The sequence below is a fragment of the Amphiura filiformis genome, chromosome 15 (genome assembly GCF_039555335.1).
Source record: "Amphiura filiformis chromosome 15, Afil_fr2py, whole genome shotgun sequence".
Lineage (NCBI taxonomy): Eukaryota > Metazoa > Echinodermata > Ophiuroidea > Amphilepidida > Amphiuridae > Amphiura > Amphiura filiformis.
The window spans coordinates 20,198,204-20,270,292 of NC_092642.1; the positions used below are offsets into that span (position 1 = coordinate 20,198,204).

General features: G+C 35.7%; 2 protein-coding genes across 4 annotated transcripts; both read right to left on the reverse strand.

Annotated features, from left to right (window-relative positions):
• Positions 1 to 736: 736 nt before the first annotated feature.
• LOC140171371 (leucine-rich repeat-containing protein 49-like) lies at positions 737 to 49,304 on the reverse strand. 3 transcript variants are annotated; one of them, XM_072194611.1, is made up of 17 exons: positions 49,088 to 49,304; positions 36,806 to 36,883; positions 32,108 to 32,267; positions 30,770 to 30,988; positions 26,856 to 26,903; positions 16,178 to 16,283; positions 15,077 to 15,280; positions 14,454 to 14,664; positions 13,069 to 13,130; positions 12,372 to 12,519; positions 11,418 to 11,501; positions 10,468 to 10,640; positions 8,887 to 9,027; positions 8,279 to 8,480; positions 7,212 to 7,397; positions 5,956 to 6,207; positions 737 to 4,826 (listed from the first exon to the last, which is right to left on the reverse strand). In XM_072194611.1, the coding sequence occupies exons 1-17, from the start codon at positions 49,133 to 49,135 to the stop codon at positions 4,623 to 4,625; spliced, it is 2,526 nt and encodes an 841-aa protein (XP_072050712.1). In that variant the 5' UTR covers positions 49,136 to 49,304; the 3' UTR covers positions 737 to 4,622. The 3 variants fall into 3 exon arrangements, with proteins under 3 accessions (XP_072050712.1, XP_072050714.1, XP_072050713.1); XM_072194613.1 differs by lacking the exon at positions 36,806 to 36,883; XM_072194612.1 differs by lacking the exon at positions 26,856 to 26,903.
• Positions 41,737 to 47,345, reverse strand: LOC140171978 (uncharacterized). Its single transcript, XM_072195326.1, is given in 3 exon segments — positions 41,737 to 44,411; positions 44,414 to 45,841; positions 47,219 to 47,345. Coding segments are annotated over 3 exon segments (4,050 nt in total). The 3' UTR covers positions 41,737 to 41,916.
• Positions 49,305 to 72,089: the final 22,785 nt, after the last annotated feature.

The window sequence follows — 72,089 nt, forward strand, 5'->3', positions numbered from 1 at the left end:
TTAATATTCACATCATGAACATGGTCTTCGAGTACCTGATGTAGTTAAATTCATTAATCACATGACCTTATTATACCAGGTGAAGAGTTTCAGTCTTTTAAGTCTTTGGAATACTTCCAAAGAAGATTCTTGCCCAATTTGTTTCTTCTGATCACCACTTCTGTTCAACTTTCTCCTGTCCATTTCCTGCACACCTTGAAGCCAAAATAATAAACCTTTCTCTGGTCAAAAGCCTCACCCTCTGTTCTGCCATTTTAAGGTCTCATAACTTGGGTGTGTTACCCCCACATTTAACATAATTTTGCCCTATGACTAGACTAATAATAACCATTTCATGGAAAGCATCTTCACATCTATTACGTCATGTAGAATCAACTCATTTTAAAAAGAAAATCTTGATTTTGAGGATGTTGCAATACTTATGACCATTGAAAAAGGCAGTTATCAAAAATGAAATGTTCAAATTCTAAACCAAAATGAAATTTTCAAATTCTAAACCAAGTGAAATAGCAACTTATGTTTTCAAATTACACCTTGCCCATTTATGTCATATGTGAAATTAAGATTTGATTTTGTGATGGCTATTTCCATATTATTTTCTTCATTTTTATGCCTACATGGGCTTCCAACAACTGATGTGTTTTGATGTGCCAGGTCGCATACTTCCACAAAATATTCAGTCTTTTTCTATTAAAATAAAGATACTCACTTATACCACAAAAGTATAGTTCATAGATTCAAACTTTAATTCTGTAAAATCTATCATTTCTTCCTGTTCAGCAAAACATTTTGTTGAACAGACCATTGATTGAGCAGCAGACTATTTCATACACTTATAACATCAGGACAAAGAAATGAAATTAAATGAGAACTTACGCCATTTTGATTTAAATGGATGAGAACAAGCAAGCCTAAGACCCTGTTTACCAAGCCTCAAAATAAGCAGATATGGATCAGGACCCACACATTTGGAAAAGGCAGCTCCTGGTCCTGAGATTATCTTGTGAGCCAGGAGCCATTTTTAAAGAGCTAAGAGTCATTTGAATTTCAATTGTACACATTAAATACAAAACCTGCTTTAACTACCAGGCTCTATTTTTTTTTTTAAAGTAGAGCCTGGTTCATATGATTTTGGTGTGGACCATGAGTCAAAATGTTATGACCATTGGGTAAATGGCTCCTGGGTGCCTGGTTATTTTGAAGCTTGCTGTTTACACTTGTTCAAAGTATATTAAATTCTTGGACAGTTATACAAGCACATGCATACTTTGTGGAAGCTCGGACATACTTTCTGGATACAACATGTGGTTGACCATGATAAATTAACTAAATTTATTGGCAGCATTAGATTGTTTCTACTGGTTTTCAACATAAGTTTTAGTGTGGTCAATGTGTATGTTACTACCTCACACATAATGTACAGGATCCATTCAAATGTAGTTGTTCTGTCCAAGAATAATTAATTATACAGGCAGTAAGCAAAGGTTTTTTAAAACTTTTGCTTACTGCCTGTATACTCTTACACTACTTAAAAGTAGTGTAAGTTAAGTAGTTTAAGAGAAACAATCGTTATTCAATTAAGATTCTCAGAAAGACACTTTCGGCCATCATTTGGTGAAAATTAATTCAACTTATCAAAATACTTAATTAAAATGCATGGAAAAGATTCAGACCTTTTTATTTGTTCCTATTTTCACCAACAAAATGCGAAATTTGACTTGATTGGATTAGACCATGTCACAAATAAACAGGATGTGATCACAAAGAGTATCTACTGCATTTATTTATCAAAATTGTAAAACCAATAATGACAAAGATAAATGGGCACAAAAACAAATACAGAATTGCACTTAAAGAATACACCGTAGTACTGAAACACATAAAGCTAAACAATTTGTGTATAACTACAATGTAAAATACAAAATTAATACTGGTACAAATATGAATACAAATATTGCATAATTATATATCAGTGTGCTACATATTAATTTGATGGAAACACTGTAAAGAAGAGTCATTTATACCCTATCGATTTAGATTAGGATTAGAGTTAAATGAGGATGAATATGGGAAAAGGAAAAGATAGGATCAATATGTACAGAATTCATACTATTCACTGTATAAGTAGTGATGCAACAGTGTTAATTACCATAGTGATAGGTGAAAACAATTTTTAATGTATTGCCCTGCACTATAAGTAGGTTGCTTTCATCACCTGTCATGTCTGTGTATGTGTGCAATCATAGATTGAATACAATAACGCTCTTTTCAAAGACACTAATCGCACAGTTGCGAGTGAAACGTATGTGGACTCTGCATAATGTGAAATTTCCATGCAATTGTATTCACCTATTGCTATGGTAATAATCCTGTTACATCACTACCTCTACGGTGAATACATGTTTCACTAATTGGTTGTGATATCACATTATCAAATTGGGCTAATCCATTTAAAGTCCACATTCCCCTGTGGAAGATTTTGGAAATATCTTCCACAGGTGGAACATGAATTACAAATGGAATTAGCACTTTAACAACAACTCACCCTCCCTCTGTGGAAGATTCAGGTTGAATATTTCTCAGAGAGTGTCTGAAATTCAAATGGAGCTGCCTACTGCATTTATTCCATTTGAAATCATACTCCCCCTGTGGAAGATATTTCTAACATCTTCCACAGGGGGAGTGTGGATTTTAAATGGAATAGCCCAATATTGTTTGTGTTAACTTGGTGTATACACTCACACACAAGAACAATTTGTCAGCACGCTTGTACCACACCCAACATAAATGCACTGACATCACTACCAACAAGGAGAAAAGTACAAAGTTTACGTTGGTCCAAGATAGGTCCACAAGGCACTTAAATGTAAAATAATGTAAAAGACTTGCAAGAACAACTTCTCTATCGTTGGGTGAGAAGCGATTGGAATTTGACCATTGAGGTTGCACGCTTTTCCCAACACAACCAAAACCGCTCTACCGCATTAGCTAGAAATCTTATCACTTGCTGTTCAGCGATATCCATGGAGTATAAATTCAGCTTAAATCACATATAAATCTAAGAATATTATTTGTCACATTTGTATTTCAGAAGTGATACAACACTCATGGAGAGATAAGAATTAAGATATACTATACACTCACTCTCATTAGTCCAAAATAGGAATGAATTTAGGACTGATAAAATTATAGATGAAATGTGCCTGCACTTGTATTTGTGCTAGTCAGATTTCTTTACAAAGATTTTAGGTCCTTGATGGCTTGTATCCACAGTTAATTTTAGCCAGCAGGTACTAAACTAGGTTAATTGTCATTATTTGACTATAATTATGCCACATCAACTTCCTTGTTTTAAAACAGAATCAGTGGTCACTTTCAAGGCTGTACCCTACTTTTTGACAATATTATACTGCATGTTGCTTCGAGTTTGGAAGTGATATCACTGGGTGTTGCATCAATGCTCCCACTGGGTGCCCCATTCCTTTTTTAAAGAATTTTTATTTAGGTTGTGTATCCTTGAAACATGAGCACCATTCTTGGAATCACAGCCAGCATAATATGCTCATGTGTAAAGGCTGCACAATCGTTTACCATCTCTCACATACAGAGAAGCATTTTGACATCACTACCAAACTTGAAGCGACAACACAAAGTATATGGGTACTTCGGGTAATTCTAAAAACTATTCAGCTAAACATAAATTGATTACTTACACTGACCTCAAATTCTTACCAACCAGACATGGAGGTACTTTTGAAATACCCTCACAGACCCACCCACCCCCACACATACAGTTGAAATACACCAGAATACCCAACCCCGTGAATATGCAGGCAGGTGTTACAGTTAATGTAAAACTCTGGGATCACAATTCTCAGGACTCGTAACTTGCAGTTTCCAAGTTTTTCCTGATACCTAATCAAGAACATAAGAAAATATTGTAAAGGCCATAAATATACACACTCATGCATAGGGAGACAAACATTGATCAGTCATCAATATTGTGTCATGTCGCTGGAGGTTTAGTGGGTCCATTACTCAAAACACTCATCAATTTTGATATTCTTATATCAACAGTTCTGTTTCTCATTGATGCTTCTTTTCCAGCTTAAAGTGAGTCTATTGCTTGCAGTTCATTAGTTGCAAGTCTAGAGATTGATAAATATATGTGACATGATCTGGTCCATGGGGGCCAAATGAGGCTTTTTTGAAAATTGAGTTACTGTGATTATTGCATTATACATACAATAGGCTATCAGATACTGAAAACACCAAAGGTCTTGCATACTTGGTTCTAAAGTTTTGAACTTTTTTAAAGCCTATTTTCTTATGTATTTTATTGTTTTTATACTCCATATTTTTACCTTTATTCAGTTTCAAATTTGCCACCTTTGGCTCCCATGGACCAGACCGTGTCACATATATGACCAACACAATTCTTATTTAGAATTTCTCGAATTTAGTGAGTACAGCACTCATAGCTCATCAGTTGCAATTCAAGAGTTTGGTAAATATATCACACACACAATTCCTCATTTGCATCGCATGTTTAGTGAGGACATTACCCACATATCATCAGCTCCAATTACGGTGTTTAGGGAATAAATGAACAACACAATTGCTCATTTGCGTTTCTCGAGTTTAGCGAGTACATTACTCATATAATGATCCCAGTCTTGCATTTGTAGCACTGCATCTTGTACCATCTCGATGAATATCAACGGCCACAATCTGTCTAAAGTACCAAGTTTCTCATCCAGACGTATGGCATCGGTAGTTAAATCACGGATATAACTACGAGCAAAGACACCTTGGCTTGTTTGACCCTGAGAAGAAAAATATAAAAATTACAAAAAGTCATAAAAGAAAATTAAATAGATTATGACTAACAATAAAAGCACTTTGACTTATTATCAAATCTTACAATGAAGGGACAATTATTCTGTTCTGTTTTAGGCAATTGAAACACAACGCACATGAAATTTAACTTCGCTTCACATGAACGCAATCACCGATCAATTTCATTATTATGTTTTCAGGGTTATTAGGAGTTAAGAAAACCAAATAATGATAATATTGGATGGCTTATTTTGCATGATACCATAACATATCGGATTCGTCATACAAATATCGAACTCGCCGTTGGCTCGTCCGATATTTTATGACTCATCCGATATGTTATGGTATCATGCTCAGCCATCCAATATTATATCAAACTTGGTCTTGTGATAGTATTCTTTATATTTACCAACCTTTGTTGTGGGGGCCACCTTAATTACAAACCACGTAATTCTAGTATGAATTGCATTTGGCTTCTCAATTACAGTATGATATATTGATTTATCAACATGTCTCATGTCCACATCTCCATATACATGGATGAGAATTTCATGATGGTACATATTAAAATGGGCTATTCCAGTTGAAAGACCGCATCAAGTTCAAACGTCTCCTCTGTGTGTATAAGTCACTGAATGGGACTCTGTCCGCAGTACATGTATCATGTACATCCATATACATGGATGAGAATTTCATGATGGTACATATTAAAATGGGCTATTCCAGTTGAAAGACCGCATTAAGTTCAAACGTCTCCTCTGTGTGTATAAGTCACTGAATGGGACTCTGTCCGCAGTACATGAAAGACTGTCTGGTGGTGAAAAAAACCTTGTCTTGGGTCAGTAATCACCCGTTCTTGTCACAACTTGAACCTTGAGGTCCCTAATAAGACACATAAATGTGGTGGAGACAGGGTCTTCTCAATGGCTGGCCCCAGAGCTCCCAAATCACATTCAACAGTAAGTGTCCCCTTCATGTCAGAGGGCACGAGATGGAACAACCAAATCCAGGTAAAAACAACCAATGTGATGAAGCGACCTATCGCGAGTGATGTCATGCTGACCGACTGAATCAACCACTACCCAGCCTGTCCTTCTACCTACTTTGCATACTTACATGCAGCGTTTCTGCAAGAACTTGTTCTGGATAGTACATCAACCCAGCCTTGCCCACATTCTCTGGTTTAGTGTTCTGATCAGTAAGCAACTGTTTCTTTGCCTTCTGTTCCTGCTCATTCAAACCCTGAGTTACTCTGCGTTTGGAATCCCCTAGTAAGCTTAGAAGTCTGGATGAGCATAACTCTGATGTGACTAGGTCTGCAATAGGGTTAAATAACTTCTCTGCTCTGTGGCTATCTGTAGGTTTAACCTGAATGGAAACAATATAATAAATATAGAATTAATAATTGATTCTTAGTGGACTCGAAAAACTTGGTAATATCTGTATCCGATCTGTATATTCAGTTCAGATTTCTGCTCTCCCCATGGTGCATTTAGAATGGGGTAAATGAACCATGAGAGTACTACGTCCTTCAGAAGGGAACTTCAGAGAACCATGTACACGTAGCTTGCAGTCAGTTTTGAAAAGAGAACAGGTGTTAACCCCTGTAACACCTCTGATTGATCACAATCTGAGTACAGGCATGACCTGCACCAAGGTACCCTTTGTGGGGAATAGAATTTTGTTGTCTAACTGATTTAATCAACTTGTTTGCTCAATGCATACACATATAATAAAATGTTTATTTAAAAGTGTTATCAGTCAGTGTGTGATTGGTCAAGAATCTGGTATAAAGTGTTAATGCACTGCTGATAAAATGCAATCACTGAATGTTGGGGAATGTATGGTTCATTAACAGAATTGAGGGTAGGATCATTGTTTATGCCCCTCAATTATATTGATGAGCTCCTAGCTGAACCGTGGAAAGGATTTTGTCAACATATGTAATTTCTTAAACAAACAATGTGAGCAAATGTTGTATTATTCCTCTGTTCATTTGTTTGTTAAAGCCTTAATGTACGATTTCCTTCAAATTTTTAATTTGTTATTCTATACTCAAAATGCTGAAATAAAACTAGTAATAATTGTAGGGAAGGGTTTCTGTCAATTTTGAGCTGAAATAACAAGGTAAAGTGAAAGAAACCTATTGGTTATTTTGGCTGTTTAACATGCAGTTTTATAGGAGGACATAAAGTCATAATTCATAATTTATGTCAAACTTTGCTCTGTTGACTTACAAACACAACAAATTTGGCTGATTCCATTTAGGTGGAAGTTGGGACATGTGTAAACATAAAAAATATGCCAAAAAATCAGGTTTGAAAACAAAACAAAAATTTTATACTATAAGATTGTATATGGCTTTTTCTCACCTGTTCGTCATTAATTTTCTTGATGTTTAGATGTGATAATCTGAAGAGTAGATACTGCTTCCAGAGGGAGAAGGACGTGATTGGGTTGCCTTCTGTTGCTATGGAGAGATTCTCCAACCTCCTTAAGACTGATAAAGCATTTAACTGCTGCAGACTACATAGATTGCACTCCCCAAGCTGTACAGTCTGAAAGAAAATAACAAGAATGTTAGTCCCAGGTTATTATTTTTTAAATAAATTTCACTATTCAATCTACACAAAGAGCTGAATTTATAGAATTTGATCGGCTTTGTCAATAATATATGCTTCACCCCAAGAGAACTACCTGTCGATTGGCCAAAATGAATATTGTGTCCAATTGTGAACCAATCAAGGAGGTTATTAATAAGATCATCTGCAAATGCAAATTTGACCATAAATAGTTTAAAGCCTAGTCCTAATTGGCAATTAAAATGATCATTTCAAGTCATCAACCAATCAGAAATGCTGTTAGATGGCCAGTAGTATCCAGGGGGTTAAATGTTAAGCTCTGCTCAATATATTGTAGGTCTTCCAAGTCCTTGATAGGAATATTAAAATAATAACAAGCATTTCTTTTTATCCTCCTCAAATGCCATCCCAAACATCTGGAAATTTACCATTTCTATGTTCATTCAATCCAGTGGTATTAGTTTTACTATTACTTTTTGAATGACAGATTAGTGGCTAAACATAGGATTTACTGCATCATATCCCACAATGCAAATTGATTCAGGTGGTCTTCTGGTGCAGGTGGTGTTTACATTTTGCAAAATATCATGTGCAAAGTTCCACTGGATGATGGGATCATCAGGATTTAGATTTCTTGCAGTGTGGTAAGTATCTATTGTGTTACAATTTTCCCAACATGTTTGACTGGTCAACAAAGTTGGCCTTTAAGAACCTTGAGATATACATGTATAGATCTAATAAACTGTGAGGATAATACTTGAGATTTTTGATTACATTTACCAAAGTAAAAAACCTATTATTTTCAATAAAATTCAATAAAACATTGAAACCATATCTTTAATTAAAATCATACTTACAGAAACATTTGGAAACCTGATCCTGATCTTGTGTAGATGTTTACTAATCTCATCAAAGCCAATAAATTTGAAAGACACTGTGGTAACAGAGCCTGCTGCCTGCACACCCCAACTCTTATCCAGTGATTCCAAAGATCCTGGTCCATATAGATGTAAGGTGTCCCCTTCTAACTCTGCTAAATGACATACGTCATTGGATATGCTGTAACAAGGAAACATGGATAAATTAGAGTTTTAAAAAGCATGTTAGTAATAGAGCCTGCACAGTCAAACTCTTATCAAGTGAAGCCTGGTCCATATATAGAAGTAATGTATCCAATTCTAATTCTGCTAAATGACATACATCATTGGATATGGTGCAGCAAGCAAATATTGAAAAATCAGGTTTATATTTGAAAATCATCATAAACCTAAAGCCTGCAACCTAAACAAACCAACTCTAGTGTTGGTCCTTCCCTGAACTTTGTTTAGACAATGATAATACATTGAAGGGTGCAAAGAATTTCTGCTCCTTCCTGTGGGTGCAAAGTTTTGTTCAGTTATGGATGTTTTACAACATAAGATCCAAAACCTAATCTAAAAAAACCAAAAACATATGAAACACTTACTTTGCTAGTAGGTCTGGTGTTGGAGCTTTGGATTTCTGTGGTGAGTCTGACAGAATTGATGCTCTGGATGAACCTCCACTTTTATCTCGGATTAAATCAAAAGATGGGCTCCTGTCTGAATCAGCTATGGAATGACCCGAGCTGTAAGAAAGAAAATGTTACTCTGTACTGTATATTTGAATTGTTTTAAAATTGGTTAGAATGCAACAAATGAAAAGAATAGATAATTTAATATTCCCTTGGTCTGAGGGGAAGGTACAATTTATTTTGTTGTCACTAAGACATAAGTACTGCATTCAAACTAATTATTATAGTATACAAATATTGACTGCTATGAGGGGCATGGTAAAGATTATAGGCCCAAGGTGATCTAAAGCCAGGGTCATAGCATGGTTTTGAGATCCCTGCGGGCCTATAATCTTAACCATGTCCCGAATAAAGCAGTCAATATTTGTTTTATATACCGAATGGATACATGGATGTTGCATTTGCGCAGTTTGATCGGGACGCACGTGACCGGTCCATAGTTCATTTCCATGGGCCGGTCCATAGTTCATTTTGAGGGCATAGTTATTTCAATGACTGCACATTCAACCAATTAGATGACAGGAATCTATATATGAGGTATGTAATGCCCACTATGGACTCTTCTTCTTGTACACCAGCCATAAAATCAAGCATTTAACCTCATGAATACTAACTGCTGATTGGCTACAAGAAGGCGATATATGATTTGTTGAACCAATCAGCAACATGGTAAGAATCAGTTGTACAGATGAAGGGGATTGAGCTTAAATATTTAGCTGTATATTAATTGGTCACTTAGATGAACATATCCCATAATTAACCAATCAGAAATGCTGTAAGAAAGGCAGTAGTTCTCACTGGATTAATTTAGAGGCTAGAATATTGGCCCCACGGCTAAGAAGCCAAGAGACTGTGGCCCTCTCAGCAAGCTTGATGGGAATTTATCAGTAAAACATATTAAACTGTATATGTGACATAATTTAAAGCTAAAGGAGGCATTTTTGAAAATTGAGTTACTATAATTATTACTTTATACAAAAATTAGGCTATCATACACTGAAAACACCAAAGGTCTAGCATTCCAGTCCTAAAGTTATGAAGTTTTGTTATGTCTATTTTCTTATGTATTTCATTGTTCTTTTACTCTATAATTTTTGCCTTTATCTCAATTTCAAATTTGCCGCATTTGGCCTCCATAGACCAAATCGTGTCATATATTGTCACCCAATCCCATAGATTCTCTTAACTCACAGGTGGAAGACTTCACACTCTCGAGACATGCTACCATATCCACCTGCTATTTAACCCTATGAGAACTACCTGCCGATTGGCCAAAATGAATACTGTGTCAAAGTTTGAACCAATCAAAGGGTATAAATAAGATCATCTGCATTTATGCAAGTTTGACCATAATTGGCAATTGAAATGAACATTTCAAGTTATCAACCAATCAGAAATGCTGTTAGATGACCAGTAGTGTCCAGTGGGTTAAGCCCTGAATTAATAATAGCAGACAAGATTGAACTTGGCCTTACAGCTTTGCATGCTACTCACCCAGGCCTACTATCCTGTAATTCTGGAGTACTCTGTCCTGTACTCCTTTGGTCCACTTCTCTATTTAATGGATATAGTGGACCCGGTTGCAGCCTGGTAGTTTTTGCCATAGCCATACTCTTAGTAGCCTCCCACTGTCTGGAAGCATTGTTTATAGCTAGTCTCCTTTTCTCCTGGAAACAATATTGTACCATAACAAGTAGTCACAAAATGTGATGACTCCGCAACAGAGAGACATAATCCATTACTGCTATATTGTGATTGGTATAATGGGATATTTCAGTTGAAATTCATACACCTTCTGTGGAAGACCAGACTTTAATCTCCAGCACAGGGGGTGTAGATTTCAAATAGAGTCACTCATTCAGGTGTCCCTATTTGCAATTCACGCTCCCTGTATGGAAGGTTAAGTGCATAAAATTCTCCATACCTTGAACTTGTGTGCGTATACACACTTACATGTTAAATTCATTACTTTGAAGGAAGCAGCTATACATTGCCGTTGATTCTGTAGTTTTATTGTTGAGAAATCACCCATCTTCTTGTAATGTTGAGTGGCAATGACTAACTGTCATTCCTCATCAAATAATCATGTGAATTTTGTTTTTGTTGTTGAAAGGGTTTCAATCATGTTTCCCCGTTTTTCGGCCCTGTTTAACAATCACATTTGGCACGTCTGCGTGGTTTAGATCGCTTGGGCAGACGCGTCTTTGTTAAACGGTGATGAACAACGGTGAAACATGATTGAATCCCTAAATATACATGAATTCACTCAATGCCCAGTGAATAGCCTGTATTAGTGCACCATGAAAGAATGCCTTCCTGTTGTTGAGCTTCTGAAAAAGGTTTTCCCAATAATTGCAACACTATATTAATACAGAATTCTCATCTTTGTCAAGTTTATAAACAGACACTGGCCTGTGTGGATCACATTTTCACATTTTTCTTACCTTCAAAAGTGCAATTTTGCTAGTTTCTTTCTTCTTTTCCTCTTCTTTTCTAACCATCAAACTGGAAACTCTTCTTTCTTCCTCCTAAAATGAAAACAAAATCACATCAATTGAAGTAATGCTGAACAGATTGATACTTTTTCCACATAATCTGCAATTTAAATCAAATTCCCACAAGTGTTTCAAAAACTAGCGAGACACATCTTTTACTCTCCAGACTCAATTTTGCCACACTTTTGACTTGAAATTATTCAATTTCTTCTGATGCCAAATTCTCCATATTGATAGGATAAAGTAAGGAGGGTGATGAAGCTGTTGATATGGTCACATACCTTTAATTCTTCAAAATAAACCATGGCTTTAACCCTGTCACATTAGAAAATAGTTTCCTTCGATGCTGATTAGTTAATCTTTGTCAGTTAATCATGTGTATGTTCACATTATGAAATGAAGATCAGATAAAGACAGGGTTGTTTGCAATTGGCAATTAACAAATATCAAAATTAGTGTGTTGGGCTGCCAGCGACAAAGTACTCCAGCTGGAAACTATGCTGCACCTCGCTCCATCAAACAAAGTTTATATTCGCATTATAAAATTGCTTTGTTGAATTAAGCAATCTCTTAATCATATCATACTCAGATCATTAGCTTCAAAGAAGCAATTTTAATATCTGTTGACCAAAGAGACATGCATTCACATTAAGAAAACCTAATTTATATTCTTCATCAAATGAAATACTGCAAAGCATGATATTTTTGTGGCATTAAAATGTTGCATTTTGGAGAGAGCCAATGTTTCTGTGACATTTTGTTGCAAATGTGTAATTTCTTTAAAAACAAAAAATACTTGTGTGCATGAACAAATCACAAATTAACTGCAATTGCAAAATTCACACATTTTTCATGTACACAAACAAGTCATGCTCTTTGACCCTCTAGCTCCGTAAAACTTACTGTTATTCTCTTCATGTCGAGCTGTCTGAGTTGATGTGTGTTTTTGAGCACAGTCTGTCTGTAGAATGGATCTTGTGAAAATGGGTTGCCATCTAGGGATACTTCAGCTAGTGATGGTGAGTCTGATATGCAGGATATATCATCAAAACTGGGAAAATTGACATAAAAATAAAGACAGTGAAAACAGATTTGTATGATGTACATGGCACTTCCCAGCAAACAAAAAAATGTTTTTAAAACATAATAAATGTGTCATAAACATGTTTTGGTTTGGGGCAAAATGTTTAAATTGCATTAAAATGTTGAGATATATAAAGGTCATGAAAATGTTTTATATAAAAAAGCACTACAACAACATTTTTAAAATGTTGTTAAAATGTTGTCAAAATGTTATAGAATAATATGTATATAGCTTTATTAAAATTTATCTTGGTACATTGTCATCAGGTCCTTTATTTGATAAATTTGCGAATGGAGGTTGGACTTACAGATAGCTGGTGCTAACATGGACTGTGATAAACTAATTACACAGATAACTTCTCTGACAATTAATTCCACATGATCATTATTCAGCAAGCACCAGTTCTATCACCTTCAATTTCACAAACTCCAACCAAGAATTTTTTTCTCTACAAACCATAACTTTGAGTAAATTTAGGACCTTCAAATAGACCTCATTACCTTGCAGTTCCCTTACCATGTTATATTGTTGAAACTAAGGAACAGTCTTTGCAGACTTGAAAGTTTATCTCCTTCAGACTGAAATGAAAAACAAACACACACCAGAAAGTTGAGAGAATTATTACAAAATACATGTACATTAAACTTGTTACTTGAGCCATTCACTACATGTTCCTTTCAACACTTCATGGATATCAGATGTTTTATGGGTTTGTTTTCAGGGTCAAATTTTGGATTGGCAGTTTTGGGGTAAATAACAGGCACTTGTCAAATCCCAGCTAAAATCATGCCCTTCCCGTAACAAATGCAAAAAAAGTGCAAATTTGTTTTTCACACTTTTCTAGCAAAGTGACAGAAGGCTTTTGCAGAACATACATAGTGTTTAAACATGCATATGAAAGGAATACGCAACACAAAACATGCAGTTGGGATAGAACCTTGTTTTGAGATGACTATGCAAAATGTAAATACTTTGGGAAAATTACAATAAATACAGGGATTTAATATGCATGTCTTATATCCACCATGTGGATCTCAAGGCACAGGAATATGGGATGGGGTCCAATTTCTAAAGGTCCGATTTTAGATGGGTATTATAAGAGGCTCGACTTCAGATGAGCATTCTGTTTGAGTAATTATATTACTGATACAGGCAAATGTACAATCATGTATTATTGTAAGACCAATCTATTGCAATGTTTTCATGGTATATATGTACACTCATGTATTATTGTAATACCAATCTATTGCAATGTTTTCATGGTATCTGAGGGGTATCAAAAGTTTTAGAAATCGCTTTGAAGTGAAAGAGCTATATCAATGAAATTTTGTCAGTGCAATCACTGGTCCTTATGTACATTATGGTTGCAAAATGGTCTCATAAGTATGTTTACTTTTTTTTTTACAGGAGCTAGATGTCACTACCTGCCTATGTAACCGCATGACCAGCAAAATGGAGAAAATTGAGGCATGCATCATGATTAAGTTTCATTTTAAGGGTTACAGTGCCCAGAAAATCTGTGATGAAATAAAAATTCCTTTTCCAAAAAGCGACAGTGACATATCACAATCACCACCGAAGATAACTTTCATTTCATCATCAATTTTCTAGGCACTGCAACCCTTCAAAAGCAGGATCTTAATAATGCTGCTTGCCTCAATTTTCTCAATCTTGCAGTTTATGCGCAGTAACTGGGGCAGCGGGTTATTGCCATCTAGTGCCACCTGTAAAAAAAGTAAACATACCTATGAGACCATTTTTGGACCATAATGTACATAAGGACCAGTGATTGCACTGACAAAATTTCATTGATATAGCTCTTTTCACTTCTGGGCGATTTCTAAAACTTTTGATACCCCTCAGATATGCTTGTAGATGGAATTATACGGTATCCAACTTACCATGGTCATAATCTTATTCCGTCTCAAATTAAGTTCTGTTAGCGATTCCATCCCCGTCAAATTATTCACATGTACAATTTCATTGCCAGCAAGATTCAGGACTCGCAGCTCCTCCAGGTGAGAAATATTTTCTATTTTTGAGATTTGGTTGCCATGGAGATCTAGAACATCTAACTTGCTTAAGGTGTTTAGGTTTTCTATTTTCCTTATTCTGTGTAGGAACAGATAAAATACATACAGATTTACATTCAAATCTAACACATATTTGGTGCATAATATAATATTGCCATGATTTCAAATTTGAAATTAAAATCTATAAATCTACAACATGCTTTGTAATTTTCTTTGCAACACAATACTTATCTATAGAGGTGGATGGTTTTGTTTTCACAGAATCAGAAAAAATTTTACAGAAAAAAATCCAATTGGATCGAATACATATTATTTTTCTAATAATAATTGTAATATATTTCCTAGCATTATAAAACCCCTAGGAGCTTGCTTTCTAAGCCCTATTAGACCTCAGATCTCTTCCATCTGGGTGTTATAGAGTTCCAGCAATAGAAGGCTATTAAGATGCAATATCTTCCATTCTCAAGTCAAAGTTAACACAAATAACTCACCTATTCTTTCCTAACATAAGAACCCTGAGAGCTTTCAGAGCTCCCAAACCTGATATTTCTTCAATTTGGTTGTCATAGAGATCCAGGAATATGAGTCTCCTAAGGCTAGCCAGATGCTCTATCTTATGGATGCTGTTGTGTTGGAAATTCAGCAGACGTAATTGGTCTTCTCCTTCTAACATAGGGCAGATGGTAAGTCTCCTCCTATGAAAAAAAAGAAACAAAGAAAAAAGATGGAATGGGCTATTCCAGTTGAAATCCATACACCCCCTATGGAATGCATTAAATCTCTCCCACACAGGGGTGTAGATTTCAAATCTAGTCGCCCATTCAGGTAACCACATTTGAAACTCACACTTCTTGCATGCAAGTGAGGAAGTCAAATTCTTATATTGTAACAATAGGCTATTCCAGTTGAAATCCATACACCCCCTATGGATAACATTAACTTAATCTTCCCCACAGGATGTGTGAATTGCAAATAGGATAACCTGAATGGGTGACTCCATGAGTGGAAGATTAAGATCATGTTCTCTATAGGGGATGTTAGGCCTTTCAACTGGAATAGCACAATAGAAATGAGGTAATAAAGTTAGCATTGTGCACCTGAAGGAACAAAGAAACATCGTGGAGCAATTTAATGATGCAATTGGAAAATAAATATAATCATAACAAGAGAAGAGAACAGTTAAACAAATCTGATGTGTTACCATTGCAATTACTTCAGACAAACAAAATTAACAAGTGCCCGATAATGAAGGACAATCGGGTTATATTAGCTACTGATTTCAGCCCTGGTTCAATTCCTCTGTCAATGCATTATCAGATTTGTTATCTGAAGTTTGCCCACTTGTTACTTTTGTTGGGTTAGGTGGGTTAAACTATTCTTTTCTGTTGGAATAAGCATGGTTAAATTGATTTTTTGTAATGTCACAGGGTTATGACAGATTAAAAATAAAGATCTTGAAGCCAGTATACCCAATATAAGTGTTAAGCTATCTTACGAAACTGTTAACATTAACATTAACTTTACATTTTTATTCTACCCTTAGAATAGTCCATATTCTACCCTTCTAATCTGTTGATGGGGGATTATCTTACCTATCCAAGTTGAGCCTATCTGGATTAGCTGATCTCTCTTCAGGAGTCCTATAAACTATGGGTATCCCTGGGTATGCAGGACTCTCAGCAAACACAATCTTCTCACCTATATGATAGGGAAGGAATTCAAAGAGGTAACAGGTTGTTATTTACAGAAATGTTTAAAAAAAAAAAAAAAAGTATTGTGTTCCAAATTTCAAAGTTAAATCAGTCCTTTACCAGTTTAGTTGTTATTAACTTTGTCCAGTGGAGCATCAGGGGTCAGTTGATGGGGTTAAAGATAAAGATATTTCTGATGTGCATCTTTTTTGCTCAGGATGCTTTTTTCATCCATATAAAAAATGGAACCTTGATTATTTGCTGGAGGGTAACACATAGAGCAAATGGTCTATTCTAGTTGAAATCCATACACCCCTGTGGAAGACATGAATTTAATCTCCCAGAGAAGGGGTGCAGATTTCAAATAAAGTCACCCATTCAGGTAACCCCGTGTGAAATTCACACTCCCCGTGTAGAAGATTTTTAAAGTTTATGTATTCCATAGGAGGTGTAAGGATTTCAATTGAAATAACTCAATTTCACATAATTTCCTTTTCTTGTAGGCAGCCTGTTCACAGGCATGCTGACAAATAATATGATCTGAAGATAGTAGTAACTCACATAAATTCACAAGGTATAAAATGTACATTAAATGCATGCTATAGACCATAAATGAGTTTTCAGGATCATTTATGATATTGATGCCATTGTCATTTTTAGCCTTTTCTGCTATTTTACAACCTATTTTTAACATTGTGAAGGAGAGAAAGCGTAGAGGACACTCACATATTATTTGCCGGACAAAATCTTTTCACAGTATCCCCTAAACAAGTTTCACTCATTGGGCAAATGTATCTCATACATATAAATCATTCAGACCAAAATTTACCCCATAAAATCTTTTTTACTTTTCTTTTGTTTGACAAAATGACATTGGCAACTGTATCATATCTTAATATAACTGGTAAGTAATAATTATCTAAACCTATGATCTCAAGACAAAATTCAAATGTACCTTATATTTTTGGTCATGAATTTGACCTTTACCTCTCCTGGTGAAGGTCAAAAATTTAAGGTAGGTCTTAATTTTGTGTTGAAATCATAGATTTATATAATTAATTATGAAGTATACCAACAGCATATGAATTTTCATGCTGGAATGTAAATTAATGTAAATATGAATATATCACAATTATATAGGCCTATTACAATAGAAGATACATGATGAATTGCTTTAAAGGTAGATTATTATTAGGCAAAAAAAAAAGGTTTGTCTCAAAGCTTGCGCGCGCATTTGTAAAATCGCGCGATTTAAAAAAAAAGAAATACAGACATTTTTTTTATTTAAAATTTTTTTCACTTTTTTCTGAAAAAATTCGGCGAAAATCGCATTTCGCATTTGTTTTCAAACCACTCGTGAGCTTTAAGACAAACCTTTTTTTTTTGCCTTAGCAATAATATTGATAAGTAATAGGTTTAGGGATGATTAAGTATTTGTTGGTTATGATGGAATATAAATAGGGATGATTAAGTATTTGTTGGTTATGATGGAATATAACATTATGCATACAAATGATACAGTTATTTTAATAATATAAGGGTATGGGGGAATTAAGCATGTGCCTTTTTTTACACTTTGGCAATGCTGAGCTTATATATGATGAAATATACATGTATTTTGTGTATTTTACATACAATAGATAAATGTAGCAGTGATAGCTAGAGATTAACTTGTCACTTGAAGAAGGAGAATACAAAGTACAGATTTGATCTGGTTTACCAGTATTGAACCATGAGGAATGTGTAATACACACATTTTATTCCAATATTCAGCATGTTAGGGAACAAACCAAATGAATGACAAAGCCTTATACTATTGTCATCATAAAGTGGGTCAAAATAACGTGATTTTAAAGGAGTACATAGGAAATGTAATTGACATTTTAACCCACTTCTCCTAACAAAACTTGTTTCATTCATACGCTTCTTCAATCTTGTGGTGTGTTCCCTAATGGAACAATGCATGACAACATGGGCAGAATATATACCCTCATGGACAATTATGATACTTCACATTATGTGATGAATTGATACAATGAATACAAGATACCTTCAAGTCTGTTTGAAATTCATTCCCAATCCCTGAAACAGGGATATGATACAACAGATACATACATAAACAGTCTTTTTCAGAGTGATCCCGATTAGAGAGGAAAGAGTATCCAAAAAAGTTATCATTTTCCATCCCAAAATAGCAGAAAACATGTTTCTGAGGCAGCAATCTTCCCACCACTAGCCCTGTGATACAAGAACCACACGTTTTGCTACCTCCAGAATTCACCAGCCATTGATTGCAAGGTGCACATAAGCTACACATAAAGTTGATACATGTGGTCTACGGATGTATACAGAGATCTCCATCTCCATCGCCTTCAATCGGTAAAGCAACTGATAACGCATCACTCACTCCAACCAGTGCAGTGGGAAACAATTTATACTGCTGCTTGGTTGGGTGATGGCCATGCCTGGAAAAATAGGAGGCCTTTTTTATTTGTTGTTCTGAGACTGAGAGGTAAGACCCCTCTTATTATCACAAAACCTCCCAAAAGTGTTTCTTGTATATTAGCAAGGCTATAGAAAGCATCTCAACTTCCAAGACATATTTTTTGAAAAGTTAAAACTGAATTTCAAAAAATAAAAATATAATTGAAGAAACCACAAAAAAGGAAGTGGGAGGGGATATGAAACATGTTTATTTTTTTATTTGGCCTTACATAACTGATATTTTGAGTATCCAGGGCAACCAAATTGGTAACAACCACAAGCAACCGGTATGTGACAATGACATAGATATGATGAGGTACAACTATTTTTAAAACAAAACTTTAGATGCAGATAGAAGATGCTGTCAAGATAATGAAAGAAGTGGTCAAGTTTAGAATGTTTGAAATGATATCAATGTTTTATGAAGAACAAGTACTTAGGTAAATTATATATGAACAAAGAATGTGTCTGGACTAAACAGAGGATTACTTGTATTATCCACTCAGTGAGTAACCTAGGTTAAAGATGAAATAAAACAAAACAAACAGAACAAAAACATAAGTTTGATGGACAGGTTACTGTTCAGAATGATGCACATACCAGGGAGACAGAGTTCATTTCATGAGTCATATCTTATTAAGTTAACTGAACCATCTCTAAAGAATAAGTATTAGTCTATTAATCACTAGTGATGCTACCTTGAAAACGATGAATGTGAAATGGTGAATGAGATGAACTTTGGTGTTGAGAATGAGAATGATCAGGATGGGAATGATGGTCTTCTTTCTGGTTTACGGTGATACTAATACATGTTGGCTCAACTGGAATTAGGCAAATAAACAAATGGCAAAAACATAATGCAATACTATAACAACAATAATGCAAACGTAAAAAACATGCATGCAAAATCATACAATTTGCAATGTAATACTGAAACTGATCACAATGAAACACAAATACAAAGGCCGATAAGAATGTAAAATTTGAAGTAACTTGTTTTTCTGTTAAAAAATCATTTCTATAAATAACAATAAACAATTAACTCACAGAATATTTTTAAAACAAACATAATTTATAAAAAGCTTTTTGTTGTAAATGGTGGGCCATTTTTTTAGGTTTTAATTTTAATTTGCAAAAAAATATATTTACATTAAGAAGTAGTCTAAGTTTCCTCTTATTTTGAAAATAATTTGAGTAAATTATCTTGGTTTTAAAAAAAAAGAGTCTAAATCAAGTAAACTTTTACAAAGAAAACAGTAGAAAAATATCCTGTTATATGCATGGCTTCAAATATTCAAGATTATCACAATCAGAAAAAAGTAACAATTGTAATGTCAATTTCAAAGCTCAAAACAAACACAGCAACAGTAAAATCAAACAACCAAAATTTACATAAAAACACAACCAATAATGTTTAGCATCACAACAAATCTACATACAATATACAGCCCCAACAATCATTAGTGGCCCTGGTTAATGGTTAAAATGAAGAAAATAAAAACAAAATCATTAATTTAATATAATGTATTATAATGTCTACAAAAAAGAATGGTTATGCTTATTGTAGGCTATTGGTCAATTTGCGAAAGTGTAAACTTAATCTTCAATGAGTCTTCAAATCAAAGTTGCATATCAGGTCAAAGGTCAAATGAATATAACTTTCTTGTGCGACCTTATATCAGACAAAATGCTGACATAGCAGAGTATTAAAAGAAATGACTAAATGCTAAGTTTTGAATTGCATCTTAATGATGCACTGGAACTTACTTTTACAACTTGCTATTTTGGATCTGATACCATCAGACTTCATCAGGAAACTGACCCACTAGGCTGATCAGTGGTTCTGTGATACCGTACTTGAAGATGACTAGAGGTCTTCTTCATGGCCCAGTCCCATGCGTGAGATAAGTTGTGTTTCAGTCCCCCTTTCAAGTATCATATGACCAGTGGGTCAGTTGCCTGATGAAGTTTAATGGAATCAGATGCAACATAGCAAGTTTTAAATGTAAGTTCCAGTAAAAGATTTAGTTCAAAACTAAAGATTTTAACAACTGGATGACTGAGAATATTCAATATTCAAAGAAATGCTTAGAGCACCAAAAATAAACTATTAAAGGAACACATAAACAACAAAACAAACAAAAAAGGACAAAAGTTTGAAAGCCACAAGACTAGACAAATAAAACAAAACAACAACTTGGTTTAGGAAGGTGGTATTGGAACATCATTTGAAGGATGACTTTGAGCCTTGAGTAAAGTTGTTTCAGTAATTTGCTTAGTGATTTCAAGACCGAAGTACATGAATAATTAGCAGAAGAAAACAGAGCTACCAAAACTGGACAAATCTACTGATATTAGTGTTAAATGTAATTGGTATATTGCAATGATAATCATAGTAATTAATGATTTGTCAGCTTAGAAGTTAAAAACATTCACTCAAAGGTAAAGTCTTGATCTTCATCTGGCCCTCAGATTCTTGAAGTTTTTATCTCAGAAAGAGTACATTTTTGGTCTTGGTCTTTGTTTAACCAGTCGGTGTGGGTAGACAACACCCTTGGGTCCTGATGGGACCAGGCTCAAGCAAAATGCTCAAGCCAAGCCCATGTCATAAAAAAATGAAAAAGTAACAATTCAAGCCACTTCACAATTTTACACATGGAGTACACATGCCTTGATCCTAGTCTAGCTTAATCTGGCTTTTTCAATAAATTTTGAAACAAAAACATCCACAAAATTTTTTAAAAAAACTTAAAATGTGATTTTTCTACTTTTTCCATCTCATGATTGTCACAAAAATGCACCTAGTATCAATGAATACCATCTTAACCCTTACCTACTAAAGGGCTCAGCACCAGCAACTGCATGCCCAGGAATAATCAAGTGATGTGATAGTGCAATGAGCAAATCCCACATATAGACTCGAAAACAGGGGCCGGCCAGGTCAACACTCTTGGCTTGCTAGGCCCTGTCATCCTGCTCCACAGCAGTTAGGGCTCCAAGCCCAAGGGGTTGGTGGGTCAAAACCATAGAGCTGTATATATAAAGCTCTATGGTCAAAACCGTACAGAGAGAAAAAACAACTTTCTTTCTTTCTTTCTTTTGTCCATCCTACTTCTTTATATTCACCACAGAAGAAGAAAGGGCATCACTGTGTAGATACAGCATAAATTTGATTCAATAGTTGTCAGTCTCTTGATGACATCAAAGCATGTAAATGTTTTCTTGATAAAATGTACTTAATGTTGATGTAATGTAATTCTATAAAAGTGTATTGGTCTATTGACCTTTTCGGTAAAGCCTATTTGCAAGTACACCTGAGATGTCGTCCTTTGACGTCACGCCAACTTACAACACGCAATAACGATGTTCGCTAAACGATGTGCACATCAGCCTGATGCATACTGACGTCGAATGATGACATCTCAGGTGTACTCGCAAAGGCTTATGGGATTTACTGAAAAGGTCAATTGGATTTGGGAAAATGTCAACATAAAGCTGATATGGTGTACAATATCTGATATGATTTGCTGATAACGAATTATTCAATAGAATGTCATGAAAGTTACATGGCACAACTTTACAAGACATCTATATGGCGGAGTCTATATGATAGATCTATAGAACTAATTTGTTTATACCAATATATGTCATCATATCCTGATTAGTTGTATCCACAATAAGTGGCGGTAAAAGAACCTTAGATATGCAACGCTTAGCTGTATAGATATAGAAAGGAAGCAATGGGAAAAATAGAACAGGAAAATTACAACTTCGTAAAGATTCAACTAATGGCGCACATGGGCTCCTTTGCCTTCACATACAAATACCGTATTTCGTCGAATAAACGCCCCCGGGGGCATTACATTTTCCCAATGGGGGGGCGTTTATTCAAGGTCAATTTTAGAACAATAAGTCCCGTTAAAATCATTAGGTAAACTTAAAACTCACGCTAAATTGACGAACTATGAACTCGAAACACGGACTTCTGGTTCACTTCCGGGTTTCCAATCCAGATTTTCGCCAATTATTGACGCTATTATCGACCATGTGGCGACTTGGTAAGCTTACTACACAAGATAGCATGGAAATATCGGCATTTTTAAACATCTTGGTTGAAAAAAGTGGTGGGGGCGTTTATTTGAGAGGGGGCGACTATTTGACAAAATACGGTAGAGAACTCCATGACCTACATGCCCTTAAGTGGGATTTTCGGGAGGGCACTTTAAAAATTCCAATTATGTCAAGTTAGCCCATCTATGCACTATTAAGTGAATCTTTACGGTTTTACATTTACAAACTTACTAGACACCAAAAGCTTTTCAAGTTTACAAGTTTAGAAATGTATAACAAGATCAGTTATGAAAAAGAGGCAGGCTTAAGCTAGAAATTATGCACTTCAAGACCACTGTAAAGGCAAACAGTGGCCTCTCGGTTTTGGCCTCTTGACTTGGGTCTCTTGGCATTAATAAAAACACATTCTATGATTTCCCCGATGCAGTTTAAAACCCATAATTCATGTGCAATAGCATGCATGAATTAAATCTAGTAAGTAAGACACGTTTACAATAAATGAATGATGAGAGCATTCACACGGTCAGCACTTCTTCGTTGCCTTGAGATCACTTTTGGTCAAACACAAACGACAGTAAATATACAAGTGTCGTCTTTCATGATGTTGACCTTGGATTTGGTCCATTGAGTAAACAAGCCACAACAGCAAAATGTTTGTTGTCAATTACAACATGATCATGTTATAGGTACTTGCCCATGAGTTTCATTCAGGGGGTGTGTTTGAAAAACGGCACAGCGCATTAGTAAAAAGAATAAAAAATACTAAAATTTTCACGGGTTCAACCACTGCCAATTGCACTATGAATGCTAAAGATGCCTATACTGTGCCACGGTGACTGTGGTTAACATTCGGCGATTTTCAAAGATATACATATCAACACGTTTCTAGTGTATTGAAAATCAGAGTTTGGTAGGAATACGATCATAGAAAGACATATGACTCTACTTGTCTGTTTGTTTTTCATTTAATACAAATTAATTTTGATGAATTGAACTGGTACGACTCTTAGCACTCGTGATAAACAACGATTAATTTAGTAATAATAAAATGAAAACGCTGGATCAGCAGATGCTTAATGATACCGGGAAGTGTTGCAGAAAGGTAAGCGTACTCTTTATTTATTCAAAATATCACATATCAATGAATTAAAATTTGAAATCCAAAAGGAAATGTCAGGTCAAAATTCTCACCTTAGAATTATTGTGAAATAAAATCAAACCAAATTTAGGCTCCATAAACAACATCCAATTATTCCCATTGGTGTTTGCTACACGTGCATATAATAAATTATGATTTGGAGCTAATTTGAGAAGAGTTAATGCCTCGAGTTTCAAAATACACCGAGTGATGTTTTTTGATCAAAAACATCGACAATTCAAGACTCTGTAAAAACAAATCAAGAATTTTCTGGGATAATTGCAACTAAGTATAATGAAAGTTATGATCTAAGCTACCAGATGCATCATTAATTTCCTGACTATGATATTTAGTTGTGGGAAAAGATTACTTTAATGTTTTGGCGGGATTATTTCCGCCAAAAATTTCAACCAAAAAGAGCATGTAGCCTTAAGGACATCTGTTTAAATAGCGTGCAAAAGTATGAATTGCAGTATCCGACTGTTTTAGTGACTTCAATACCTCTTCAGGGAGGGATGCAGAATCCCAATCAGCTAACCTGGTTGTTTCCATTGACAGCTCTTTACTTGCTGGTGAAGTACTAAAAGGTATTCAACACATTAAAAACCTACTTTGAGAGGCGTGCCAGTGTTGATCCAATATAAATGGTACTGGCAGTTCAACACAGAAAACATACTCAGTAGCAATATGTTGATATGCCACAAAGAGTTAACTCACCAAATATTCCTGTCATTGTTAATAACAGCTCAACATGTCACAACATTACACTTTTCAATATTCTCGTTCAAGATGATATATTATATACTATGGACCAGCTGATATACCCACAGATTAACAATACCTTTATCAACAATGCAATATCATGCACAGTATCCATATATTTCGACTGCTCAGTGCCAGAAGTGGATAAGTGCAATAGCTCCCATGTGTAGCTGCCATGTGTAGATGAGTATTATATACCATGTGAATTGCCAAATGTTCACAGGGCAGCTATTGCACTTACCCACTGCTGGCACTGAGCAGTTGATTTGTAGAGGTATACAGGAACCAATTGCACATGGCTTGACAAGGTTTGTTAAGTAGCAATAGTGACACATGTTTCCTGAAGTGAGTAGATGTACAAACTCAGCCTTACTGAGGAGCAGCTGGGAGTGGATAAGAATTTCCTTTCTCTACACCCAAAAGGTATTGATGATTTTGATGTTGATGATGACGTTGCAAGTAGCATTCTTTCTTTCATTCATTATCTTAAGTCGTTATCTTTTCAGTAAAATCCACCATGCTTGTAGGTTTTTAAAGTATCCCTTTGACAATGGACTATTCTAGTTGAAACCCATACACCCCACATTTAAAACATGACCTTAATCTCCCACACAGGGAGTGTGAATTTCATATGGGATTACCTGAATGGGTGACTCGATTTGAAATCTGCATCCCTATGTGAGAGATTAAGGTCATATCCTCCATAGGGGGTGTATGGATTTCAACCAGATCAGCCCAATTTTCCTGATTCTCGGGATCCAAGAACACACAGTTATCAAAGTTGCATTTAATAGCCTCTTGTTCAAAACATATTCTGTAAAGCATGAAATATAAGCATGCAAAAATGAAAAAACTTCTGAAAATTCTGAAAAGATGTTGTAATTCTTGAAAATTTATGACACAAAATTTGATTTCTTTCCCAAGTATGAAAGTTTCTTGCCACATAAATATCATACTTTACAGCAAGCAAATTCACACACACAGGAATGAGTAATCAACAAGATGGAAAGGAATAACTTGGAAATAAGGGACGTCACATACATTTTCAATTAAAAATTAATAATGAAAAGTTACCATGTCCACTTTCTTGAATGTCCAACAGGAAACTAAAGATCCATTTGCATTCTCCTAATCATTAAACCTAATCCTACTCTTCACATCGTATTTTGAGGCTTTATAGATGATTATGAGTATTATATGATAGGGCTTAGACTTTACTTGCTACAGTTTGTCCACTCTGAAGTACAAAGTGACAACGCAGCAGCAGATACAGCGCGTTCACAGTCTTGTAGTGCTGCGTCTCTGCTACAGGCATGCGTGCCTTCAAAGTCGGCACAATGTGTGTGTTCACGTTGGTACTTTGTACTTCAGAGTAGACTGACTGTATACCTTGTTTCATCTCAAGCTTGGAAGATGCATATTTTGCTGGCCACAGTATCAAATTTTGCAGGCTTACCTAATAGAGGCCATCAGCCTTTCGCCTTCTTGTGGGTAAAAGCTGGTAAATTGGTACGGTTGCATTTCCCTTTATTGTCATGGGTGCAAATCTGTGTACTCATCTCTATGTTATCACATGACTACTTTTATACTTGGAAGGAAATTATATTGATTTACCCACAAGATGGCCAAAAATGATGACCTCTATACTGTAGATACTAGGATCCACAACATGCTCATCTATAAGGGCTCAGTTCTATAACCCCAATACATTTGCACATTCATTGAATGACCTTTGAAAATTTGAGTACAAAAACACATACTCTGCAACTTGAGGTCAAATTTTGCTTTATGATTGTTTAATTGAGGTTATTGAACTATGCCACTGACTGGGATGAGGTCATTGTGGTCCATAGTGACAGCATTATAACCATGTACATGGGTGGTTTGTTGGCACACATGAAGCATGAAAGAACTGACGCCTCTAACTTGAGATGAAATAAAGTATACATTAAAGGGTCAATAGCATTATATATATCAGCAATATATTATATTGATGCATTCAAGGTTGGAGGAATAACATTAGATATAACAGACACCAGTGGATTATGGGTAATACTAGCCAATTAATGATATACCATCATGCATCATGCTTGAAGTAATTATTCATCATAAACCTGTACCTACCATAACCATACTGCCTGCATATAAATGTACCATCATCTGCATTAATTCCTATCAGTTGAAAAGCAGCATGAATAATCAAATATTTTTGATGCGTGAACATGAGATATAAAATAAACAGGAAATGTAGGAATTTATATAGTCTCTTTAGAAGAGTTATCAAAGTACTTTACATTTATTCTGCTGCCACTAGGAAGTATCACAATTTGGGTGGCAACTGCCAACAATAAGAGCGCCATAATAACTCCCCATTTTATACATGGGTGGAGTTGGTCAAGCGAGATCAAGTGTCTTGCCTAGGGACACAACATATTGGCCCTGACTGCAGGGCATAAAATAAGGATTCTGAAGGGCACCCATTTCAAGGCAATTTTGAAAGGGCACATCTATTTTACAAGGCAATTGCATGTTAAAGAATAGCAGCAATTAATAGGGCATCAAGGCAAGTGGTAGGGGCACCGACAGCAATTTGCCTTCGGTGCCTTTGGTTATTTTGCAGCCTGCCTGACTGGGTTTGAACCTACAACCTAGTGATCATGAGTTGAAAGCCATAACTGTTAGGCCATGGTGCTCTTAAAAACTTTTTTTTTTCAATATTTAGCTAGCCTTAAACCCATATATTAATTTGTACATAATATTTCAGCACACAAGCTACTGCATATTATATAAGAAAAGGCTATACCCCTATTATATAGAATCCACAAACATGTCAAATGTTAAAATTTAGGCTTGTGGAGACTAAAAGAACACAAATTCAGCTCACACACACAGCAGAGCCAATAACAGGTCCAAGACAGTACATAACATTGATTTTGACAACATTTCAATTGGATAGAGGTGAGAACAACACTCTCATCTACAGAGGCAACCATTTTACAGATGTGACTCAATCAAGCAAAACGAGGACAATATCATCAAGTCCGATGTATTCACCTATAATTTGGATGTCACTTTTGAATGGCACTAAAATCAAATCAAATCAGTCAAGTTAGCTCAATCGATAAGGCGTTCGACTATGGTGCAAGAGGTTGCGGGTTCGAACCCTGGCGGTGACTAGTACGCCTCGTGGAAAAATTTAGTTAGCTTGAAATTCCCCTGGACAAGGAACTCACTGCTAATTTGTCTCGTTGTAACCCGTACGAAACTCGGGAGCTGATCCTGGTTGCGAAGGTTATTTGTGGAATGTCTAGGGTGTGCGCTCTTGAAGCAGCAAAATCCCTGAATTGCTGTTAAATGGTTTGTGGAATGATGTGGGCCGTAGTGGTCAGCGACAACCTGTAAAGTGTGCTGAGGCTTGTGGATCAACGTCTAGGCGTTGTGCCTGTGCGTAGCGCACTATAAATCACTGCGCTTTCTTTCTTTCTTTCAAATTAAGACCAATAAATGTTCTTCATAATGATACAAAGATCTGTAAACTGACTTTTCACAACATTGTTCTCATTTTGCTTGATAGGGCCACATCATCACAACTAATTTTTCTGCAATTAAAAGATAAAGACTGAGATACAAACCATACTCAATCAAAAATTAGAAAGTTAATGGTATTATATATCTGCAATTCAAAATCACTCCAAAATATCATTTAGTGTGTTAAGACAATCTCTTCTACCTGTCTTAGTGTTTACACGAGTGCTTGTTTCCTGGGCTACATCACTCTCTCCATCTGTGGATGAGATGGTTACATCTACACACATACATACAATAAGACTATAGGTTAACTACTGGTCTACTGTAAAAGTGGTGATTTTCACGTGTGTAATATTTCATGATTTGCTTGTTTATAAATTTTGAGTTTCCTACAAAGATTTATGTATAAAAGAACATATTTTCACATTTTATTTTTATGCGGTACCCGTTGAGAATGAAAAGGACAAAAATTGGGAAGCATGGTGGCCCAATGGTTGGGACGCGAGCTTCATAATCAAAAGGTTGCGGGTTCGAGCCCCACCACGGCCAGTGTGTTGCGTCCTTGAGCAAGATAGCTTAATTCCCAATTGCTTCACTCCACCCAGGTGTAAAATGGGGAGCTGCTGGGGTAATCACAATCTAAATTGCTGAGAGTACCTGAGCATCAGTTGCGGACTTGGTGAAGCGGAAATGATTCTGATATATCCGAATGGCAGCGGAATACTTGTTGAAGTGTGCTGATAATTAGGTCATTCCTAACTGAAGCGCACGTTAAATCAAACAACACATTTTTTTTAAATCAATTTTCCTGAAAATGACCACTTTTGCAGTAATGTTCAAAATCAAACGTTCCTGTGACTACAACTGCTTATTTTAGATCACTCTACCAAATTGGTAACAGATCAATTAGAATTAATAGGCTTATTTTAAGGACTCAAGTTAGGATTAGGGTTGGGTTTAGTCAGGTATTAGGGTGGCATTTAATTTAGGGTTAGGGTTGGGTTTAGTCAGGCATTAGGGTGGCATTTAATTTAGGGTTAGGGTTGGGTTTAGTCAGGCATTAGGGTGGCATTTAATCTAGGGTTAGGGTTGGGTTTAGTCAGGCATTAGGGTGGCATTTAATTTAGGGTTAGGGTTGGGTTTAGTCAAGCAATAGGGAGGCATTTAATTTAGGGTTAGGGTTGGGTTTAGTCAGGCATTAGGTTGGCATTTAATAGGTGTTTAATTGAAACTTGAATATTAAGTGTAAAGGTAAATTATTTTATACGGGATTTAATAAGTTTAATTGGAAACTTCAGGACATCTTTCATCTACATATTAGTATTACTCTTTCTGTTGTGCTCATGTTATGTGCTTTATTATACCTTTATCATCATTATGATCATCCTTTAATAGTAAATCATGAATTCTATTCCACCAGTCTACATCATTGACAAAGCAGGTGACAAAGAAACAAGTCATAACAATTATTTTTTATAACATTCAAAACAGTTTTTTAAAAAAGCAAAAAGCAATATAAACATCATTGTTAAACTATAAACCTGCATGACAGTAACATAGTTGGTACTCCAAGAAACCTGCATTTAGGATCTGTTAACACAGGATCATGATGCATTATACAAACTGATGTAACTGAATTAAAGACAGAGATAAAAAGAATTTATCACGTCTGACGTCATCTGTCAATTAAACTCAAGCATGGGTTGTTTACAAGTGCCGTGATGATGTCTTGCTGAACGCAGCGATATAACCGGGCGCCTTATTGTTAATTTTGCACCTTCAAACATAAATGTCGGTGATTTAATGTGCGCTTCACCTAAGTACCAGCACACTTCAACAATTATTACCATCCACGTCTGATACTCCGCTGCCATTAGGATATATCAGAATCATTTCCGCTTCAACAAACATACAAACCATCTCAAAAGTTAGGTCTTTATAGTAGGAAACTTTCACAAAGGCACCATGTCAAAAATGCCTAGAAAAGTTGCTTTTTGCCTTGTAAAAGTACGTAATTTTTCGCCATTTTCTCCTATTCCTTTTCTCCGATCGGCACCAGATAAATCGGCCTTCCTTTTAAGCGCTATTAACCTGTGTAATTGACCATGACATCAGATGTGATAAAGTCTTTTTATCTCTGTCTTTCACTCTTTCATTATAATATAGTCAGATGTTTATCTGTACATTTTTCTGTTGGGACAGACACTGTGATTAACCTTTTTGGTAAAACACTGCTATTTTCAGTTATCTGCTGCAATTTTGATTCCCTGCTGTGAGCTTTGAAGAAACCTGAATCTCGATCTACTCCCGTAAATCTATATCATGTAATGAATATCGAATAAATCACAAATATGTAGGGGATTAAGATCAGGATGGAGGTTATTGCGTTTAAGTTATCCTTCTCAATATTTTTGCAGTGGAATGCTACTGCAGAAATTTCTGTTCCGTTCATCACAATGGCAAAACAAACATAAAACTCAAACTATATTCTAGCCTTTCAAATTATTTACCTGGTATATGCGATGATACTTTATGTGATCTGGATTGAAATGGTCCAGCACTCTGTACTTGTCTCAGATTACTTGGTGAGTATGGATTCTCATCAACACGCGGTGAAGTCCTATGATGGATAGCGATTGGTTCCGGGTGGGCAAGATCTGTTAGCTGGGTGGCGTATGCCGTTGCTGGGTGGTGCACCTGACGCTCATGTCTGGAGGTGCCACGGTGATCTACAGTATAAAAGTGAGTGATTGTAAAGTAATGAATGCATTATGTTAGAAAAATATTAGAAAAAACACATAGATAAATTGTTATAGAGTTAAGGTGGTACTACACCCCTTGATAAATTTGTGACTATTTTTTGCATTTTTCTTAAAAAATAATATCACACTGGTAACAAAAGTTATGTATATTATAGGGGCAAGGAATCCAGTTACTACACTGAATTTCAGTGACTCAAGACAAGCGATACGTTATTAATGATAAGAAAAGAGGTAACGCTATAATGTACCTCATTTCTTAACATATATAATGAACTACTTGTCTTGGATCACTGAAATTTCAGTGAAGTAATTGGATTCCTTGCTCTATAATATACATAACTTTTGTTACCAGTGTGTAGTTATTTTTTGAGAAAAATGCAAAATTAGACACAAAATTTATCAGGGGTGTAGTACCACCTTAAGGAAGACACACAAAACAGTGAAATTAAGAATAATATTTTAATTGACTTATGCCTATCAAATTTTATAAATGTTACAGTTAAAAACATTCAAAACAAGGAGTTCAGCCCCTTTTTTCTCCAAACATTAACCATAGAAACTTTAATTCCCATATAGGTTAACTAAAGTTCTACTAAGTCCACGTTCTACTAACCCTTCCTTTCACCAATAAAGGGTTAGAAACAACCTGTTTCAAAACACAATTAGTGTTCAATTCAAAAATTTAAGTGCTGTATTTGTGACATATGGAGTACCAAAGTTGAAGCTTATCAACAGGGGGGAAGGAGGAGCTGCCTCCTGTGAGAAGTCTTGCCCCCTCTTGTTTTCCCCCAGAAGCTGGCCGCCCTGATATTTTTGACAGTTTTCATCAAATTTTGCCCTCTTAAAAGTTGCCTTTCCCACTCTACCACTTCCCTCTGAAAAAATCCTGGCTACGCTACTGGCTACTGCTCATCAAAACTCATAGAAAATACATTTAATTCATGCCCTCCAGACCAGCATGTTCCAACATGGCAATTCAATAACAAATCAAACATAAGATCAAAATGCAAAAGATAAGTACTAATATAAGTTACAACTCAATATGCATGACAAAATTGAACACCAAAAAAGTGTGTCCACACCTACCTGAGTATGAAGCAGATGAATGCCTATCATGTCTACCGCCCTCTGCAGAGTAAGCTTGATGGCTATGTCGCCTGCTAGGAACTGAGCCAGATATGGTGTAGTCTGCTGATTGGTGTCCATGATGTCCAGATTGACCACGGCCAAGACGGAAATCAGAGTTCTGTATATGTCACAAATATCAAATATGAAAGAAAATAATCAAATTGACACATTTAGAGAGCAAATTGTGTCCACTCACTTCCATGATCATATGGGGGACAAGGATAAACTGTCAACTCTAAAAATATATGCCAACATTTGGCCAACAATAAGTTGAACTTGACACATTGTGATTGAAAAATGTGACGACTCACTTTAATCAAAGTATACTTTGCTTTATTCATGTTCATTTGGCAAAAAGGGGTGGGGATTCAGAGTAACTTGTCAATTTTATTGCAGCTTTTTTTTTAGTTATCATTCACAAAAGGATTAAATCAGTTTCAGGCTTGGGCTAATTATCATTTGGATAAATTGTAGGCAGGGTGTTAGCTAGCCACCCATCCACAATCATTTTGGACAGGCAGTTTGCTCCTGGGACAGGCAAAATTAATGGCTGTGACATATGCTAAATTCTAAAAATAATGCTTGAATAAGTTCTGTGAACTCAAAACAAGATCAGATTGATGTTGCAACAGCTATTTGAACTGATTGAACCCCCATAAGTGGCAGAGGTCTGGTTTATGTTTTCAGGGTTAAATTTTGGACAGGAAGTTTTGGTGAAAATGACAGGCACTTGTCAAATCCTAGCTAAGGCCCTGGTTGTAGGATTGAAGACTTTACAGCTGAAACTGAATTTTAAAAGAGAATGACATTTCTCCCCTCCCTCTAACTAAATGACCACCACTGTCCACACAGTGATGAATGCCAGGATTTTGTGCCAACAGAATGAACAGATGTTCCCGGCAGATGTTACCCATCCCAGAATGTTGACACACAATATCTCAAGTTGCAGAAGTTCTTTAACGTCAGTCATGATTAGGCTAAAAAATAAATTGTTTGGTTGCCCTTCCAAGATAAAAATTTGGAGTGTCAGTAGGTCGATTCTTTTTTTTTTTTCTTTTTTTTTTTTTTCATGGGGCTTCTGCCATTTTCCCTCCATTTTGAAAAGGCTGGTATTGACAAATGCTTGATCATTTTAGTATGCGTTTTTGGACTTAATTTAAATGGAAATAATAATTCTTGATCTTGTTTTTAATCAAATATGCATTTTTAATCAAATAGCAAATATAAAATGTCCTTGATACTGTTCAAATTTAAGGATTCTTTCAAAAAAAGTGATTGAAAAAAAAAAACCCAACCCGAAATTTCTAATTTTTTTCCGTCGCCCTCTAAGGGTAACCAAACATTTTTTGGTCTTACATCATATTTGTTTGTTCATTTTATTTAAGTTTTCTTCATGTCTGACCAACAGCTCAACATCATTATCAATGCAATGATCACCTATGATTATGCAATTAAGAGAAACTACCGAGACAGCTTATATTAAATCATAGGTATTGGATGATTAAATATTATCTGTTTGTACATGAGCTCAAATGTCTGTTTGAATGTATTCTATATTTTGTTATCTTAAAACATTTCCTGAACGCTGCACAATATCTCTCCTTATCTCAGCTTATGGGAGTGGCAAAATTGCTCCTTCCTTCTTTCCATCCTATATGTATCTGTCTTTTCCCCTTGTCTGGCTATACTCTAGAATGACCATGGTGTTCTCACCTAATACTAAATTAAAAACTGTCACACTTTATGTGCCAAAAAAAGATGAGAAACACACTGCTCTGTGAGCTCTGAACATCCATTACTAGTTAATAGTGATGTGGTCGACATGCCTTATGTCGACATAATGTCGACGTCGGCACGTATGCCGACATGTCGACATCAAAAAATCATGTCGACAAAAAAATTTTTTTTTTTTTTTTTTTTTTTTTTTTCAAAAAATTTTTGGCCAGAAAAAGCAAGTTATAGGCCCAAACTGACTTGTTATTCAGGTTGGAAACCAGAAATACTGCTACTAAAAAAAAAAAAATGCCAATTTTTTTTTTACAAAGTTGGATGAACTTGTACATTTTGATTACCTTTGCTTCTATTGAACAGTCAGGGACACATTGAATTAGTATGCATTGCTAGCTGTTCAATAGAAACAAAAGTAATTCAAATGTACAACTTTTTCAAATTTGTAAAAAAAAAATTGGCATTTTTTTTTTTTTGAGTAGCAGTATTTCTCTGGTTTCCAACCTTGAATAACAAGTCAGTTTGGGCCTATAACTTGATTTTCTGGCCAAAAATATTTTTTGAAAATTTAAAAAAAAAAAAAAAAAAATTATTTTTTTTTTTTTAGAATTTTTTTTATGTCGACACACTGTCGACGTCGGTATACGAATTATATCGACATGTCGACAATAAAAAACGGTGCCGACCACATCACTACTAGTTAACTTGCCAATCTTTATCAAAATTTTGTACAATTTTGGGAAAACTAAATTTTGGCTATTTTACAAGAATGCAGGATTTTTTAGGGGAGGTGCTGAATTTCCAAAATGTAGACCTTTTCCCCAAGAAAATCACTTGTATGCTAAAAGATAACTTTTGAGGGCTATTTTGAACAGTTTTATTTATATGATAAAGTGGTCCATGTTGTTAATTTCCCTTTTCAATTTGGACTTCTTGGATACTTTTACCCATTCATCTGTGGAACAAACTGACATTTGATAATGTCCTTTTCTTAGAAGGCTGAACCCTCCTCTCTCCCCTCCATACTCCCAAGGAAAATAGTGAAGTAATGAAGACAAAATAATAAGGTAAAAGGGAGGAGATGGAATGTATTAAATAATAATGTCCAACACAGGATGAGGCAGAGAAAGAAATGAAACAATTTAAAACATTTACACAAAAGCAAATTAAGTCACTTAATTTCAGATGATAAGAAGTTAGTACTTTTTAGACAGATACCATACAAAGAAAATATGAATATTTATTTCAATATTGCACTTATTTCACACACTTTAAACAGGTCACCCATACTAATTAGATTATTAAGAGGTCTTGCCCTGCCCTAGTTTCCCCAGGACTGGCCTATGTCTGCATCTGCACTGTGAAATACATGTAACATCCAGATTGTGGTGTATGTGTACCCCTTATTCCAGAAAAAATACAGCACTAATTTTTTGGAATAAAAAAATATTACCTTGTTTTGCCAACTAAAACATAGCTAAATCCTATTTCCTAAATCTTAATTTTTATATTTTGCCAATTTTTGGAAATAAGGGCTAAAAACATGCATTTTTAGTGTGTTTTTGTATGGTGTGACGGTCAAGCCCAAAGACTTGTACTGAGACTAATTTCATGTTATGCATTCTGATGTTTGAAAAAAAAAATTGCAATTTCTAATATCTTTTCTAGCTAATTAACATAAAATATTAAATTTAAGAGCAAACTCATAGCCTATATTCCAAATTTGCATGTTTTTGGCCCAATTCACCTCAAATTGTAAAACAATTAAAATTTGACTTTTATTGCCAGATTAAGCTATATTTCATTTTGCAAAACAGGATATTTTTTTTAATCTAAAAAAAACAACTAAGACTAATTTCATGTTATGCATTCTCATTTTTGCAACAAAAAATGCAATTTTAAATGCTTTTAAAGCTATTTAAACATAAAATATTAAATTTAAGAGCAAACTCATAGCCTATATATTCCAAATTTTGAATGCTAAGACTTGTGCCAAGTCTTTGACTGAAATTGTACGAAAACTATTAAAATTTGACTTTTATTGCCAGTTAGAACTAACTAAAGGATTAAGATAAAGCTGTATTTCATTTTGCAAAACAGGATAATATTTTTTAATCCAAAAAAATCAGTACTGTATTTTTCTGGAAAAGAGAGTAAGCCATGTACCTGGCACATTAATCATGAATTATGGTACCAGGAAAATAGGGGTTAAAAGGTTTGGAATTGAGATTGAATTATGAGGAACAATGGAGTTTATTCTTTCATTCAACATAAATAACATTATTTTTACAGGTTATACCTTTTCCTCCTTTTCACCTCTTGAGGTTTATAATATAGGGACAGCATTTGTTTTCAGTGAGCTTTGTACTTTTTTAAGTGTTGCCAAGAAGAAATCAAAATGTAGCTAAAGACTATGTGAAGTAATTTGATGAAAGACCTTAACCCACTAAAACTTTCCAAATCAAATCACTGCGCATGCACCCATCCCATGTGATGCCATGGTGCAATCGTATATACCCAAGGAATCGCTAGCCTGGCCAGCACCACCCATGTGCTTCACATACATTTGTTTTGTTCCATGAAAGTTATTCTGGGAGCTCCATTACTCTACTTCACATATCTTTTACCCCAACCTCCATCCGCCAATGTCAAAAAAATATCTATGGCACCAAATTATCACATCCCACAGGAGAGCAATTTTCAGCTCATCTACAGTACTTAACAAGGGCCACAAAATAAAGATGATCTTTGTAACTTAATAATTTGTTTTGAGATGAAAAAAGTGAACTATTCAGTTAAATTTCCCAATTTTTGCTGACAAAAACTGGCAAAAAATGTATTTGCCAAGTGGTTAAAACCATGGCTAAAACCTCAATTTTTTTCCACCTGCTACGAAAACCTGTGAACCCTGATCCTTATGATACCTACCTGTTTTTGTCCTGGTCTGTCACTGACAACTCCAGTGGCTTGAGCATTCAAACTAAACTGTGCACCAAATGGACTGACCTACAACAAGCAAGCACAAAACAATAACAGATATATAGGGCAAGCAAGCAATACTCAATAACACAGCACATCAAAGCAAATAAATAAATTGACACTATAAACATTCATTGCAAAGTCTTCATGATCACAACAAAACACTTGTTTGACATGTATCCTGCATGACATGCAACCATATTGACCCCTATTTTCCCCAGGCATTTTTCAACTCCCTCTCACCTAATGACCTCCTTTTTTGTTTTACTGAACTCCCTCTCACTCAATGACCAGGGCGAAATGAAGTTGGCAAAATGTGGACAATTTGTCTACCCTACCGACGACAACCGAAACTGAAACTGAAACAGGGTTATAGCTTTTTAGTGACGGTTCGTGCCTGTTACCCCCGACCAGCGCCGACCGGTATGGCTATAACCCTGTCAATGACCACCTTTTTTGTTTTCCTGTCACCAAAAGACCCCCATTTTTCAAGAATTTGACACAAATTTCTGATAATCTCTCACCGAATGACCCACATTTTTTGTGTGTACGGTATTAGGAAATTTTACCTAGCAACTGTGAACATTATATCACGTATACGATAGAGGACGTAGCTCGCAAATGCATAATACATGCATTTGACATTTGCAGACCTCCTTGAACTGATGACAGTCTCCCATTGCAGAGAGGCGCATGATTTAAATGTGAAAATGGGTGTGTATCCTGGTTTGCAGGTGTTTTGCCATGCACCCCTACCTATGCATGCACGCCAGTGTTCCTGCGAGGCCCATGCAGGATTATTTGGGGGGTGCAAAATGTTCAATATGTGGACCGCTTTACCTTCCTAAAAAAGTGTACTTTTTGGGCTGTTTTGAACAGTTTAATGTGAAAAATTTGGACCTTATAATTATTGGACAAGTTTTCCCTGATTTTGGCCATGGCTATTCAGACATCAAGTTAAAGGCCCATTCAGTGATTTTCTCATCCAGATGATCGTAAAAATCATCCAAATTCAGATTTTGGTACATTTGTCATTGTCATCTAGATGTGCTAAGATAGCCTGTGAGTGGTTCAGTCGAAAGTCATGTATTTATGACAAAATACATGTAAAGACATTTTACACGAATCTGTAATTTAGATACTGACAGTATCTAAATTAGCTACATGTATTTGAATGGGGCTTCAACTTGGTCAGTACAGCTGTTTTCTTCATTTTTTGCCAAATTTGTCATTTCAAAAATACAAAATGACAATTTGAATGACTTATCCTTCACTTTTAAGCAATTTATAAATAATTCTAATTTTTTTACACTTGTACTGGGATCACTGAATGGGTCTTTAAATGTCTCAAACTTGCATGGTTTTGATTAGGCATTTGAGGTTCTACATTGTGTTGATAGTTGCATTAAACAGGGCAGTAGCAAGCGGGCGGCCGGGATGCCATGGCACCCCACTTTTTTGAGAAATTTGTTATGTTTTTCTAAATATCTTTATTTCAATTTGGGCATATATTTGTAATTTGGCCGCCCCACATTTGTGATGGTCACCCACATTATTCAACCTTGCTAGGTCAAATACATGAAAGATAATAAAGATCCCTCCTCAGTACCACTTTGCAAGTTGGTCAAGGCTAATTGGCCTTGCTAGTCCTGGTAGGAGGAAGGGTGCATAAAGTATATTGCTCAATATGACCTTTCCTACAAAACCCAGATCATGTCAAAATTGTACTTTTAAATTAACATAAAATATGATATAAATATGGTGTCATTTGTCAAGGTTTTTTTTTACTGGATGCAATTCTGAGAAATATGGTGCTCAATTGAGCCTCATACACAGCACTGAATGTGGATTAATAATTTAATGTAAGTAAATGGACAATATTATTTACATAATCCTCTTTTTCTTAAATAATATGGGAATCACATCCAAACACACTATGATAACAATAACATTTCAGATGTTATGAATTGTTATGAATCAGCAAGGATATGCCAAAACTCTCACGTTTACAGCACAATGCCGCAACATCAGTATTAGTTGGAAGCAGAACAGATGCTGCTTCCTTGCACTGGCTTCCTGTTTCAGGCCTAGAAATCCGTGGCAGTGCGGGTGAATCCATTTGGATTCTCGCAAGAGAAATTTTGCGAGAATCCCTGATTCGCGCAAATCTACATCCCGCTCCCGCTGCACAATGATTGAAAACAATATACTGCTCTCATACAATCTGATTTAATCATCCAAAATGGCGGCTCTGGCGAACGAAACATCAGCACGCAACTGATGGCTGTTTCTGCTGTTGAAATGCCCTCTCAAATCAGTATTATTGTACAAATTATTACTGATTTTAAAGGAAATTATACCATAACCGCCATTTTGGGGTTCAGTTGCTTAAATAATGAAGTATAAATAAAGTAGGTAATGGGGATACGCATCCTGCACAAGAACAAATAAACACAATGGGGAACGATTGCTCGCTACAAGAGGAAACTGAATATATTTAATAAGAAAGAATGAACAGTTTACCAATCAAAAGTGTTACAATTAAACATGACAACAAATAAATACAAATCCCTACCGGTACACAACCCAACTTGAAAAAAAAAAGCAAGGGAATATGCCGGCATGGGAATCGAACCCACACAAGCGGCTAGGGGACGACAAGCTATTGTTGTCACGCAGTAATCCGTTGACCGCTATCCTGTCAATCGACATCTAATTGATCGATTGACCCAATATTGATATTATGGAGTACCATGCGCCCCTGTGATGCAGCAGGCACAGGCCGGGTAGAAGCTAATTTTTTGGACCGACGCTAGCATTGTAGTAGCGCACTGTGTCTAATAATAATAAATTAATATTAATAATACAAAATATTCTGATCATGTGGATTTTTCTTTGTTTTATTTCTCATCATTATTGCTTTCCTTTGTTAGGCACACACTTTATTTTCTTCTTTCTCCCTCCCTTTCATTTTCTTTATTCTTCTCATCAGGAGATTTTTTTTCCTTTTCTTCAAAATTATGTAATTCTTTTCGTTCTTATTCTAATCTTTTTCTATTTATTCATTTCTTTGTACGCATTTGCTGCATTTTTTCTTCATATTTCTCTATTCATTCGAAATATTTACTTTATCTCAGTTTGTCCCTTTATTTCCTTTTTCATTTGCTTAATTTGCCTATTTTACTTTGTCTATAGGCCTACTGTTTTTCTTTATATAATACTTAATTCATTTATTATAGACCCGATGTATTTCAGTGTTCTTTCATGTTTTTATGTTGTTATTTTTTTTTTTTCTTTATTCATTTTGTTGAACTAGGGCCTAATTTGCCCGATTTATTTTCTTTCTCAAACGTTTCTTTCTCTCCTCTTTCATTTGCTATTCCACTAGTTTTTCCTTCTGTATAAATTATCTTTTCTTTATTTTAATTTAGATTTTCTTTTACCTCTGCTTTATTTCTCAGACTTCAGCAGTGAAATATTTCCAGAAAGCATCAACATCACTGTTGATGTTGGGATAACGTCAACAGTGACTGTTTTATATGTAGAAAATCTAAATAATTTATAAAACAAGTCATTTTTTTATATAGATTTTCTTTTTCTTTTCACCTTTTCTTTCTGTCTGTTTCTTCAAAAATATATGGTTCTTTTCTTCTTGATTTCATGGACTTCTTCCTTTCCTTTTTTCTTCATCTTTTCTTCGTATTTCTTTATTAATTTCAATACAATTATCTACAAAAGTATAAAAAATAAAATTTTATTTTATTTTATTTATTTTATTTTATTTTATTTTACCCGGTATTATATTTTATTTTATTATATTATATTATATTTATTTTATTTTACCCGGTATTATATTTTATTTTATTTATTTTATTTTATTTTACCCGGTATTATATTTTATTTTATTATATTATATTATATTTATTTTATTTTACCCGGTATTATATTTTATTTTATTATATTATATTATATTATATTGTAATGCCCGGCAGCCGACACGTGCTGCTTGCGGACATGACATTTTATTTTACCCGGTATTATATTTTATTTTATTATATTATATTATATTATTAGGGGGGACACACCATTTTTTAAACATATTCAGAAAATGCTCTTAGTTGTTTTTTCTGAAAATTCTGCAAAAAATATGAAAAACGCAATTTAAATCGTTCAAATTGGTCAAAGCGTTTTCAATTATGGTCAATTAAAGTTTGCAAAACGCCATTTTTCACCAAATTGGCCAAAATGGCGGTTTTGATGATTTTACGCTTCCGAAGGCCTATAATTTAGCCTATAAGGCCTTAAAAACCTCTTATTTGAAATGAATGTAATATATGAAATACATAAACCAAGAAAAAATAGTGCACAAACTGTTTTTGAATCCCATTTAAAAAAATGGACCTTGAATTTGCACTTTTGTGAAAAATTGAGCATCCGCAAACTGGCTTCTCCAGTAATTTGACTAAGTCGAGCTAATTAAATATGCGAAAAGCTCATAAGTCCCTTAATATACCAGATATTTGAAAAATACCTATATTATAGGGGTTTTGGGGGGTGCTGAACACAATGGAATAATCAAATTTAACATAGGGTGAACAGAAGTATGACTTTTGGCTACATGGCAAGTCAATTGACAACTAATTTGCATATAATTTGCATAGTATAAATGCTCAAGCTCACAAGGATATTATCACAATACAGGTGATGGTTAGGCAATATGTATGGTACCTGAGTACATTAGAAATTATACAAAATAATTATAATGTGACTTGTGCAACACAATACATAAACATTTTCATCAAAATTCATATTATAAAATTAGAATCTTGTTCACAAATACAATGTATCATCACGTACATGTATGTGTACAATTTTCAGTTCTGAAGAGATAGCAAGCAACATTTGAAACATGTTGATTGTACCATATATTTTTAAATCATTTTTGACCTCAATATAAAACTAAAAATGTAGGCCTACATGTAAGTGATGTGTAAACAAGATTCTCAATAACTTTGGTGCTCACCTTTTAAGTGTGATATATTCTGGTTCATTTCAATAGTTCAATTGTTCAATGAAGCATATTTGTTGTCCATGTCATTTGCAATGTCTTTATTAAGTTCGTGATACCGGAGGTTACTTGATGGGAGCATGTCCACATTAAAAGATAAAACTTGACTAGCATGAGTACTCTGGATGTCATCTTCCTTAGGCCAAACAAAAATGTTATTTTTGTTCATACTGCGGATGAAATATTTTACTACGGCCAACTCGGTACTAATCACCGAACTTACTATGCCTGGGAACCAGTTGTTGTACACAGGCCATGCAGTAATAATATAATCCCCCCTCTTCCAGGGCATAATTTTAGCCTTCTTCCTTGGTGGTTCATTTGTGGAGTCACTATCACTGTCTTCAGAACTGTCACTGCCTTCAGAACTGTCACTGCCTTCAGAACTGTCACTGCCTTCAGAACTGTCACTGCCTTCAGAATCTTCACTGTCTTCAGAACTGGAGGTGTCACTGTCACTTTCTGATTCAGATGTTACAATTTCTTTTTCGGAACTGCTTGTCATCTGCGTCTCCGCTTGTGTGGATGTTGACTTGTTGGTACCAACCATCACAGCATTAGAACTATCATTTGCCAAAGACTTGTCCAAAATGGATTTTTTTAATTCATCCAAGGACTGCGGAGTTGCTGATGGCCGATGCGCATTATTTAGGTTCATTGGGTTTTCATTAATAATGGTCAGAAGCTTGCTGATGTCTTTCACAATGTTTTCAGGGCTCTTCCTTCCAACAGTAGCAAGTGATTTGTTTTCCTTGCTTAGTGTTTTAATGAATCGCCTATGTTTATGTTTGATGTATTGCATGAGAATGTTAAGAGCTTCCCGTTTGGCTGTCTTTGTTTGAAACTGATCAGCAAATTTGGACACGTCTTCTGGAGTTTTGCATTCTCCGCCATTTTCATTGATAAATTTCTTTTGGGATTGTATTAATTCAGTTCTTTTTGCTAATTTCCTCTGGTGGTCTGCATGTTTTGCCATCATTTCTTTCTCTTGTAATGTCTTGTTCATGGTGGCACGTGCGCGGTACATTTTCTGCACTTTACGACGTAGGCGTCTTCCTTGCTTGATGATGTGGATGTATTTCAACGGTTCCTTTTTCCGTAGATGGTCTAGATATTTGTCGGTGTAGTTCAGGGAAAACATTGCTGTACCCTCTATATTTACATCAGATTGTGTTGGTTTGCTTTCTTTCACATGTGCCCAGTATCCAAAGTCATTCTCCCCTCTTTTGTTTGTTTTCATTGTGTGCTGGGTTTCCTCTTGTACATGCTGAGGTATGGTGCCACTGAATTGTCCTTCAAGTTGGTCGACAAATCGCCTCTTTAACAATATCATCATCTCTGCAGCCATAACTTCTAATGCCTCCTTCGTCATGATGTCCATTTCATTACTTGGATTAGCATACAGTTCAAAGAAGACCTCATCCTTGATTGGTTCAATTATTTCACCATCAGGAAGTATGAACAGTGGTGAAAACTCGCTACTCATGAGTGCACTTGCATCAGACTTCCAACCATCCAAAGTTTTGTACAAGTCTTGGATATAAGGTCCAAAATCCACAATTCGTACATTCCGGTGCTCACAAAGACGCCAATACGGCTCAGTCAAGTGTTTGTGCAAAATCCCTAATGCGCGTATACCTGCAAGCAATGGTAGCGATTTGGAATCTTCTAAAACTGCTTTCAGCAAATTATTTGTTGAACAATCAATAAATCCATCACCAATAGCGTCTGTTATGTGGTTTCGATGATAATACACGCCAGCAGCACGATCAAAGAGGCAGTTAAACCTATTAGCGCGAAATGAACCCATCTTCAGTTTTGCAACATTCTTAAGTTCCCTGTAAGTTTTAAATTTCCCAATTCCATTGGCCTGCTGGTTTCCACCTGGAGCTAAAGCTTCGCATGCAGTTCTGGTTAAACGCTGTGTTGCGGAACCCCCCGTCTTATATTTATATGTCCCATCTGTATTTTGTAAATCTGGATTTGCCTCTGCACCAAGAGGGCCATATTTGGGGGACCACACATTGTCCTCAAGCTTTTTCAATCCATTGTCGCAGTATGTTGCCATACCAATTAAGATATGGAGATTACAGTAAAAATGATTCATGGATGACATCTGGTCCTGCACTTCAACATCAAGTTCATCCCAGCCATCTACAATTTCAGGAACTATTTCCTTCCTGTAAGATTCTAGCTTCGCATTGAAGGATTTTTAGGTGGCCGCTTGGTCTCCCATGGTGTTCTTTAGTTTAACCAAGAGTTCATTCTGCTTTCTCTTTTGTTCTTCTTGTGACATATCATCCTCATTTGTGACTGCTACTAGCTTTTCTAGATTGAACAAGAGAGTACTGAGTTGAGTGTCTGCATCACCCTTTGCAACCTCAGTTATCCCTACAGTTCTAGTTTGGTCAGCCCCCACTGTTACCTCAAAGTCAACAACCTTGACCCCATCCCTTGTTGTTCCATCACTGTGGAGCGTGGCATTTTACACTGTTTCATTTCATCTGCAACCTGAATGGTAGATATCACATTTGCTTCTGTGGGTATTTGTTTACTGAAAGTTTCTTTGGGTAGATCGCTTTCTGTGATATCAAAGTGTGCCATAGTTCTTAAAACTGCAACAGTGACCTTCCCCATTTTCTTAGCTGAAACACCAAGACTGGCAAGGCGCATATAGCAGTCGCGAATATCATTTGAATAAGCACATGATACTCCACTTCGTCCACCTTCTCTTAATACCGGTTGATTTCTCTCTCTCAGGTGGTCAAGCTCCATTTCTTTTTCAAAAAGTTTTATTTGGAGTGACTTGAAATCATCTTGTAGTTGTTTGTACTTTGTATTTAACATTTCATAGTCTTCTGAAGTGATGATACCAGATAGTTTTGAAGCAAGATTCTCAGTTTTCTTCCTGAAATACTTTCTTGATTGAGAAGCTTTCACCTTATCATCTCTTTTATTTTCTAGTCTTTTGTTTGTTATGTCCAGCTGTTTCTGAAGAGCTGCTTTGGCAACTTCCAACTTCTTTTCCAAAGTTTTAATTTTTGTTTGTGCTGTGGCTTCCCTCCTGTCAACATTTCTAGCTCTACACCTACTTTCCTGGTTTTCGAGTTTCTCTTTTTTCTCACGAAGATTTTTTCGTAACTTATTAGTGTCAGTGATTTTCTTATCTTGTTTGTCAATGATAGCAGATTGTTTCAAATTTTCTTTCCAAGTTTTTGCCAGCAGTTTATCAGTGTCTTTGAGATCATTCTGTAGTACCCTTTTCTCTCTTTCAAGGTTTTTCTTTTGCTGTTTGACTTGCTTTAGTTCTTTTGAATTTGTTTGCGGTAATTTTTCATTAGAACTTGTTGGTGCATTTTGTCTGGGTAGGAGGAATAGAGTCTGTGACATTTCTTCAAGAATTGCCTTCTGCCTGCGGTGATCTGCATTCTCTTTCTTCTTTCTCAAAGTTGCAATTCTTGACATCAGTGTCGATTCATTGATGTTTGATGTTTCATGTCCAAGAAGATTCTTAAGCCATTGGAGTAGAATTGTCTCAGAACATCTCTGCTTCTTGCAATACTTATCTAGTTCAAACACCATCATCTCAGTCAATACTTTGGGGGGTACTTGAGGTTCTTCTAAGGACTCTTTGAAGACGCCAGCTTTTTCACATTCACTGCCAATGATATTGGTATCTGCTGGGTATAGCTGAACTGCCACTTTGTCCAACACTGAAGCATCATTCTGACAGGATTCAGACAACTTCTTTGTTTTGGCAAGAAGAGAGGTCAATCTGCTTGGAATTACAGCTGATGGATCCAAGACGAGAAGACATTCTGGCAATGTGTGTGTCACCGTCCAACCCCTACTGCGGATACTTGTATCAAGGATGAACACCCATGCATAAGTAATTTTAAAGTTGCTTTGCAGTAACCCTGGGAGGGAAAGAAAGGAAATACAGGAGTTTTAAACTAGTATTTAACCAGTAGGATGTCGGAAGTAATAATATTGAACATGACATTTTTACAGGCCTGTATATTTTAAGTTGTATTATTGTGTGTTGTTAGGATTTGTATACAAGTACATTAAAATGTAAACATTTAAATTGTCCAAATATCTGTTCTGCATGCGTGGTTTCTTTCATTTTTTCAAATTAATAAAATTTACTGCAAATCTGTGTGTGTGTGCTTCATTTTACATCCAAATATTATGCCAATAAAAAGGTACCGGTAGGTAAGCACTGTAACCTGGTAAGTATGTTTTTTTTTTCCTCATATTAAATGTCATATCATTCTTTGTCGAAATATTTTACAATTTAATTCATAATTTAAATGAAAACAAACTTAATACTAACAGTATAATACCACTCAAAAATTGCAGTAGCATATGCAAATTTGATGAAGTGTCACTATGAATTATTTTCAATCAATGTAAATAAATAAAATAAACAAATAAAATAGCAAATTGCACATTAAACTATTGAGTAGTTTTCACTATCTTTTTTTTTAAAGACTGGTAACTTCTTTGTACTTTAACATTAAATAAATAAATAAATAAATAAATAAATAAATAAATAAATAAATAAATAAATAAATAAACAAATAAATAAATAAATAAATAATTAATTAATATCATTAACAACAAGCTATTGATATTTCCTAAAACATTTTTCAATGTTTTCAACAACCAGCTGGTAAATGGTATCATTTAAAGTTGCTGATTACTCCATTACCCAATATAGGGGTGTATATATTCAAATTATAATTTATTGTAAATATGTTTCATTACAAAATATTTGTCTGTCAATATTTATCACAAAAGATGCTCACTAGCCATGAGATTAAGTTTAAAATCAAATAAGTTAAACAAAATAGTGGAAATCTACTATAGAATAATTCTCAAATACTCATAATATTCATATTATAAAATGTCATACCCGTCAATAATGGTATCGCCCAAAGTGGAACGACGTGCTTGGCATGCCATGTGAATGATGTAAACACAATTGAAAAAAAAAATTTTGATGATCAATCGAAATTGGTGGGATATTTCTTAAATTGAGCAGTTTCATCGACTAATATTATTATTTTTCAGATTTGAAAGAAATTATTTCCACTTTCAAAAGGTGGTGAAAGTAATAAATTATTTTGGAAGTTTATAAATCAGAAAGTTTCCGTTCAGTTTTATCAACATGATCTAAAAAAAAAAATCTACGGCAATGCGGGTCACCCATGGCCATGATAAGCTTCCAAAAACTAGGTCTACAGTTTTTTTATACAATATTCTACATAAACAAGGAAATATCTACTCACCTGGACGTTTTTTCTTTGTTAATACGTTCTCAATGTCAGTTTTTGACGTTTCTAACATGCTGTAAACCAAATCTTCTACAGCCATTTTCACCGCTCGCCATGCGTGCAACGCTTTCTCGGACGCCATTTTCTGCTTCAGTCAGCAGAGAGTTCGCTTCACCCTGGTTCACCTCATGAATCAGCGTTTCCGACCATGTGCGAATTGTTGTATTAAAATATCCCAAATGTATTTATTTTCTAGACATTTCAAGCTTTAAAATGGTATAAAAATTATATTTTTAAGTTTTTGTTTTATTTAGGAAAAATATTAAAGAAGTTTTCATTAAATCGTATCTTTGGAACGGCTCAACGAATTTTTATCATTGAAAGACCTGGGGATACCTTACACTTTCATCTAGAAACACCTACTACCGGCAAATGTATCCAAACTATCGCACACTGTCGGATTCATGAAAAAAGAACGAATCCCGGAAGTGTTTTCGCCGCGGTGCCGTGTGCCTGTGTAGCGTGGCCGTGTACACAGTGTATTGTGAATCAGCGCTCCGTGAAAGCACAGCGAAATGGCCAAGTTTAGCTTCATGCCCCAGGAATACTATAGCACCCACGAAAATCATTGTTTTAGGAATAGTTAGGTTGGTATTTAGTAAGCTTAAATCCAAAAGAATATTGTTGTAACTTATTTTTTTCTTACTGAAATCGTGATTTTTAAATCGTCATTTTGCGATTTCTACATGCAAGCCGTGCATTGCAATTTACGTGACGGCATATTGTGCACAGTGCGGCCGCCCTAATATTATATTGTAATGCCCCGCAGCCGACACGTGCTGCTTGCGGACATGACATATGGTTTGCGATTGATGCCTATCATCAATGTATCGTGACCCCGACTTCCGATCGATGTCATTGAGTGGATAACGGTCACATGCACGGAGAGGGAACAATAGTGTGAGTGTTTGATTGACAAGGTTACCTGTCGTCCCGTAGCCGCTTGTGAACCCACGACCTTCCGATCTCTAGACGGACGCCATATCCATTAGGCTACCAGCTCCCACTGATAAACGGTGGTTAAAACTGGGTCTAATGTTAGCAGTCGGGGTATACAATACATGTGTGTATTGTATAGGTATGCCAGGTGAATTCAAATTTGCCATCAAACTGCATCATTTTATATATCAAATTAAAGCCCTTGAGTAAAGAAAGCCAACACTGAAAACCTTTTTGTCATAGCACTTTCCGTAGCAAAGTTACATCTTGTCAAAGATTGACTTTCATCAAAAAGATTCTGCTAGCAAAATTCCCCAAAACAGCATTACGGGATCTGTCTGTCTGTCTTATTGAAACTCCCGGAGGAACTTCGGCAGGGCGATTTCCATCACCATTTCACCAAGCTGACACAGGGTCAATTTCTACAAACTTTTACGTCTATTTGGAAACATCATAGCCTGATGGTCCATATTTTGGACGGTACAATGATTACTCTAGACTAGGGTCTGTTGAGTAGAAGCAATGGCCGAGATGGGGTTCGAACCCACAACCTTACGATCATGAGTCCAATGCTCTAACCACTCGTCTCTCATCACCAAAAAAATCATATATTTGGGTCAAGTGAAGTATAGACAACATATTTATGAAGGTTTCCTTAAATTTGTATTGCCGGTTTAGGCCATTTTGACTGACTAACAAATGTGTTAACTGAGGTTTCCCTGTCATACCTACATTTTGACTGACTAGCAAATGTGTTGACTGAGGTTTCCCTGTCATACCTATATTGTATACCCCGACTGCTAACCGGATCTCGGAAGTAAATGCCGGAATGTCCGACCGACATGACAGTGTATTTTTAATTTATTTTTTTTTTTTTAAGCTTACCTCTCGATTTTGTGTGGGACGATATTTGCCTTTGCTGTAGGAATACATGTCTTGTCAGGGGAAATTTTCATCTAACAGTTAACATTATACGTTTCACTCCATAAAACATCCATAAATTGGATCGATTTATTCTTAAAACTCAACCTAAATGCAAAAATAGTGGTTGATATGAAGAAAGTTTACAGCTATGGGCAGCGCCATTTTGATGAATCCAAGCAGTGTTGAGCGGTAACAATTGTGCGTTAATTGATTTAGGGATGGGCGGTCTCGCAGCATTGAATAAGAGAATTTTGGATTTTTGCTGAACCATGAAATGGTATCAGCCTATGAGTGAATGTTACTAGCTTACTAGAGCTTACTAGCTTACTAAGTTACTAGCTTACTAAGTTACTAGCTTACTAGCTTATTAGCTTACGAACTCACTAACCATTTGGTCTGAAATGGACATATCTCTAAATGCCACGAAGGTATGACCCCATGAGTGGTGTCATATGAAAGAGGAAAACATAAAGAATATAATAAAAATATTTCCAAACGTCAGAGGTCATCCAGGGGTCACAGGGGTCAAAAAAGGTCATTTTAACCGAAAATGCTCAGATTGCGCTGAAATTTAAATGCAATGATCCTTATGACATTCTAAACATTTAATAAATATTTTAAAATTCATTTAAGGTCATTAAAGGGTCATAAAGGGGTCAAAGGTCAAGTTTTTCAAAATGCTCCAATTGAGCTGAAATTTATATGCAATGATCCTTATGACATTCTAAATATGTGGAAAATATTTTAAAATTCATTTAAGGTCATTAGGGGGCAATAAAGGGGTCAAAGGTCATGTTTTCAAAATGCTTCAATTGAGCTGAAATTTAAATGCAATGATCCTTATGACATTCTTAACATATTTTAAATAATTTAAAATTAATTTAAGGTCATTAAGGGGGTCATACAGAGGTCAAAAGTCAAGTTTTCAAGGTAGGCCTATATTAAAACGGCAATTAATGAAACAGTCTTATTAAAATTAATACTATCCAGCACAGTATTGCTGCTTGATCAGATCGTCACAGTCATCCGCCTAACTTACCTCGTGCCCTTGCAAAGGGCACAGTTGCTCTAGTTTATTTTATATTCTTAGTTTTCCTCTTACCACTCGGGCGGTCATATCTTCGTAGCATTTCGAGATTATGTCCATTACAGACTCCGGGTGACGGTGGTACTATAGGCCTACCACAACATACTGCCGAAGCCACATGGTTCAGCTATGGTGCGGTTATCGCTCTAGTTGGATCCCGGGAGTTGGATATTGAAAGAGGTGCATTGCATGCTTTGCAATTTGCATGTTCTATTAAGATATGAACTAATACTTGTTACGCATCTTGTACACTGCAAACTATTTTATTGCGAACTACATGAATGGTTTTTTTTGGTATGGACCCTTCAACAGATCACCTGTCATCGAAGGGGTGCCCCTGAAATAAGAGGCGGGAAGTCCTACCTACTACTACTACATTACTGCTGCTGTTGCTTGTTGTTGCTGTTGCTTGCTGCTGCTGCTGCTGCTAAGCATGCTATTACATGCTACTGCTACTGCTATTACTACTATTACTACTACTACTACTACTACTATTACTACTACTACTACTACTACTACTACTACTACTACTACTACTACTACTACTACTACTACTACTACTACTACTACTACTACTACCACCACCACCACCACTACTACCACCACCACCACCACCACCACCACCACCACCACCACCACCACCACCACCACCACCACCAACCACCACCACCACCACCACCACACCACTACACCACCACCACCACTGACCACCACCACCACCACCACCACCACCACCACCACCACCACCACCACCACCACCACCACCACCACCACCACCACCACCACCACCACCACCACCACCACCACCACCACCACCACCACCACCACCACCACCACCACCACCACCACCACCACCACCACCACCACCACCACCACCACCACCACCACCACCACCACCACCACCACCACCACCACCACCACCACCACCACCACCACCACCACCACCACCACCACCACCACCACCACCACCACCACTACTACTACTACTACTACTACTACTACTACTACTACTACTACTACTACTACTACTACTACTACTACTACTACTACTACTACTACTACTACTACTACTACTACTACTACTACTACTACTACTACTACTACTACTACTACTACTACTACTACTACTACTACTACTACTACTACTACTACTACTACTACTACTACTACTACTACTGACTGAGGTCCCGGGTTCAAGCCCGGCGCGGCCCAAGGACTCATGTGCACTTGGTTTATCCCGATCCATGCTCGCTCTCGCAGGTTTTCTCCGGGATCTCCGGTTTCCTTCTGCTTTCAGAATCGGTGATTAGTTGTTTCGTTATCAAGAACTTCCTTCACCCAATGGAATTTGGGGAGCTGCAGAAAATGGGTGGATGTTACAATCTAAGTGCGGATAGGTTTGCGCCAGGTTCGGCTGCAACTAGCCTAGTTGATGCGATCTGATTGTGATGATTCACCACGCAGCGAAATTACAGCGCTTTGAATCCTCTGGAAAAAGCGCTATATAAATTCCGAAATGTATTTTATTATTTTATTTATTATTCAGTGATCACAGCGATGCAAACAAATTGATTATTAAATTGCATACGGTATAACTGCGAATAAGTCATTAAATTTGTCATTTTAGGGACCGTTCCCAAACACTTGTTAGGGGGGCCTGATGCAAAAAAAAATTCGAGATCTCAAAAATTTCAGGCCCCCCCTTTTTTTTTTGACATGAAAATTATGGGTCAACCCCATAGAAAAGCAAATAAACTCAATTTTCCCGGGAAAATTTGTGGTCATTTTTTTCAGGGCCACCCTTAAGAGGGTCAAAAAAGCCCCCCCCCCTCGCATCAGCCCCCAACAAGTGTTTGTGAACGGTCCCCTTAGATATTTTGAAATTAAAAACTTAAAGCAGGGGCCGGCCCTTATTTGGTTGTTTCCTAACGAGCAAATCGTTGAATAGGCCTTAAAGGAGCAGATGCAGATGGGCATTGTGAGCCTAGAATCTAAAGTCTGCACAACAAGTAACTCAGCTGTTATAAATACGCCTATAGTGGCGTGTCCAGGGGGGAGCTTTGGGTGCTGAAGCCCCCCGCACTTTGTTAAAAATCATGTAAAATCAGCCGTTTTTTGCGATTTTAGCCATCAAGCCCCCACATAAATCTGAAAGAGGGCTGAGCCCCCCGCAGGAAAAGATCCTGGACACGCCGGTGCCTATAGATTCAGAACTAATAATTGTTTTCACAATATTTCAACATAAAAGAAGGATGATTTATTTACGCGCATTTTGATACCCCATTTGTCAATTTTGTTCAATATTGACAATACAGCAGTGTTTTGAAAGAAAGATGCCCCAATTTAAAAGTTGCCGTTATGATTTGCAGTAAGCGCGAATGTAATCATGGTAATGGCGGGCTTTACGTGTTTACACCAGAATACTTTGTTTACAGTGCTGGCATTATAACCATTGATCGCTGTAAACTGCAACTTTTAAATTCGGGTATTTTTCTGTAAAAGCACTATTGTGTTGTTAATATTGAACGACATTTGACGAATGGGGTATCAAAATGCGTGTAAATAAATCATCCTTCTTTCTATGTTGAAATATTGTGAAAACAATTATTAGTTCTGAATCTATAGGCGTATTTATAACAGCTGAGTTACTTTTTGTGCAGACTTTAGTTGAGTTGGGGGGGGCAAAAGCTAGAGACAAAACAGACCAAAAAGAGGGGGGAGAAAAAAGATGAACGGAAGAGACATTTTCCTACATCATATTTGTAACGTATGTATGAGAACGTATGTAGTTGACTTTTCAGAAAATCTTATTTTTTCACTGAGTTTTGCTTTAATCCATGTTAATTAAATTATGAAAAACGGGGGAAAAATCAAAATTTACAAATATGATGCCAGTACGAAAAATATAATCGCGCCCAGCATAGGAGAAGATTTTCCTCAAAGTATAGGCCCCTTTGCTGGGCGAATATGCCAAAATACTTTTTCCACATCCTCTTCTTTAGGCCGTGTAAAATTAATATTTTGGTTCTCGTCCCTCCTCCTCAATTTCTGGGATTTGTCAGATTTTTTTTTTTTTTTTTTAGATTTTTCAATTTTTTAGACTTTGGAATGATTTATGAAATCTTCATACATATAAATAAGTTTATTAGAGAACAAGCATCACTTCCAAGTCTTTTTTGTGGTACTCTAGGGGTTTATCCTCAGAATCTCACATTTGAAAAAAAAAAAAAGCCTCATCGTTTCTTCGAGCACTGTTGGAGAAGACCGAAAACTACTGACAATGCTAATTTTACATTGGAAAAAAAAAAAAAAAAAAACACCTCCTCCCTCATCAATTCATGAAAATCCTCTGGACGAGAACCAAAACATTAATTTTATACGGCCTTAGGCTGAGTTCACATATAAGTATACGGTATACGGTATTCGCTATACGAAATACGCTCATTCGATCAGGCTGAGTTCATATAGGAGTATACTATGTGAACTCAGCCTGGTCAAATGAGCGTATTTCGTATAGCTAATAGCGAGTATACATTTGTAGGTCAGTTTACCAATTTTCTTCGTCTAATCAAATGCTTGTAACTTTACTTCTGGAGGTCACATTGCATTGAATGAGGTGTCATAATGTGCAGAATTAGATAGTGCATCTATTACAAAAAATGAATTTACCCACATATGGTTTAGTTTTAAAATTAGGACGGTATACGCTGCACTAAAATCGAGCACGCACGATTCCCACTATACTATACTATACGCAGGTATACATGGTATACAGCCTTTTCGAATAGTGCCTTATGTGACCCGGTTCTATGAAATTACATTGCCCGATTTAAGCTATACGCGTGCACCTGCAAAACGTGCACCGTATACCCGAATAGTATACTTCTATCTGATCGTAGCCTTATGTGACCCGGTACTATGGAATTGCATTGCTCGATTTAAGCTATACGCGTGCACCTGCAAAACGTGCACCGTATACCCGAATAGTATACTTCTATGTGAACGCAGCCTTAGCCAAAAATCACCACCCAGGGGGAATACATTTAAAATTATGGCACCACCCTAATCAATTTCATAAAATAATAAAAGTATATAGTCCAATCTTTATGCAGCTACTAATATGAACTCTCAAGTTCATTACCCTATAGGCCTAATTCAATTATTTTAGCCTTTGTTCCTTTTCCGTCATGATTATTGAACCAAGAATATTTGGTTGAACGACATTGTATAATTTTGACATGATGTCGCATATTATACAGTATTAATTGTTTAATGCAACTACATTACTATTATTAACAACTCCTTCCTCTGATCCCCGGTCCCCGCACTCCGTGCATCCGCGGGTACGGTATTCATGCTTGTCGGCGCGGTGAACTTTAAAAACACCTCCGTTTGCATCTCATTTCGCGAAGTTTTTAGGGGAAAATCACCCGTTTTTTTAGCGATTTCGCGAATTATTTGCCCTCAGTACCCCTATTTTCGGTAAAACACGAGCGATATTTCTAATATGTCCTTTTCTGGCAAAAACGCGTAGGGCTGCTCGATGAAAATGCCATTTTTTTCCATTTCGCGAACACGTGGTTTGAAAAAACACCCCTTTTTTTGTGTGTTTCGCGAATCGCGTTTCTTCATCTGAAAACACCCCTTATTTCGCGAAATTTTCGAAGAGCATGAATACCCGCGGATGCACGGAGTGCGGGGGCCGGGCTCTGATCATACTTGCTATCACTATAATGATATAACAGTGACAACATCGTTGTTAATTTCAAACTTATGTGTAGGATAATGGTTTGTGATGTTGTAATGTTTAAAATATATGGGCCTATAATGAGTTGACACATTAGGTATCAGAACAGCTCTGTTGTTTCACAAAGACAAAATAAGACAGCAGTGCTATATCAGACCTAGACTATGCCATAGTCGACTTTTGATAAATAAAAATATGTTGAAGCTAAACTGGAGAAATATGGTAGAAAAATGGAATAGATTCGTGCCAAGCGCGCAAAATTTTTTTGGCATTTTGTTAGGTTAGAATGGCCAAATTATGAGGTTAATTTGGTCATAAACATATACTGACTACGGGCTTGATATGTTATGTTATGTTATGTTATGTTATGTTATGTTATGTTATGTTATGTTATGTTACGTTACGTTATGTTGGAGTGTGTGGTGTTGTATTGTATTGTTATGTTATGTTAACTTATGTTATGTTATGTTATGTTATGTTATGTTATGTTATGTTATGTTATGTTATGTTATGTTATGTTATGTTATGTTATGTTACGTTATGTTGGGGTGTGTTGTGTTGTATTGTTATGTTATATTATGTTATATTATGTTATGTTATGTTATGTTATGTTATGTTATGTTATGTTATGTTATGTTATGTTATGTTATGTTATGCTATGTTATGTTATGTTATGTTATGTTATGTAATGTTATGTTATGTTATGTTATGTTATGTTATGTTATGTTATGTTATGTTATGTTACGTTACGTTATGTTGGGGTGTGTTGTGTTGTGTTGTGTTGTATTGTGTTGTTATGTTATATTATGTTACGTTATGTTATGTTATGTTACGTTACGTTAAGTTGGGGTGTGTTGTGTTGTATTGTAATGCTATGTTATGTTATGTTATGTTATGTTATGTTATGTTATGTTATATTACGTTACGTTACGTTATGTTGGGGTGTGTTGTTATGTTATGTTATGTTATGTTATGTTATGTTATGTTATGTTATGTTATGTTATGTTATGTTGTGTTATGTTGTGTTATGCTATGTTGTGTTATGTTGTGTTGAGTTGTACTGTGTTGTGTTGTATTGTTATGTCATGTTTTGTTATGTTATGTTATGTTATGTTGGATGTGTTGTATTGTGTTGTGTTGTGTTGTGTTGTGTTATGTTATGTTATGTTATGTTATGTGTGTTGTATTGTGGTGTGGTGTTATGTTATGTTATGTTATGTTATGTTATGTTATATTATGTTATATTATGTTATGTTATGTTATGTTATGTTTTGTCATGTTATGTTATGTTATGTTATGTTATTTTATGTTATGTTATGTTATGTTATTTTATGTTATGTTATGTTATGTTATGTTATGTTATGTTATGTTATGTTATGTTATGTTATGTTATTTTATGTTATGTTATGTTATGTTATGTTATGTTATGTTATGTTATGTTATGTTATGTTATGTTATGTTACATTACGATGCGTTATGTTTTGTTATGTTGTTATGTTATGTTATGTTATGTTATGTTATGTTATGTTATGTTATGTTATTATTATGTTATGTTGCGTTATGTTGGGGTGTGTTGTGTTGTATTGTGTTGTTATGTTATGTTATGTTATGTTATGTTATGTTATGGTATGTTATGTTATGTTATGTTATGTTATGTTATGTTATGTTATGTTATGTTATGTTATGTATGTTATTATTATGTTACGTTACGTTATGTTGGGTGTGTTGTTATGTTATGTTATGTTATGTTATGCTATGTTACGTTATGTTGGGGTGTGTTGTATTATTACGTTATGTTATGTTATGTTGGGGTGTGTTGTGTTGTATTGTGTTAAGTTATGTTATGTTATGTTATGTTATGTTATGTTATGTTATGTTATGTTATTATTATGTTACGTTACGTTATGTTGGGTGTGTTGTGTTGTGTTGTTATGTTATGTTATGTTATGTTATGTTATGTTATGTTATGTTATGTTATGTTATGTTATGTTATGCTATGTTATGTTATGTTGGGGTGTGTTGAGTTGTGTTGTATTATGTTATGTTATGTTATGTTATGTTGTGTTGTGTTGTGTTGACTTGTGTTGTGTTGTGTTGTGTTGTGTTGTGTTATGATATGTTGTGTTATGTTGTGTTGAGTTGTACTGTGTTGTGTTGTATTGTTATGTTATGTTATGTTTTGTTATGTTATGTTGGATGTGTTGTATTGTGTTGTGTTGTGTTGTGTTGTACTGTGTTGTGTTGTATTGTTATGTTATGTTATGTTATGTTATGTTACGTTACGTTACGTTACGTTACGTTATGTTGGGGTGTGTTGTATTGTGTTGTGTTGTGTTGTGCTGTTATGTTATGTCATGTGATGTTGTTATGTTAAGTTGTGTTGTGTTGTGTTATGTTGTGTTGAGTTGTACTGTGCTGTGTGTTGTATATTGTTATGTTATGTTAGTTACGTTTATGTTATGTTATGTTATGTTATGTTATGTTATGTTATGTTATGTTATGTTATGTTATGTTATGTTATGTTATGTTATGTTATGTTATGTTATGTCATGTTATATTTTTTATTATTTTAAAATACAGTATTAATATTTCACATTACAAACCAAGAGAACAATACTATCAAATTATTTCATAACTCAAACCGATGCAACATTTTGAGATAAACAAAAGGTTGTAAACATGGTAACTGCTGATTTATACCTACTTAATAAAACAAATGAACCCATGTACATTGTACGACTAGATTAATTCCAATGTGCATCATCTTTCGTGCAAATATTTTGGCGTCCTCAATTTGACCCGAAAGCAGAAACCATCAATTCATGATTGTTTAGCTTCTTGTCAAACATAGTGTCATCCATGTGGAACACGTATAGATTTGAACTTCGAACGCAACAAAAAAATACTCGTTAAGGTTAGCAACTGGTTTTAAGGTTTTAAACTGTTGCGATTTGGTAGTTCACATCATCTTGCGAATGGTAGTGAGCTTTGGCAGAAATGGCATTGATTAGTTCATAGCGCGTGTGTAGAAGAATTCAAATACCACAGATATACTTTTGTAGGTCCAGTGGTTCTTGAGTTATGTTGTAAAGAGGGTTGAAACAACAACACTTTTGTAAAACGTGTATAACCAATAAATCAACCAAGTTTTCGAAGTATATGATTTGTAGAATGAACTTTTGCACTGAACATGAAAGTGTTATTTTTCAATAATGTATTGATTTAGATAATGAAAATCGATTCTTTGGCTGCTTCGACCAACAATACCTCGTCTACCCTTAAATACCATTACTTGGAAACTGTGTGATTTCTGGGTGGTTTAGTTTTTTATTTGCCGATATTCCAGATTTTTGCTATTGAACGTTTCCTCCCCGACATCATGTCAACACCTTAAGGGCTGGGGTATGAACGTTTGGACAGTATTTATTTTGGGACATCAGAGCACATCAGACATATCGAATTGCATTCTGAATACGAAGAATGTCATTCTGATATCAAATAATTTTGATTTTTTGAAATTCGCAATTTAATACACATTTTATGGCAAATCATTAAAAATTGATATTTTTGATATTTAACAGTACTTGAAGCATAGATACTAAAATCTATGCTTGAAGTAAACTTTATAAATCTGATGATTTATACTTAAAGTGTATGTAGGTGGGATGAAAAGCCGACGATCAATTGAAAATGTTGACCTTTCGTATTGAAGATATGGATTTTTTCCCAAAACACCAAAAAAATTAGGTCTTTTGGGAAAAAATCCATATCTTCAATATGAAAGGTCAAAATTTTCAATTGACCGTCGGCTTTTCCTCCCTGCTACATACACTTTAAGAATATATCATTAGATTTATATAATTTACTTCGAGGACTGTTATATATCAAAATTTGAAAAATATCAAATTTTTATAATTTGTCATAAAATGTGTATTATATTGTGATTTTCAAAAAATGTAAATTATTTGATATCAGAAAGACATGCTTCGTATTCAGAATGCAATTCGATAGGTCCGAGGTGCTCTCATGTCCCACAAAATATACTGTCGAAACGCAATAAACGCTCATTTTAGATCCCTTAAGCTACCTTAGTTGCGAAGAATTTCCGATTGAATCAACGCACGGTCATTCCATCTCTACACTTGAGATGAATTTTGACTTCTGTGCATGTAGCTAGCATTATTAATACTTTTGATTAAAATTCAGAAGTATCATCTGTTCAGTGTTGAGATATTTGATGGAATTACTGTGCAAGCTTAAAGTGACACTCAATCGGAATACTTCCTTTTAAACTTTCCTTAAAATTCCATGTCTACTTGTTCGTGCTGTTAGGTGCAAATACACAATCTAATTAGGCTATTACTAATAGAGTTGTTACATTTTATTTTCTAACGCATCATGCAATGTTTATGTTTGATTTCCGTGTTTAGTTTTTCAACGATAAAAGTCCGAAGCGCCTTGACATGTCACAATATCTCAAGGCACAATGAAGTATATATGAAGTCCCAACTCAGCATGTAAAAGGTAGGCCCTACACGCCATTTATTCGGTTACTTCACCAACTCCTCTAAGGTTAACAACTAATTCAATAATATTATGTAGTGAATATTTACCTTCAACACCTAAACCAACACACGTGTACAATCACCAAATATAAACCAACGCAATTTACAGGATATAGGATAAAAGACTGCACTGAATAATTATATGGTCTTTACAAATTTCTTAAAGCCGGGTTCCTTTGATAGTTTACAAACTCCAAAGTAAAAATAATATTGTACGTGAGTGAAAATGCACACCAGCTATAAGTGCGCTTTTGAAGTTGTGCAAACAAAAAAGAATTCAATTTCTTGGGGCGTGGATTAGAGGAGTAGGCCCCTACAGTCTACAGAGCAGTTTAGTTGTGTGGTGGCAGCCTATAGCAGAAGTTACGGATGGTTGGTATTGCGGAGGTTGGAAAGAGCTCTTTAGCATATTTTAGGAAGCAATGAAAATAGGTAGGCGGTGCAGATGTCATTATTTTACTCATGTCACCACGACAAAAGGCAAGTGCTCTCTAAAGCTTTGCTTTGGCAGCAAGGATTACGGCGTTTGACAGAATCTTTTCAGGATGAGTAAATACGGCTTATGTGTAAGCGAGGATATTATTTATAGGACAGGGTCGTTTGAAAGCAAGTACATTTTTTATTAACCAGTCTTTGGCTATACACACTGACGATCTGACTCCCTCACTCTCTCTCTCTGTTCATGTGCAGTCAGTAGAGACAGTTAGTGGGCACTGCACTGTCACCTACTGTCAGTCGGGCTGTCAGTTGCTTCCAAATGACTGGTAAAGAAGTGAACTGATATACATGAAGAAAATTTTGGATTTCAGACTGAGATTGAGATTGACAATATAATATATTTCTTTTCAAGATTGAACCCAAGTCACCAAATGCACTGGCGTGAAACAACCATGGATAAAGTGATATATCTGAAACTGGCGGAGATAGTGATGTGATATCTGTCTGAAACCTTCTCACATATCCCGGGCACAGACACTTACGTTTGTCATGTTTGTTGTGTTAAGGATCTTTATTGTATCAATGCTGGAAATTAGATGGAATATATTGCAGTTAACTTGTTTCAAGTGACACATTAAGGAGTTATTTGTAGCGCATGGTATTTGCATTGCTCTCATTGAATTGTTGAACTTTGAATCAATGCAATTTTATGCACCGTGATGAAGCAATAGATATCATACCGTACCAGTTATATAATATAGGTTGCTGACTGGGATATAATTTTATCGTCAACTTGAATTTTTTAATAAACAAAGGTAAGAAATATACAAATTGGAAAAATTGGGAAAAGTCATAAACTTGTCATAACAATATGTACAAATTAATCAATCAAGTCGGGAAAAAATACCGTGCGCTTTATTTGACAAATTCCTTTAACTTAAAGCATGGAAATGCTTAAAGTGGGTTTTGTACACAAAAGTTGTAAACACTCATTGGAAAGCAGATCTATCACCTGTCTGATAGACAATAACCTATCATGCCCACGTGTACTGTCTGTACTTAGCACATCTTTGACAATTTCCTATCACTTTAACAGGTGTATTGGATGATGGATCATTTATTTTCAAATCATGTTTCACATGTGTGAAGCAACCCACACACATATGCCACATGTGTAGTAATGACCCAACACGAAATCATTCATTGCAACTTGCACCCGGGTTAAACAATTTATACATTAGGGACCGATCGTTATTTACGGCAGGGGGGAATGGGTGTTTTGGCAAAATATCGACAAAAATTTCGCGTTCCCCCCTCGCGTCCGCTCAAAATTTTCGCGTTCCCCTTGTTTTCCCAATTTTCTCCATTTAAAATTTAACAATCCCCCTCCTGGTTCAACTAAAATTTCAGGTTCCCCCCTCAAGATCACAAAAAATTTCGTGTTCCCCCCTAAATTTACCCATTCCCCCCCTGCCATAAATAACGATCGCTCCCTTACATAGACACAAAGCTCAGTACAAAAGTGGTTATTTCAATAATTTGTTGCAGAGAACTATTTTGTACACAAAACTGTAAAATTATCTTAATCTCATTTATATAGGCCCCTATATGAGGCCTACATAATAATACTATTATATTGCTTATAAAACATGCATTGTTTAAAATAAAAGTGTATATATATAGGCATATGCAATACAATACCCGGGCATACAAATTTAAATAGGCCTACATATCCTCCACGTCCACCACCGTGACATCACGTTTAATGTAGGTTTGGGTATGTTGTTGGAGTGGTGATGCCTATAATTCTACAAACAATGAATGATATAGATAAGTCAGAGCTAAATTTATCCTTCAACTTTCAAAGTACAACTTCCAAAATATATGCACACTGTGCCATGCCATTTTGTTTAAAAGTAACAATAACCACGCACGTAGGCCTAATAAGAGTTTACATTACAGTATCATTCTTCAAGGTACTTTGTTATACCTAATTACAGAAGCTTCAAGGAAACTAATTTTATCCCAAGTGGATGATGCCGAGGAATTTTTAAATTGCACTATTTGCTCGTTTAGAGTAATTCTGTTAAAGACTTTCAACAACAGTTGACCCTCATAAACCTAACTTGGCAAAGGGGAATGCCCTATAGAAGGCTGCATGAATGGCACAGCATTGTTTAATAATAGCATCTTGTCTTCGTCTAATTCAATTGACTGAACATAATGTTGGTAATTGCTAATTGGGCAATTGTGGCTAAAGGCCAGAAAGGTGAACTGAATGTAATAAAATCTTGGAAGCGGTACGTGAGCAGCTAAAGAGCGATTATTGCGGTTCTTCTTTTTTGGACGGGACTTACACATTCAAAAAAATCATTAATACCACCGAAAATACTGCACATCCCACACACTCATCATCCCGAATGCTATACTTAGTAATTATGCACACCACTAACCACATTATGACATACGCACCCTAAAGTCATAAAAGTATATCATTGTAAAACTTTTCTATCAATATCTTGCGAAATGCTGGTAAGTAGAAAATACTACCAAAATGCTTGAATGAACAATCCAACTGAACCACCACATTTTATTATTAGATTGTGAAAAATGTAAAAGGTTGTTTGAATCAAAGTGGTTAAACCTCTTTTATATTGAATAACTGTTGAAAATAGTCTATTACGATTCCTTGACACGATTGGAGGTCAGATAACGTATACATATAATAGCAGTTTTATAAGCTTTTAACACGTTTCCTAACACCTCTTTAGTTCTCTTTCTTCATGGACACAAAAAGTTTTCATAAAAGGTGATCCCACTATTGATTCGAATATAAAATATTTTGCCTCACCACAAAAGCTTAAAAATTACATTTCACACGATATAAAAATGAAAGGATTAGATTAATGTTAGCTAACTATTTTAAACTGTTGCGATTTGGTAGTTCACAGCATTTTGCGAATGGTAGTGAGCTTTAGCAAAAATTGAATTCAAATGAGATATTCACATATACTTTTATAGGTCCTGTGGTTCTTGAGTTATGTTGCAAAGAGGGCAGAAACAACAACACTTTTGTAAAACGTACATAACTCATTACCAACAATAAATCAACCAAGTTTTCAAAGTAGCCTATATATGATTTGTAGAATGAACTTTTGCAAAAGTGTTATTTTTCAATAATATATTGATTTAGATAATGAAAATCGATTTTTTTTTTAAATGCTTCGACCAGCAATACCTCGTCTACCCTTAAGAACACAAATTGTGTGTGGGGTGTTACATTATTTTTAAAATGTTTGTTAAAACAAATAAGATGCGTTGTTGAGATATGACAACCTGAGGTAGGGGTTTACAAAACTTTATTATTTACTGATTATCATAATCATGTGTTGCAGTCTATTTGTTGCATACGCTTATTTATTATTTTATTATATATGCACTTGACCTTCAATCATCAATTCGTGAACAAGTTTGATTTTTGATTCATTTTTGCCTAAATTTTCACATCTCTATAATATACGACGTAAGATGCTAGTTTCATTCTTTTTCGGGATTTTTCAATACATATGGGGAAAAATGGACATGGATTTGTGTGAGCCAAAGGAAGCACCCCCCCCTCATTGGCCCAATTTGGGCTCAGTAATTCCTCAAATTAACCTATTGTAATATACAGCATTGCAAATTTGTGTGCACCAAATATAATATCACTGGGCCAGAATTGCGACATACAGCCTCTGAGTGGCCTAAATAATGCATGTGACTGAGTGCTTAAAGAAGATGCTGCACTAAAGCAGTTCTTCTGGGGTGACCCAGACCTACCTGGTTATCAAATTAATCAGTGACTATGTTAACTCTGAATTTGACAAGTGCTAATTGATGTTTTTGATAACCAGGCAGGTTTGGTTCACCTCAGAAGAACTGCTCTGGCGAGGCTTCCCCTTTAAATATAAAAAAATTAATAATTTGCCATAAAATTTGTATTATATCGCGAATTTCAAAAAATTAAAATTATATGATATCAGAAGGACATTCCTCGTATTCAGAATGCAATTTGATATTATGTGCTCTCGACTCATGTCCCAGAAAAATCATACTGTGCAAAACGTTGCTATCCGAGCTTTTGGTGTTCCATGTTCGCGTTTCACTCTGCAACTTAAAGCCATATTATAACATTTGCTGAGGAGAACGCCATCAAAAAAAATTTAAATTCTGGTTTTCACACGATTGTAATGTACTTTAGTCAATAAAGATACTTTGCAAAAATCAAGACTTTAGGTGCTGTAGTTTTGTCAAAATCCGAGATTTTGAATAAAACGATGGAACCGGCGTTTTATTATTACGATGGAAATCTTAGTCGAACACGTATGCACAGTACGTACACGGCGTGCGGGATACACATACACACACACCCCGAGGATCGTACCGTATTACAACCGCGGGAGTAACATGCATGGGCGCTATAGTCCTATAGTAAATTCCAATTTTCTATGCTTTACCTCACTTGTTCGGCTCAAAATTAAAGGGGACATATCTGACAGTAAAAGCTAACATTTTATGGAAAATAAATACTAAATCTATTTTTACAGAAATGTTATAATATGGCTTTAAGGGCTCGGAAAGCGACATTTGCACAGTAGTTTGTGGGACTTGAGAGCACATCAGCCCCCACAAAAAATACTGTGCAAAGGTGAACCCTTTAAACATCTTAAAAACGGATCCTGACGCCACGAATAAACGGAGGCATTAACATGTCATGCTTCTGAAATGTTTTCAAAGTAATAGGCCTAGACTATACCTAGACCCCCTTGGCAATAATAAACCATTTTACCACCCTATGGACTAATACACTCAACATGCTGAAACTGACATTTCACATTGTTCGTTGTGACGATATATAGGCCATAAGGTTAAGTTCAAACATACTGAACTATGTTCGTCGTTCTGGTATTATCTTCAGGAGAGGAAGATTGAAGACTCGGGATTGAAGAACTTTATGAGACACAACGCCGAAGGAAACACTTTGCGCTTATTAATTATCGCGTTTTCTGACTAATCTGAATAATAATAATAACTAATAAATGTTGTGACACGTTTTAATTAATTAATTTGCATCGCGCCATCAGATTCAGTTTTATAGATTACATGAATAAAATCTGTTGTAAATTGGATTTTAATCTATTCGATTATTAATTGCAACTGAATCAAAGACGCCGAACTAAATTACGCATACATTGTCAGCAGCTCCTCAAAACTTAGATGGCAACTCACTAATGGATTCAGTGCAAACATTATGTGGTGAAAAACCACGGGAATATTAACGGTTGTCTATAAACGTAAGACTATAAGAGTGCACTTTTCAGATGGGGGGGGGGGGCGGGGGTGAGTTTCTACTTTTATGCCATTGTCTTGAATGGAAATTCGCATTTTATTTTGCATCCTACATAATGAAGAACTAGTTCTTTAATTGGTAATTTATTGTACGTACTCGACTTGCTTTTCCAAATTGCTTTACATGAATGTTGAACCAAGAAGAGGTGCCGCCTTTTTCTTGCTTAGAGAAAAACAAAAAAACAAAAAACAAATCCGAGTTAGCCGTTTCCAAGTTTCACGATTTTCTTGCAACCCCACCCCTACCCCTTAATCACGTCACACCCACTGATACATTACCCATTAGGCCAATTAGCGTATTGAGGCGAAAGAGGTGAAATTTTCCTGGAGAAGATGATTAATGCAAGACATCTTCGATTGCCATTTCTTTCTTTTGACCAATATTAACATTCTGCGTGTTTCTACTGGGGAACGGTTGGCGGGTAATGTGGTTTAGTTTAGAGTGTTACCGGTTAATGTGCTCAGTGGAAACAGATCGGTTCAGAGTGATGCGGTGTGGACACCCGGCAACCGTGATCCACCTCATGAGGTAGACGATGTGGTGTGACACCCGGTATTTCTGTCAGTGGAAACACAACGGTTAACGGTTGCTGGGTGTTGAACTTCTTTTATGTACATTTTATGTATCACATCGTGACCTTAAAAGCAGCTTGGGGGCCAGAAAAACATTTTCAGTTCTTCCGGTACACACCACAACCCTTATTTTAAGCATCAGTAGAAACGTGCTGGTTGTTGCCTGAATCGGATTGTGGGTTACCAGGTAATACCGGGTAAAAATACAGAGTGCTCAGTGTAAACACGCAGTATGACCATTGACCAAACTTGAACAAAAACAAAGAAGTCAATCTGCGTGTTTACACTGAGCACTCTGTATTTTTCAATCCAGCAACCGTTAACCGGTGTGTTTCCACTGGCAAAAATAAGGGTTGCAATGTACCAGAAAATACTGAAATTTTCTGACCCCAAGCTGCTTTAGGATGGATCACATAAAGATGTTCCACACCCAGCATCACTCAACCAATCTGTTTCACTCGGCCACATTAACCGGTAACACTCTAAACTAAACCACATTACCCGCCAACCGTTCCCCAGTAGAAACACGCAGTATGTTACTAGTATGTACCTTACCATCTACTATATATCATATTACATTGCCCTTTATATTTTTATTAACAAAGGGGGCACTATATGATCCTTGCCAATGACCATGTCATTCAAACCAGGGTAGTCTAGTGGCACTTCCCTGTTCAAACCAATATTTAAACTTTTCAACCTCATAGGACTTTCCTATTAAACTCATAAATTATAGAAAAGAGGAAAACGATCTATGTATGGGTCATTTCCAACAATTTCTAATCTGTGGGGATCATCATGATCATCCTGGGATTACCAATACCTGATACATCTTGACGCGGTCTGTGGACTTTCACCCTTACACCTGCACATAGACATAGGGTTTACCGTATAGGAAACCACGCAATTCATAGAACATGTATGTTTCTCCAAAACGTCTCGGAAATACTGCTCGTAGACTTATTTCAATGCATGCATTTTCTACGGAGAAACTAAATATTGTCATAAAATCGATAACAGATTAAAATCAATAAAACTCTTGTCATTTTTGAAGAAAAATGTAAAATTTTAGGCTCCAAGTTCAATGTTTAAGGGTATCGCACGAAATAGCTTAAACTCTATACTTACGTGTACATTCACGAGATTCACCTGTAATTTGGACCTTTCATCACGATCTCTATACCTGTCATATGTGTACGATGTTTTCATTTTTGATTTTATTGAAGATGACTTTGAAGCTTTCTTTGTGCATTTTTTTGTACAGTCATTTACCTTAAAAATCGTGACATCTCTAAAAAATTGAAGTGTTATGATGGCGACCTTTTATCATTGTTATATGTGGTGTAAATTAAAACTTACGGTAATACCACCTTAATCGTTATGATTTTGTGATGCTCTACATCCGCTAATCTAAGGTCCGCTAGTCTTAAAGGTCCGCCAGTCCTAAGGTTCGGTTAAAGGCTCGCTATAGTCATAAGGTCTGCTCTATACCGCTACATGTAGTCCCAACGGTCGCGTCACTAGTCCGAAAGCTCGTTAGTGCCACAACCTAATCCTAACTCTAAACCTAATCCTAAGTCTCACCATAAACCACACAGTGTCATCGCCCCGATATCGTCATGGCAGAAGTCGCCATGGTAGGTTGAATCCACAGCCACGCAAGGCCATTTTGTTCCGACCTGTTTGATAGTTTTGAGTCGCATAATGGGCCGAGGGACATCCGACTAAGGTTATTGACAATATCCCTGTGACTGACCTCTTTTTGTCAGTTTTTGAGCTCAATACGCACGGTTCTTTCTCAATACGCAAGCTAACGACTATTATATCCTTTCAACACATACAGGGTGTCCCAAAAAAAGAGGCCCCTCATTGCGCCCTCTTTTTCGCATATTTTAAAAAGTTGATCAAATATATTTTGGTATGCGAAGAAACCTGTAATTGTTAGCTTTAATAAACCAAAACAATTATTTCAATCGGCAAACAACTTTTGAAGATATCCCCTTTTAAAGACAAGTACCCGTTTTTCACTCTGTCCACGGATAGCAAACAGAGTGGTTGGGATGGGTCATGCTGAGGAGTGCCCTGCAAGATCACCAGACCTCACACCACTTGCTTTCTTCATTTGTGTCAAATTAATGACACTTAACAAAATCCATAACTCATAAGCCCACCGGTAAAGCCCATTCCCTAAAATAAAGTTGTTATTTTATAAAGTTATCATCGAGGAATATTTTATATTCATGCATGGTATATGCCCTTTTCAATCTTTGAAGTAGCCAAACCTCCTCCGTGGACAGAGTGAAAAATGGATACATTTCTTTAAAAGGGCTTTTCTTCAAAAGTTATGAGCCGATTGAAATAATTGTTTCGGTTTATTAAAGCTAATGGGTAAAGGCTTCTTTACATATCAACATATACTTGATCAAATTGCCTAAAATAGGAGAAAAAGAGGGCGCAATGAGGGGCCTCTTTTTTGAGGGACACCCTGTATATTCAAGTGCAAGCAAAAAATATGGCTTCTTTAGAATAACAAAATTACGGGAGATATTCATCATTTTCTACCCCGGTATCCAAAGATTTATCGTCCGAATATCAAATCGTGCATAGCACATTTTAGTGTCGCTCGCTGCTATACAATGTAATTATTAACCAGACTTGGGAACCGTTTTTAGTTTCCGGACTAGCGAATCAATTTTCGGATTAGCGCACCTTTTCTCGAACTAGCGAACCTTTATTTTCGGAATAGGACTTAGGACTAGCAAACCGTAGGACTAGTGGTCATTCCCCGATATTCCTCACAAAAGTTTTGGTTGCGTGTGTTTTTGTATGTAAAAGTAAAAGTATTATAGACCCATGAAGGATTTTGCTTACAGAAAAGCATTCCAAAAAATTCACTTCCCCTCAACAAACTGTGGTTCTTATTTATTGGGCTGAACATTCTGAAGGAGCATAATTCCGGGGCATAATTATGCCACTCAAAATAAATTGTATTTTTAAATGACAAAAGCATTTAGTCATGCACCTCAATCTCGATTTTGGCACTAAATCTCGGGAGGTTTGCCAAGTTGAAGTTCTAATGATATGGAACATACAGGGACCATTTATCAAACTTTTGATCCGCCATAAAAACATTTTTTTTCAATGGGTTGCAGTTCGTTGAAGTTCATCACCTCGAAAAACTTTGCTCAAGTGCGTTTAGGTAAAGATGGAACGTGACATGTAAATTTCTAGAAACACTTTTCAACTTTCAACAACAAATTTATTTAATTATTTAATAAATAGTCCAATATACATATACTTGGGATAAAGATTCAATCTTCCAGAAAGGTTCCTGGTTGTGAGACCAGCAAAAAATGAGCTAAAGTGATCAAATTTCCAATGGCATAGCATACTTTTAGTAGTTCAATAACCTCAATTTAGCAATCATAGCAAAAAAGTGACCTTATTTATTTGGAATACGAGTTTTTGTATCAACACATTCAAGATCTTCATGATCTTACGCTTTTTATTGCTGTAAAAAGAACCGTATACCGAATAGGCATATATATATATATAAGCTCATTTGAGATCTTTATGCAGCAGGTAATCTGACAGACCCAAAGTACTTCAAAGTAGAACCAAGAAAGGTTTTCTGATCTTTGCGCGTCTTTCCTGATTCCTGAGCTGAAGAACCAATAAGCCACCTCATTCAAATGGCATACAGATCAACGAACCCCATATCAGCATAGCTCAAATTTTCAAAAATATAACAATTTAATAAATAATATCTTTTCATGTATTAAATAAAAAAAATAGTTGAAACATTCAATTGATAACGTGGCTCGTAAATAATAACACATTGAACTGATTTGAATTTCATATTATAGTTCATATTATTATTTTACGAGATATTCTGCTATGTAAGGAGTCAAATGAAAGGTCATATTGAAAATAATTATTTTATTAAACAAACTATAAAGAGTCCTAGAACTCAAACATCCATTACAATTGTCCTCTTTGTGTTTATTTTGACAAGTGCAAGCTCAATCGCTCTAACTTGGTGATACTGGTGCCAAACACTACAATTAAATGTCACACCAACCAGACGTACAGGATACAATCAAATGATGTTATTGCTTGTTTAATGACTGCAAAGATTTGTATTTAATACAATTGTATAAAATGTAAGTTTCTTGTTGCCATTTTGTACTTGGTAGTGGCGTCAACAGTCGGATGATTGCCAGGTGCAAGCGAAGCTGACGATTTGCCGAAGAAAGCGTAAGGAAATTAAAAGTGTTGGGCGCGGATTGGGAAAAGAGTGACATCTAAATTTTGGGAATTACTGGCATTTTACTTTCCCATAGTGCAAAATTGGAAACAATCAACATTCGAGCTTCTGCGATTTTCAACAATGTTCAACTGCGATTTTGGAGTGCTAGTAAAGTGTAATCCTTTCACAATTACAGTTTCGCACTGTTGCCGGCAATTATATTGGTGCAGTGTTGGGGAGAAAATTACACCGCTCAAATTCCTTGAAATTTGACTGTTATTACTTAATATTTTCATGGAAAATATATTGCGAGTAATATTATATCAAACATGACAAATGGACCGTTTATCCCCGAGTTACAGCAATAGAACATGTTGACAATTTGGTAAGAATACACATAGATAAGGAATATATTAATTTTGACATTTGTGGAGATTGCAGACGATGTTATGATTGGATTTGGCGGGAATTTTATGCTCAATCAGATAGGATACGCTTTAGCAGACGATATCGACCTTTTACAAACACAAATCATCATGTGTTTACATCTTAGAATAAACAATTCATGATTTGTGTCACGACCTCCAAGTTTTCAGATCTGCGAAAAGTGCGCATTCTCCGTCATTTGTGCGAGGTTAATGCGTCCCCTGGCTCCTGAATCTAGATCATGTTATTCATGTAGATTATCTACCAACCCATCTTCTTCTGTTTCTTGTGTTACAGACGCACGATGAACCTAGGGCAGATATTAGGTGTAGCTGATAAACTCTGGACTATCCTACTGATTATTATTGCAAGTTATCTGGTATGTGATGTAAATGGTGAAAGCCTCAACTTGGATAGCGATAAGGTAGGTTAAGTGTAATGGTTTTACTTTTAGGAGCACGGGATGACTTAAGTTTTAGGTTTTCTAGACATATGGCAACATTCATGTTCATGTATTAACATTTTTTAATCTTTTGCCAGGAACGCAATATAATTTGTTTAAATCATGCTCAACGGTTGGGTTGATTGACATACATTCGCTCGGAAATTACCTTTATCACATGAGCAGCTTTTGAGCCAAATTGTGGCTGTTGAGTTGAATATATGAAAGAAAAAATGACTATATAGCTTGTTTGCCAAATTTTCATATTGATTTGACGCTTTTGAAGAGCTTTGAAGTGCCAGATTTATGACATTTGAAAGAAAGAGCGGAAACAAATGTACTGAATGGTTGCCTGAAAGGTGGTAAAGATTGCTGACTAATCTCATTTAAAAGGGTATTTCAAATGCGTCTCAAGTGGTCAAAATAATGACTTGTATTACATTCAAAACTGGCTATTCAGTGTAAGCAGAGAAGATGAGCACCTTCTCTGGTGTAAGTCATAAAAATAATGCATTACAAACATTTTTGTCGGAACTTACCCCAACTGTGCCCCAACACACATTTTAAAATCACATATAAATTATGGTTTGTAGATATATAAATAATAATTGAAATTACAATAAAAAAAATGTTGATTTTGTTAATTATCCACAATGACATTATTCTGCAAGATAATTACGGGGATAATTACCGTAATTGAATGAAATAATTTCCTCTAAACACTCGTATAACCAGCTTTATCATTTGTGTCACATTACGAACAACATAGCATGCAAACTTCGAGAGACATTTCCTTGCAGAACTAAAATGTAAGGGGTACATGTATATTGTACATTGTATAATAACCCATAGTCATCTAGTATAAAGTGAACATGAACACCTGAACGTGGTGGAGCACTGAACAGTATTCAAGTTCAAATTCAATCAGCTGATAATCAACAAAAAAACATCAAGGCCGCAAGGCCCACGGCCGGTGACTCCCATATGACGACTAAACACTCCAAGTGGGACCCAATATAAGAGCCCCGCAGGGCATGAAAGCAACGAG

What these genes read in the sequence shown, in the direction of transcription:
- LOC140171371 (XM_072194611.1), bottom strand. Translation starts at nt 49,135, where the DNA reads ATGTATTCCTACAGCAAAGGCAAATATCGTCCCACACAAAATCGAGAG. An exon ending in GTCCCACACAAAATCGAGAG is followed by an intron (nt 36,884 to 49,087) that starts GTAAGCTTAAAA and finishes TGCTTGTTGTAG; the next exon opens with GTCAGTCCATTTGGTGCACA. An exon ending in ACAGACCAGGACAAAAACAG is followed by an intron (nt 32,268 to 36,805) that starts GTAGGTATCATA and finishes TGACATATACAG; the next exon opens with AACTCTGATTTCCGTCTTGG.